The following is a 72,089-nucleotide window of genomic DNA, read 5'->3' as shown; positions in this document are numbered from 1 at the left end:
AAGGCCTTCAGTATAAGACAGAGGCCTGGAGCAGCTTGGTCACATCCTGCAGGGATCACATATAATGAGGAACAATGTCATCCGATAGTTAGCTCAATATGACTGCAAAATTTGGCTGTAGGGTATTGGCATATTCCTAGGAAATTATATTTTTCAGTTAGAGAAGTGGAGATGCTCCAAAGATCTTAAAATCAAAGAGTTGTTATAGGATCCCATTAGAAAATTATTCAGATGTGCTGAATATCATGGTTTTGGTTTTATACAAGTTGAAGTTGAAATTTTGTCCATTAAAACAGAGACAAAGTTCAAGAAATTATTTTACAAATTCTTTTGACGTGAGGTTTTAGAAACTTCTTTTGAGTATGAGTAGCTGCATACCACCTGCATACTGGATAGTATTTGGTGTAAACATTTCAACTGGGAGGTCATTTACAAAAACAGAAAAATAGCTAGGGCCAAAGACAGAGCCTTGAGATAACCTCATGTTAATAGGGAATTAGAGACAGATTCTATAATTGAAGGTTAAGAAAATGTTTATCTGTTGATATGCTTCAAGTCAACAGTAAAACCAGTGCTACAAAGAACTGCACAATCCTGCAACTCTGAACACAAGAATTGTGAATCGCATAAAACTAGATGTGATTAAAGACATGATGACAATACATTTTGATATTTTGGTGATTACTGGACTAAAATGGACTGGAATGGATCAGTTTTATATCAGATTATCATCAGGTCTTCTGCTGTGAACAAGAATCTTGCTGAAAATGGAGAAGTCCTCACAGTCATCAAAAACTACCAAAATAAATGCTTGTTTATAACAATTAATGATTTTACTCAGACTCTGAGGCAGATTATTCAACATTACAATAATTCAGTGGACATAGCAAATATTAATGTTTAGCAGTTCTGTAATATGGCTTTAAACTCTAACATCACAGATGGTCAGTCCTGAAATCAGATTGGTTTAGCCCACAAGCTTGTCATTTCAAAGTAGAAAAGCCTGACAGCCAGGTAGATATGGCTTCAAGAAAATTCCAAATAAAAATAAATAATGGAGGAGAAAAAGGGAGGAGACCTGCTGAAGAACTGTGGATAGAAACTTAAGATATTGTCTCAAAGTTTGCAACAAAAAGTATTTCAAATAGAAATATGATTACGAAGGCAAATGGCTATCTGTAGAAGCTGTAAAGTGGCTGTGGAAGACAGCAAAAGGCAAATGAGATAGGGAAATGTGCCAAAAAATGAATTCAGTGCTCCAGAGAATAGCACAGAAAGACAGGCAGACATATATCAAGAAATGGAAAAAGATAACAAAATGGAAATACAAGAGTCCTCTTTAAGAACTTTGGCAATATCAGGCAAAATTGTCATGATAAATAAATGACAGGAGGGGCAATACAGAAAAGTAGATATTAAAAAAGGGTACTGAGAAAATATAGAATGATAGAATGAAGACATCACTGCTACATACGGTGGCATGTCCTCCTAATGGAGATAGTTATAGAGTAAAATGTGCCCTAAAAAGCCTTGTTAGTACCAAGTCTGAAGGAAGTCATGGGATACCATATTATTGTTGTTATTTAGTTTTTTGGAAAATTATGCCATTGCACATTTGTCAGAAAAGTTGAAGAACACAACAGTGACCACTGAAGTGGAAAGAGTTGTACAATATTACACTTTTCTGAAAGTCTACATTTTTTTTCGTTTTTATCAAAATTTATATGTTGGTGGGGCTTTTCTCCCCAGGTCCTTACTGTAAAGAGGTCTTGCATGACCCTGTCAGACCACCCTGGTAACCATCACTCCCAACCTCTTAGTATAAGAAATATGGACAAAGCTTAAAATTATGGGGGGGACAAAGGTCCAAAAATAGGGACATATTTTAAATATTGCTCTCATAAACTTAGAAAGTTACTAGAATGACAGGAGTTGTGTTAGTATGCATTTTCTGAAGGATATGAAGTCTGAAACTCAAATATCTGTCCTTATTTAATAACTTTAATCCTCAACAATTTTTTTTACAAAATCACAAATTTTATGAGGAATAGACCAAAAATGTGAGGCAAAAATCTGGTAATTCTGCAACAATCTGTACAGTTCAGAGGTATGCTGGTAATCAAACCCAAACAAACAAATAAAAACAAATAATCAGTGTCTTTACTTAAATGCTGCTCCTTAGTGCCTATGAATCTGTTCAAATATTGTTACTCCTCTTTTTCAGTTTGGTTTACTGCATAATTTGAACTGTTAGAGTATAAGCTAATACAAGATATTCCTACTCTTGTCACTTATTTTGGGGGGGTCTCCATTATTACTCCAACTTCATTCTCAATGGTGCACTTCTCTGAGACTTTTGTCACTAGTCTCAGTCACCCCCCCCCCTCTGACAAGTTGCTTAAAACTCTGCAACTCTTTCCCATGACAATCTACCTTTGCTAGCATACAACCACCTAGCATCCTTTCCAAATGTCACATCTCACCTTTACCACTATTCCTTAGCTTCACCCTTATTTACACAATAAAAAGACCCTAACTAAACTCTATTATTTCTTAATTAAACTGCTACAAGGAAATGACATTCAGCCAAATCCAGGCTTAATACTCAATGCAGCACATTCCCGGACTGTGACAAGCCAGCAATTTCCCAACCAATAGAATCCCCAGGGTAACACTAATAACCCTTACAGCAATCACAAAATTTGACCTCCTCAACATTAACTGTCCTTACCTCTAGGTGATCAGTTTTTTTTTGTTTTACTTTGTAAGGCTGCAGCAAATGGACTCAACCCACTCCGTTCATCCTCCCCTTGGCACCTGGCTTACTCCACTCCCCTACCCTACCCCCATTCCCACCCATCCCCACTTCCTCTAGATTTATACTTCCTGTAACTCCACCCTTTAAATTCCCCTGACCAGTACTCTTCCCTACACTCTCACTGTCCCCTCCCACTTCCCTGCCTCCACCCTCCAACTTATCTACTCCAGCCATCACCTACTCTGAATATTTTAATACTATCCCACATTTCCTCCTAAGCTAATAATGTTCCACTTATCTCACCTTCACTCAACCACAATCATCCTTTCTTCTTTGCTACTATTATTATCTATATCCACCTCCAGTCATTCTCGAATAAGTATTTCACCATCACATTCCACAACACTAACCACTCACTCACAAGCCAACATAAGTAGTTACTTCAACATCTCTCCATCCCTATTAGTAAGCAACACCCTATATGCTCAGCCAAACCACACCTCACCCCCACTACCACTAAACTGGAACTAAAACTACATTACCCACAATCACCACTACTAAAAAAACACTGGCTACATGCTCTACTTCATCTCCGCATAGTATTACCCCAATGTGGAGACATACACCCCAACCCTGGAACCAAAAATGTACCCAAAGCTCCATGCACCCATAAAGCCCATGATTTATGCTTTGTAACTGTCACTGCTCGAAGCCTTTGCAGCAAGATCACAGAATTCTAGTCCTGGCTGAGTCACCACTCTCCAGACATATTAGCAATAACTGAAACTTGGGTTAAAGCACATGTACTAGACACTGAAATCCTTCCACCAGGATACAATATTATTTGTAAAGATAGGACCCAGAAAAAAGGAGGTTGCTTAGCCCTGATATATAGAGACTCCTTAAGAATAAATGTACGTCAGAATCAAGTGGCCACCTTCGGTTGTCTAGAAATTTTAATAGCATCCCTCTATATAAACCCTAACAAACAACTCTGTATTGCCACCATTTACATTCCCCCGAGTCATAACATCCCTTATTTACAAGACTTCCTAGGATGGATTAACCATACAATCCCCCAAGAAACTATATCCTAGGAGACATAAACATCAACTGGCATAACCTAACCTCCAAAGCTCTAAACAATAGCATTAATCTCCACAGTTTCACTTAACTTATCACAGAGGCTACATGGGCACTAAACACCTGGGCCGAAGCTATATTAGACTGGAGTCTAGTATCCCACCCCCACTATTACACTAACACTGGCACCCTCCCTAACACCCCTAAGTTACCACTTACCTGCATACACCCACAAAACCCATTTCCACATCCCCAAACCTCACACATAAAAATCAATCAGGACCCTTGCCCACTTTAACCAAGGGACATTTATAACTTCCCTCCAAGCTCTCAACTAGTACCCATTAAAATCACTGTCTCTAGATGATGCTGTACATTATTTTAACAAAATCTTTCTGAACCCACTAAATAGCCTAGCACCTGTTCGTACTAAATGCTCAAACCAAACCATGCCGCCTGGTTGACAAAACATACCAAACAAACCCTCTTGTCCAGAGACAAAGCCTGTAAAATTTGGAAAAAAATGTAGGACTACAGAAAATGAACTAAACTATAAAAAAACTTAGAAATGCCCCCAAAAAACTCATAACCAATAAGACATCCTACTTCTCCTCCAAACCCTCCTCCAAAAATACCAACCCAAAAAACTTCTGGAAATCCATATCCTCCCTTCTGAATCCAGGTAACATTCAAAATCCATAAACCACTCCCAACACAAACCCTCTCCAGATAGCCCAGATGTTCAATAACCATTTGACTGCCACCATCCAGAAACTAATCAAGGATTCATCCTCTAATAAATATTCCATTTCTACCATTACCTGCATAGACCCCCTATTCCCCACTAAGCCTCTACTTAATCCACCCTTCTCACTCCATCCCATTCCTACACCCCTAGTTCAAAAATTTCTAAACAAACTAAAACCCTGCTCACTCTCTGCTGACAAATTACCACCAGAATACTTACAACTAGCAGACAAAGCTATAGCTTACCCAGTCAGCATTCTTATCAACCATTCTATCACAGAATCATATGTTCCTCTACTGTGGAAAAAATCCATTATTTCCCCACTTCACAAAGTAGGGAATGCCCATGATCTCTCTAATTACCGGCCCATCTCCATATTCTCCGCACTGCCAAAAATCCTAGAAAAAGGTATTCAAAAACAACTACTCAGTCATCTCATCAGTAATAGCCTCCTATCTCCAACTCAACATGGCTTCCGCCCAGGCCATAGTATAACCTCAGCTTTACTCTCTTTTACAGACATAGTGAATAAAGCCTTGATGCTGGCCTACCCACTTCTGTACTCCTGCTAGATATTTCAAAAGCATTTGAAACAGTGCCCTAAGCTTTTACAACACCTAGAACACTACTTTCAAGGTGTAACAACCTGGTTTTCCTCCTACCTAAACAATAGACAGCAATCAGTTAAATGGCAAAACCAGCAATCTGACTACCTATCAAACAACACAAGCATCCCACAAGGTTCCATTTTAGGACCACTAATTTTCAATATATTCATCAACAATCTAATTAAGCCTCCCATCAAAGCATACTAATTCAGTATGCAGATGATTCAACTATCAACTCATCCTCCAGAAATTTCTCTGACTGCCAGAAAATCACCCAAGATGCCTTCTCCTCTATAGAAACTCAGCTGAATGACTCTCAATTAATGCTCAACCCCCAAAAAATAAACTATTACTATTCTCATCAAAACTTCCAACTTCAGAATTCTCTCCCATAACAAAACTAAAATCAAGCAGGTACAATTTGCAAAACATCTACGAATTACTATCGACAATAAACTCTCCTTTGAATAACATATACTCAACATTGTAAATAAAAACACGTCAAACTGGGAAAACTATATAGACACAAACTCTACCATGATAAAAAAACTAGAATCAAATTAGCTAATACTTTGCTTATTCCATCCCTTATGTATGGGAGCCCCATTTTCCCCAACCTGCATACATCCCCCAATAACAAGCTGCCTACAGCAATGCTACTATAAGATAGCAAAATTTGCATCTGACTTGTCTAGCTGCTCTCACTACTGCAACGCTCTCACCAGTGCAACGCTCTCACCAGTGCAACGCTCTCTCAAACCTGTCCTGGCTAGAGCTTCACCAATATCTCCACCTTACTCAACTAACTATTGCCCGCAAATTAATGTTCCAGCCCAATACCTCCCCCACTCTCCAATCCATCTTACACACATATACCCCTACTCGATCCCTCCTCTCTTCTGAGAGAACCCTTCTAAGTGTAGCTTAACCCAACAAGAGAGCTGGACAATGCCTATATTCCTACAACATAGCCAACCTATGGAATACCCTCCCCTCTTCCATTACCCAACTGGGTCTTTTGACTTTTCCCGGTTAGGGGTCACCACAGCGCAACTCCGGTCCGCTAATGATTGGCAGTAGATTTTTACATGCCGAGTTGCCAGCCCTGATGCACAACCTTCAACGAAGGTACACCCATTCACGCATGTCTCCACACAGAAGACACTTTAGCTAAGAATCGAACAAGACAACGTCTTACTGTGAGGCGACAATGCTACCGCAGCACCACCATCGCAGTCCTCTTCCATTACCCAACTACATTCCCTGAATACCTCTAAAGCTGCACTAAAAACCTACTTTTCACAAAATCCAAGCTGTATGTGTACATTACACTCCAAGCCCCCATAATCTTATAATTTATTTTACCAGAAATCCTGCCTTAGCACTTCTGATTCCAATTTACTCCTTTGAATGGCAATACACTAATACTTGTCCTTTAATATGTGCCTATATTTACTATGATATAGTTTTCTTGTGGTATGGTGCATGTATAGTAATATGTAAAACATTTGTTTGCAATTAAGTTGTTTTCTGTGATATTTTGATTTATTGTAACTGTGAAGCCTGTCTCCCCAGATCTGTAATTTAAATGTATGATATTTTAACTTTTGTTGTTTTGTTTTTAACTGCAGAGCTTTTCTCTCTGGGCCGCCACTGAAAATGGGTTTTTGCCCAGTGGACTTTCCCAGTCAGCAAATGCTAATAAATAAATAAATAAATAAACAGCATAAACAAAAAGGTCAGCCCTTGAAATCTTGCTTGTTGATGTAAAACTGCACATTCTTGGCATAACAGAAACCTGTCTAAAAGACAGCCTTTCCCCTTTCCCATACTTTACGTTTAACTATACCTTACAGCTATACAATAGACAGGGTTCCAAGCAGGTTGGCAGGGTAGCAATACTTATTAGTAAAGATCTGCCACTTACCATAGAAATATGTAACCCTTGTATCAAATGCAGCAAACTAAAAGCATAACTGGATATCAATAAATCTTGCATTTGGTGGTCATACCAACTTGCATTTGTACAACGTACAAACCTCATCATCAGTAATTATATTACAGCAATTAGTACAGGACATATTTGTTAATGAGGTACCATGCAATAGAACTTATAGGCAGCTTTAATACTGCCTGTGCTGCTCCCAACTATCCCTTAATAAAATGTTTTTGTTCCATAGTTTGGAACAACTAGTCAAACTACCTACAAGACTCACCTAACTGACAGGCAATAACTCTAACTTTGACCTCATTATAAGTAACTTAAACATGAAATGCAAAGAAATCAATGCATTGTCTAATATACTAAACAATCACTCCCCAGTTCTTTCCACTTTGGTCATTTAAAGCAGTAAAGAAGCTGCCTTGTAGAATCTCTTGTTGGCCATTCTTAGAAACTAATCAGAAATTACTAAATCATGAATTGGTCCACTGTTTAAAGTGTGCACATGCAAACACAGCCATTGACCACTAACTGGAAACTTTGAGCCAAATTCAAAATCCATTTCTCACAATTGTGGAAAAGGTTAAGGGGGCATAAATGCCTTTGGCTTTCACAGCAGCTAAAACAATTGCATAAATTCAGTGATTCAGCCTAGAATGAGCTGAACAGTAACCCTCAAGCAAACAGCAACATGAAAGATTTAGCAATATCAAGAAGAGGGTCAGAATTGGTACCAATTCAGTCAAGGCATAATTTCTTCGAGTCAGACTGACCGTACTAGCCCCTAGACCAAAACACTACAGGAAAGAGGTAAGATCTTTAACAAGCAGCATTACTAACACCACATAATAAATAATCAACCAGTAGCACAACAAGAAGTCTTACATTTGATAAAGACTACAGAAACCTCCTAGACACTATTATGATCTAAACAAAGACCAGATCCATGTTCAAGCCCCCACCCCCCACCCCCAATTTGATAATCCAATACAAGACTCACAAATTCATTCCTCCCAACTATATACCTTAGCAGCTTGTAGACCAGGATTTTACTTTAGGCAACTCATTGTCAAAGAATCCGAAAGACACAGTAAAAAAAGCTTAACTTCCACTGAAATCCAAAAAAAGCCAATATAATGGAAAAAACACACAGCTTTATTCAAGCCTCAGAGTTAGAGCTTTCGTCTCACTGTCTTAATGTCAGAGACTTCTTCAGACTGAGGCATTAATAACAACAAGCATTTTTAAATACATACTTAAAATCACATGATAAAACACATGATCAAATACTTAATGTTTTAACCCTTTCTGTTTTAAAAACATAACAAAATCCTCCCTGTTGTTTAAACCAGGTAGAAAGAAAGCGTTCAATTTCAATTGCCAACAGTTTTTCAACCGCCCTAACTTTTCCTCAATATTAAACAAATTATGTACATTATTTAAGGCTTCCAACACTATAAATTTGAAGTCCACTTTACATCTTCCACTTTTGTAGTGCTTACTTAATGCATTTCTTTCATCAGCAGTTTGTATTGCGTATTTGTGTTTGTAAATCCTTATATTAAGTTCACGTGTTCTTCCTACATAGTATGATTTACATGAAACACAAAAAGCTAAATAAATCACATTCCTGGATTTGTAAGTGTACAGTCCTTTAATATTGATTGTATTGTTGCAGACCATTAATTCTTCAGATTCAGTATACAGATATTGACACATATTGCAGTTGTAGCATTTACCATTTCCCTTTAAGTGTACAGTCCTTTAATATTGATTGTATTGTTGCCGACCATTAATTCCTCAGATTCAGTATACAGATATTGACACGTATTGCAGTTGTAGCATTTACCATTCCCCTTTAAGTGTACAGTCCTTTAATATTGATTGTATTGTTGCCGACCATTAATTCTTCAGATTCAGTATACAGATATTGACACATATTGCAGTTGTAGCATTTACCATTCCCCTTTAAGTGTACAGTCCTTTAATATTGATTGTATTGTTGCCGACCATTAATTCCTCAGATTCAGTATACAGATATTGACACGTATTGCAGTTGTAGCATTTTCCATTCCCCTTTAAGTGTACAGTCCTTTAATATTGATTGTATTGTTGCCGACCATTAATTCCTCACATTCAGTATACAGATATTGACACGTATTGCAGTTGTAGCATTTACCATGGATTTGTAAGTGTACAGTCCTTTAATATTGATTGTATTGTTGCCGACCATTAATTCTTCAGATTCAGTATACAGATATTGACACATATTGCAGTTGTAGCATTTACCATTCCCCTTTAAGTGTACAGTCCTTTAATATTGATTGTATTGTTGCCGACCATTAATTCCTCAGATTCAGTATACAGATATTGACACATATTGCAGTTGTAGCATTTACCATTCCCCTTTAAGTGTACAGTCCTTTAATATTGATTGTATTGTTGCCGACCATTAATTCCTCAGATTCAGTATACAGATATTGACACGTATTGCAGTTGTAGCATTTTCCATTCCCCTTTAAGTGTACAGTCCTTTAATATTGATTGTATTGTTGCCGACCATTAATTCCTCACATTCAGTATACAGATATTGACACGTATTGCAGTTGTAGCATTTACCATGGATTTGTAAGTGTACAGTCCTTTAATATTGATTGTATTGTTGCCGACCATTAATTCTTCAGATTCAGTATACAGATATTGACACATATTGCAGTTGTAGCATTTACCATTCCCCTTTAAGTGTACAGTCCTTTAATATTGATTGTATTGTTGCCGACCATTAATTCCTCAGATTCAGTAAACAGATATTGACACGTATTGCAGTTGTAGCATTTACCATTCCCCTTTAAGTGTACAGTCCTTTAATATTGATTGTATTGTTGCCGACCATTAATTCCTCACATTCAGTATACAGATATTGACACGTATTACAGTTGTAGCATTTACCATTCCCCTTTAAGTGTACAGTCCTTTAATATTGATTGTATTGTTGCCGACCATTAATTCCTCACATTCAGTATACAGATATTGACACGTATTGCAGTTGTAGCATTTACCATGGATTTGTAAGTGTACAGTCCTTTAATATTGATTGTATTGTTGCCGACCATTAATTCCTCAGATTCAGTAAACAGATATTGACACGTATTGCAGTTGTAGCATTTTCCATTCCCCTTCTTTCGACCATTTTCCTGGGTTTGTTTAATTTTTTTTGAAAAAAGTTTTTATAACTTTTATCCCTCTTTTGTGTAAAAATGGTCTTGTTCCTATGGTTTTGACTATTTCTGGACAACCTCCAAAACCCCCCTATTTTTTGTGATACTATTTTTGATAGCAGAAGTGTCTAAACTGTTGGTGACAGGCATCACAGTTCTATTCCTGTCTATTCTGGTCTTTATTGACCTCACATCATTATTGGTAAGGTCGATTTCCCTTTGTTCAACTCTTTGCATCATAGATGACATAACCTTTAAACAGGGTAACTTCTTGTCACCATTTTCTTACAAAAATACTCAGCTTTTTCTAGAAAGATCTCATTATATGTTGTTAAATTAGTAATTCTGACCAATTGTTATTTTACAATATTAGTCTTGGTTCTTTTTGTGTGCATCCTACTGTGGTGCAAATAGTTGCTATTCTGTGCCTCCTTCTTATAAATTTTAGATACTAATTTATTTCTTTCTTTAAAGATTGTTACATCCAGGATATTAATTTGACTGATGCTAACTTGACTTGTAAATTTTAGATGAATACATACATTATTAATATATTCAATAAACTTCTCAAAACTGTTAATCAGACCTCTCCAAATTAAAAACATGTCATCAATAAAGCTAAACATTTTGACTATATTATTTTTTTATACACTTCTAATATGTTGGCTGATTCCCAAGCATACATAAAAATGGTTGCATAACTAGGGGCCATTGAGGCTCCCATAGCTACTCCACTAGTCTGACTATATAACTGATCATAAAAAGACAAGAAATTATAACTTAAGATAATGTCTAATATTTCCATCAGTAAACTTACTGTCATCATCATCTTCTTTCGGCAGTTCCCGTTAGGGGTCACCACAGCAGATCACCTGTTTCCATTTCTTCCTGTCCTCTGCATCTTGCTCTGTCACACCAACCACCTGCATGTCCTCTCTCACCACATTCATAAACCTTACCTTAGGCCTTCCTCTTTTCCTGTTACCTGATAGCTTCACCCTTAGCATCTTTTTCCCAATATACTCAGCATCCCTCCTCAGCACATGTCCAAACCAATGTAATCGTGCCTGTCTGGCTTTGTCTCCAAACCTTCCAACCTGGGCTGACCCTGTAATATACTTATTCCTAATCCTGTCCACCCTCGTCACACCCAGTGCAAATCTTAACATCTTTAATTCTGCCACATCCAGCTCAAACTCCTGCCTTTTTGTCAATGCCACTGACTCCAACCCATATAACATAGCTGGTCTCACTACCCTCTTGTAGACCTTCCCTTTCACTCTTACAGGTACTCGTCTGTCACGAATCACTCCTGACACTCTTCTTCACCCACTCCACCCCACCTGTACTCTCTTCTTCACCTCTCTTCCACACTCACCGTTACTCTGAACTATTGGCCACAAGTATTTAAACTCATCCACCTTCGCCACCTCTACTCCTTGCATCCTCACCATTCCTCTATCCTCCCTCTCATTCACACACATATATTCTGTCTTATTCCTGCTGACCTTCATTCCTCTTCTCTCTAGAGCATATCTCCATCTCTCCAGGGTCTCCTCCACCTGTTCCCTACTCTCACTACAGATCACAATGTCATCTACAAACATCATAGTCCATGGGGACTCCTGTCTGATCTTGTCTGTCAACCTGTCCATCATTACTGTATTGTCAGAAAAAAGCCTCAACCTTAATAAAGAATTGTTTAATGCAGGGAGAATTGATGAAAATCTAAGAAAGCATTTTGAAAATGGGAACCTAAAATCAGTCAGATCTTTGGAATGCCAAAGATCCACAAAGAACTAAATGACCCACTGTTAAGGCCTATAGTATCCAGAATAAACAGCAAAACAGAAAGTCTGTTTATTTTTGTAGATAAATATCTACAAAATGTAGTAACCAAGGCTAGCACCTATATTAAAGATACTTTCATTCATTTTTTAAGTAAGATAGACAATATTATTGTGACTGACAATGACTTATTAGAAAAGTTAGACATACAATCATTGTATACTATGATTCCCAATGAAGAAGTAATGGGTACTATCAGAATTGAATTATTAATGTTGAGGCTTTTTTCTGACAATACATTAAGTTTACTGATGGAGATATTAGATATTATCTTAAGTTATAATTTCTTGTCTTTTTATGATCAGTTATATTGTCAGACTAATGGAGTTGCTATGGGGGCATCAGTGGCCCCTAGTTATGCAAGCATTTGTATGCATGCTTGGGAATAAGCCAACATATTAGAAAGTGTATACAAAAATAATATAGTCAAAATGTTTAGATTTATTGATTACATGTTTTTAATTTGGAGAGATCGATTAACAGTTTTGAGAAGTTTATTGAATATATTAATAATGTATGTATTCATCTAAAATTTACAAGTCAAGTTAGCATCAGTGAAATTAATTTCTTGAATGTAACAATCTTTAAAGAAATAAATAAATTAGTATCTAAAATTTATAAGAAGGAGGCACAGAATAGCAACTATTTGCACCACAGTAGGATGCACCCAAAAAGAACCAAGACTAATATTGTAAAAGGACAATTGGTCAGAATTAGTAATTTAACAAAAGATAATGAGATCTTCCTAGAAAAAGCTGAGTATTTTTGTAAGAAAATGGTGACAAGAAGTTACCCTGTTTAAAGGTTATGTCATCTATGTCGCAAAGAGTTGAACAAAGGGAAATCGACCTTACCAATAATGATGTGAGGTCAATAAAGACCAGAATAGACAGGAATAGAACTGTGATGCCTGTCACCAACAGTTTAGACACTTCTGCTATCAAAAATAGTATCACAAAAATTAGGGGGGTTTTGGAGGTTGTCCAGAAATAGTCAAAACCATAGGAACAAGACCATTTTTACACAAAAGAGGGATAAAAGTTATAAAAACTTTTTTCAAAAAAATTAAACAAACCCAGGAAAATGGTCGAAAGAAGGGGAATGGAAAATGCTAGAACTGCAATACGTGTCAATATCTGTATACTGAATCTGAGGAATTAATGGTCGGCAACAATACAATCAATATTAAAGGACTGTACACTTAAAGGGGAATGGTAAATGCTACAACTGCAATACGTGTCAATATCTGTATACTGAATCTGAGGAATTAATGGTCGGCAACAATACAATCAATATTAAAGGACTGTACACTTAAAGGGAATGGTAAATGCTACAACTGCAATACATGTCAATATCTGTATACTGAATCTGAGGAATTAATGGTCGGCAACAATACAATCAATATTAAAGGACTGTACACTTAAAGGGGAATGGTAAATGCTACAACTGCAATACGTGTCAATATCTGTATACTGAATCTGAGGAATTAATGGTCGGCAACAATACAATCAATATTAAAGGACTGTACACTTACAAATCCATGGAAAATGCTACAACTGCAATACGTGTCAATATCTGTTTACTGAATCTGAGGAATTAATGGTCGGCAACAATACAATCAATATTAAAGGACTGTACACTTAAAGGGGAATGGAAAATGCTACAACTGCAATACGTGTCAATATCTGTTTACTGAATCTGAAGAATTAATGGTCGGCAACAATACAATCAATATTAAAGGACTGTACACTTACAAATCCATGGTAAATGCTACAACTGCAATACGTGTCAATATCTGTATACTGAATCTGAGGAATTAATGGTCGGCAACAATACAATCAATATTAAAGGACTGTACACTTACAAATCCATGGAAAATGCTACAACTGCAATACGTGTCAATATCTGTTTACTGAATCTGAGGAATTAATGGTCGGCAACAATACAATCAATATTAAAGGACTGTACACTTAAAGGGGAATGGTAAATGCTACAACTGTAATATGTGTCAATATCTGTATACTGAATCTGAGGAATTAATGGTCGGCAACAATACAATCAATATTAAAGGACTGTACACTTACAAATCCATGGTAAATGCTACAACTGCAATACGTGTCAATATCTGTATACTGAATCTGAGGAATTAATGGTCGGCAACAATACAATCAATATTAAAGGACTGTACACTTACAAATCCATGGTAAATGCTACAACTGCAATACGTGTCAATATCTGTATACTGAATCTGAAGAATTAATGGTCGGCAACAATACAATCAATATTAAAGGACTGTACACTTACAAATCCAGGAATGTGATTTATTTAGCTTTTTGTGTTTCATGTAAATCATACTATGTAGGAGAACTACACATGACCTTAATAGAAGGATTTATGAACAAATATGCAATGCAAACTGCTGATGAAAGAAATGCATTAAGTAAGCACTACAAAAGTGGAAGATGTAAAGTAGAGTTCAAATTTATAGTGTTGGAAGCCTTAAATAATGTACAGAATTTGTTTAATATTGAGGAAGAGTTAGGGTGGTAGGAATACTGTTGGCAAGTGAAACTGAACATTTGCTTTCTGCCTGGTTTAAACAACAGGGAGGATTTTGTTATTTTTTTAAAACGGAAAGGGTTAAAACATTAAGCATTTTATCATGTGGTTTTAAGTGTGTATTTAAAAATGCTTGTTGATATTAATGCCTCAATCTGAAGAAGTCTCTGACACTAAGACAGTGAGACGAAAGCGCTAACTCTGAGGCTTGAATAAAGCTGTGTGCTTTTTCCATTATATTGGCTTTTTTTGGATTTCATTGTCAAATAAGTCAAATATGCTATTCTCAACACAAATGAAAAGTCCAGTGGCAAGCTCTCAATTCGAAACCATACCTTCATGGAAATGTCAGCTTCCTTCATAATAGCACCTCTCATTCATACATTCAAACTCTCCTTAGCCACTTTTATGTTCTCCACAAATTTTAAGCCGTGGGAAATCATTTCCCTGTCCCAAAAAGCAAATCCTGAGGAATACAGTGATTATAGACCTATTGCAAATATGTGCCCTATAACAAAAATCTTTGAAAAACCTAAATTATCAACTTTGAGATCATATAAACAAATATGGACTTCTTTGTGATACCTAGCCTGGTTTCAGAAATTCTTTCAGTCCCATAACAGCATTATACACAGCCACTGATAGAATTCTCGTCAGTGATATGTCAAGAACATTAGAAACAGAACATCTCACCTGCTACTCTACAAACTTAGTATCCAGATTAGATGGTTAAATGTTGCTTCCAAAACAGAACATGCCAAGTCAGTTAGGACCCTTTTTTGACTGAGAAGAGTCATCCTTGGTCCACTGTTGTTTGCCCTTTTTATCGGTGATATATCTGCTGACCTACTCCCACTCACCTTGGTCCTTTATGCAGATGATCTTACTATCTGAATCATGTAAAAATACCTTGACCCTTCAACATAAATTACAATCTAGCTGGACAGATTTATGCCATTGGAGGAATAAAAATGTTCTTCTAATCAATCCTCTGATGTCTAACATCATGATATGTGGCACCCTGCAAAAATTCCCTAAATCTCCAAATCTAGTTAATACTAATACAGATGGCAACCCACTACCAGTAGTAACAGAAGAGCAGCACCTGAGGGATCTTTTTTGACCTGATTCTTTCATTGGCAAAGCATATTAACAATATTATTAAGAAAACATTCCAACAACTACAAATATGCTGTTGAATATTACACTTCCTCATCCCTACAGCTTGGTAATGCCTTAGCTGAAACATGTTTAGCACTAAAACTGAATATAGGCTTTCTCTTGTAAACTTAAATGCCACTATGAACACATGAAATATAAAGCACTATAAAGAAAATGTGCAGATTTGTGCTCCTTGCAAAACTCTAGCTCCATCATTATGAACTTGTGTGCAGTGGTGCAGTGGTAGCATTACCACCTCACAGCAAGAAGTTCTACAGTTTGATTCCCAGTGGAGGTGCCTTCTGTGCATAGTCTGAATCTCCTCCATGCATTCGTGTGTGTTTCCTCTGCGTGTTCCAGTTTCCTCCCACATTCAAAGACATGCATCTGAAGCATTTCCCTGGGCTTCCGCTGAAAATTGGCCTTTTCCAAGTCAGACTTTCCCAGTTAACAAATGTTAAATAAAATAAATAAATAAATAAATAAAAACTTCTTCAGTGGTGTAACTAGCTACCTATACATGACAAAGCCACATTTCTGCTTAGCTGTCAAATCTAGAAGCTGTTAAAATGGATTACTGCTCCCCTAGCCCCAAAGACAAAATTGCAAATGCCTAACTACACACTTAGGGATAGCCAAGAAGACAATATTACTTTCATCAGACTTCATTTTAAAACTTGCACAGTAGAAGGCACTATCTGTAGTTTAGGCCCAGTCTATTATTTTGAAACAAATGAAAAGAACAACTGCTAAGGGCGTCAACTGCTCCTGCTTCCATAACAACAACTAGTACTTCCAGCTCACACTGTAGTTACATTTTTCTTGTAAAGAAAGAGATCGCCAGTAAGTAAATTAATCCCCAGCTAACATAACCCCCACATAACCCTTAACAACTTCATTGCTAACATATCTAACATATAGATGGCCAAAGAACTCTGAGACTAAACTGGGTTGAGTTACATGGCTAGGTTCACCCTTGTGGTCATTAGCTTAGTATGAACATATGCAAAAGATATATCTTTAACAAATTATCACTGGTTGAATGCCTACATTACCTACTTATACTACAAATAGTACCACTTGCATTTGCAATTGTAAATAACATGCAGATGCACGTAGCCTATGTAAAATGTTATGTTTGTGTGTTGTACCATGATGCCTGGGTAATGTCTAAAAATAGGTCTGTCGACCAATCCACTTGGCCATCAAGCATGTGTACATATATAAATAAATAATTGCACAGGTGACACCTGCTTTTGTCCATCATTACTTAAATAATGGCTGTGCATATTGCACTGTATCGCAGTTTTCGTCCATCCAGTGCCGCAGTAAACCCATCTTCCTTTAGCCTAATATGTTCTCTGCCATAGCCATATCTGACGTGCTAATGAAACTTTCCCCATCCATTTACACACCACCCCATCTGTATATTTGGTGCAGACAATTTTAAAGCCTTAGCTATATTTGTCATGCTATAGAGATTTGCTGTTTCTCTGCATTATTTTATCTACTTCCCTTGTGTCTGCAGCATCCTATTTTGACTCTGCTAATACACCATTCAGTATTATGTTTAAACTGTTTTATTTCAAAACAGTCATTGCATGTTTCCAGGTGAAAGGATGTCAACCAAAGTGTCTTTTAAATATTTCATTTGTTATTCAGAGGCAGAGTTTTGTTTTGGTATTCAGACAAAAAAAAAATTATCAGTAAAGATTTATTCTTTTGTTTCTCTGTCTTCTCAAGTATATTCAGATAAATCATTTCTGAATATGTTTTGTCAGATAATGTACCTCTTTCAATGCATTTAGAAGATAATATATTCAGTTTTACTTTGCTGTGACAGTATATATACACAACAGTTTGTCACTCTGTGTCAAAATCACTTTGCATGTAGAAGAACGCAAGTACGCATAAGTGGGTCTTACTGAGTTTTTCAGCTTCTCAGTTAGAAATATTACTGTGTGCTACCTTAAAAAATATGCAACAGCAATAACCACAAACCTCACCAACCTGGTTACCTAAATCCTTACAGACAAAAAAAATATTTCAAGATTGCTGTCACAAACAACAAAGCTATTCAGCAGTACTGTCTATTAGCAGATGTATTCCCAGACCCTGGCTTACAATTATAACGGACAAGGTGAGACGAAGAGTTAAATAAAAATATATATTATTTGGGATTTCACCAGAATCAACCCCCCTTCTTTTTATTAACTATAAGCCAAACCCAAACTGTGGTCAGTACAAGTTAATGAAATGTGTCTACAGATTTGCCTTACAGAGAACCCAATGCAAATGCAAAACCAAACCTACACGGTAAACATATCAGTGATATGGGATCATACGGTAAACATATCAGTGATATGGGATCATACGGTAAACATATCAGTGATATGGGATCATATGGTAAACATATCAGTGATATGGGATCATACGGTAAACATATCAGTGATATGGGATCATACGGTAAACATATCAGTGATATGGGATCATATGATAAACATATCAGTGATATGGGATCATACGGTAAACATATCAGTGATATGGGATCATACGGTAAACATATCAGTGATATGGGATCATACGGTAAACATATCAGTGATATGGGATCATACGGTAAACATATCAGTGATATGGGATCATACGGTAAACATATCAGTGATATGGGATCATACGGTAAACATATCAGTGATATGGAATCATTATTTTGCACAATCGTGCACCAATGAAACATGCGATCAAATCCAATGTCAGTTGCACAAAGCCACGTAATCAGAAAACTGCCATCATACCTTTTCTTTTTGGATTTCCTAGTCCTAGAAAACTTTGTTTCTTTAGAAGCTGCCGCTGTGTTGCACTTAGATAATGGGGACGTGACACTCTTGCTGGTAAACAGCTGCATTCTGCACATTGTTTTGTAGTGGGGTTTCAATGGTTTTACATTTGAGATGTGCCCAATGTTATGACCTACCTCTCATTACATGTCATGTTGATGGATTGCATACAGTGATAATGGTAATATCTGTTGATTAGTCTGTACATATTAGACTTTTTATGGATGCTGTGGAATGCTGTAACAATGTTGCTAGTACATTCAACATTATCTCTAACTTTCATTTCAGATTTCTTGCCATTTACAAGTTAAAAACTACACTATAGTAGCATATGAAGTTACTCATAATTTATGCAGATTTATGATATTTTATGCCCAGGGTTGTGATAAAATATCCTGATTCAGAGTAGTTATCTGCGAAACATGTACTACTCCATAAAATGCATGACTGCATTTGTTGCATGACCTTGCTAGACTTATATTTGTAAAGTACTTCAGTCCTTGTTCTCTCTCTCAAAAGAGTGGACTGCCCTTTGCTAATGAGGGGAAAGCAGACATCCACATGGAGGAGTTTAGTTATCCGTTAGCCTTATTTGTGAATGAAGGGAGAGCAGATTGGGATATTGACCAGTGGAGGGGTGCGGCAATAGCAGACCCACAGGTGTGATAGTGGCATATGATGATGAAAGAAAAACCAAGTCAAAGGATGAAGTTTTCTCTTCATTTTTCCTGTACATCCAAATGGCCAAAGGCTTTGAATAGTGACCAAATGGTCAACTGCATAGATCCAAGTGACAAAGATAGCACCCTTCATGTGTTTGTTAGGGTCATCTTCTATGACAGACTGAAGAGATTTGCAGTCTAGGGGAACCTCAAAGTAGATCTGTTCCTGTTCTGGCTTGAGATGAGTCACTGAGATGGTTTAATCATTTGAAAATGATGTCCCGTAGGGGCCCTTTGGGAAGTACAGCAGACACTGTCCATTGTGCTTGCCTAGGTCAGAACAGGGAAATTATATTTAACAGCTTGTTTAGGAATATCTTAGAGGCCCACCTAACAAGCTCAGGGTACTGCCTGACAAAGGGAAGCATGTTCTGTCCTGCTCAATGAGTTGTCATTGCAACCCTCACCAGGGCAAGTAGTTCAGGCTATGGATGAATGAATGAATGAAGGAATGAATGAATGAATGAATGAATGAATGCACAAACTACATATCCTTGTTTTTCATTGCTTAGCAGTGCATTTGTCACTGATCAATTCTGAATTACAAATGCTAATTAGAGCAAATTTCTTTCTCATTTAAATGTTCTTGTAATGTTTCTGTCATCCCAATATCTTTTTCAGTACAATATCTCTTGTCAGTAAGCAGATGAACTGCAGGGGCTCCTAAAATTTTATTCAAATGGTATCTGATGCTAACAAGGTCATTTTGTAGTTTCCTAATGGAATTCTAATAGAATTGCCTGTAGTTCACAAAACATTGGTCACCATCTGTTGGAATAATTTGACTGTGATTTATAGTTGAGATTAAAAAAAAATCACCAAAACCATCTATTTTGCAAGGGCAAGCCCCACTGCAGCTGAGATGCACACACACACACACACACACACACACACACACACACACACACACACACACACACACACACACACACACACATACACATGTGCACATACCTTGCCAATTATATGTATATAAAATTTGGGGAAAAGAAAACTTCTCAAAACAGTACAATGTCAGTCTTCATTGCAGTAACTACAGAATCTAACATTAGTCATCAATACAGAATCAAACATTAGTCATCAATACCCGACATTTAGAACATTGATCACAAATGCAGTGTAAGTAAACATGGTGCCCTAATTTTGAGAAGAAGGAAAACATGAGTTTGTGTAGCTTTTGTTGTTAAAATCCATATGTGTGCTTCATTGTGTAGATTGAGCGAGCTTCTGCTTTGCTTTGTGCATTATTTGCAGGCTGCTGTTGATACTGTATCCTTTCCTTTGTTGCATGATTTATAGGCATGTTGCCTGTTGACAGTGTATCCTCCCGATCTTTTACCACGTCATTCAGTTTCTGAAACTATAGCATGCAGTACCCTTATCATAGCTCTTTTTCTTTAGTAATTCTAAGCAACTGAAAAAAATGAGAGAAAGACACGTGTCATAGCTAAGCATATGTAAATGTCAGTGGTGCAACACATTGCATACTCATATTTGATGAAGGAAGATCAGAAGGGCCTTGGTTCTATTCCTACACCAGGAGCTTCAATTCATTTTTCTTATAGTGAAACTGTAGTGCAGCAGAATGGGCACTCTGCTGAGGTGCTTTCATTTGTGTGAGACATTAAATGGAGGTCCCATCTGTGTCTCAGTTAGCGGCAGCACAGATTGATATAAAACATCCCACTGCATATATCAAATGAACATCAAGAAAACATTAAGTCTCCTAAAATCACATGAAAGAAAAAAAGCAGGATACATCATATAGATGAAATACAAAAAGTAGATATTACAAAACAAGCATATAGAATGATAAAAGCAATATATCCCTTGTACTGTGCATTAAAATAAATATTTATCTTCTTTGAAATTTCTGAAATATGTCCAAAAGTGTTGTATCAATGAATCCCACACCTTGTTTTTGACAGGTATCAAACATAAGTTATGAACTTCTTATCTTTTATCCTAACATGAGTGTGATGAACAATTTCATAAGAAAGTATGCCTGAATGATAAAGTATATATCTCTCTTCTATATAAATAATATTTGGATTTCCAAAAGAAGATATCCAGAATAAAAACATAAGAAATACAGTACTCATTTTTCAGAATTAGGACAATGTCATCTATATAACTGAGGATAAGATGATCAGACAATAAGACCATAAACCCAACACTAGTGGAAAGAAATTATTTCAGCATAAAAACCATGCTACTTATGACTAATAAGGAAAGATTCCAACTAATTGAAATCCTTGCTTGGACTTGTGCATAAGATGTTGGAGCTCTAACTGACCATTAATCCATTAATTAACAGTAATACAGACCACACCCATTGGGAAAAAGCCGGCAAATGAAAATCAAAACCGTATACAAAACACAAGAGCAATACTTAAGAATGAGAAACATAATCAAAGGCTTTCAACATACCAAAAAAACATTAAATAGATGTTGGTCAGCATGCAAAACATGAGAAATCGATTCTAACACAGCTAACAATGTTTATATAGATAGCTTCATAGATTAGTATCATGGTAATTGCCCTTCTGGACCATTTCAAGTCTAGCCAATTACCTCATGTGAGAATCAAAGCCTGCACTTTGTGTATGTAAGGTAAACACATTAACCACTATGCAACCTCCCTCTCTATAATAGTCATCTATCTGTCACCCTATATTCCCCATTTTTGCACACAGTGTTGGGGTGACATAACAAGAATGACTACCTCTTAGGGTCAGTGTTCACAACACCAGGTGTCTAGAGCTGCCTTGGTTGCTCTTCCATACCAAACAGACACACACACACACACACACACACACACACACACACACACACACACACACACACACACACACACACACACACACACACACAGACATGCACACATGCACACATGCACACACACACACACACACACACACACACACACACACACACACACACACACACACACACACACACACACATATAAATACACGTGTGCTCTAATACATATGGTCAAGTTAAAGTTTCCAGTCCACCTATTACATATTTTAAACCTAATATCAGAAGCCTCTGGTTCAGACAAATGGAACACATTATGTTTCACCCTTATTGACAATAGCTGGCATAACATCTCTACAACCACAATTACATAATGTCATTGGTCTCTAATTATTCAGTTAACATATGCCCCCTTCTTCTGAAGAAATCTTAAAACACTAAACAATGCGGGTCATTTATTCGGAACCATTAAGAAATGCTGTTTTTGATGATGAGACATGGAGTTATAAAAGGAAAGACGGTCCATGCTGTCATAGAAACCAGTAGCTAAAGTCAACAGAATAGCCAATTCAGCGAACACAAAATCTATATTAGCATCACTAGTAGCCACAGAGCCTAAGGACCAAATACCCAACACACAAAATCTGTATTAACATCACTAGTAGCCACAGACCTTAAGGACTGAATACCCAACACACAAAATCTGTATTAGCATCACTAGTAGTTACAGAGCTGAAGGACTGAATACCCAGCACATGAAATCTGTATTAGTATCACTAGTAGCCACAGAGTCAAAGGACCAAAAACCCAGCAGACAAAATCTGTATTACCATCACTAGTAGCCACAGAGCCTAAGGACCAAATAGCCAGCACATGAAATCTGTATTAGCATCACTAATAGCCACAGAGCCTAAAGACCAAATACCCAACACACAAAATCTGTATTAGCATCACTAGTAGCCACAGAGCCTAAAGACCAAATACCCAGCATATGAAATCTATATTAGCATCACTATTAGCCACAGACCCTAAGGACCGAATACCCAACAAATGAAATCTTTATTAGCATCACTAGTAGCCATAGAGCCTAAAGACCGAATACCCAACACACGAAATCTGTATTAGCATCACTAGTAGCCACAGAGCCTAAGGACCGGATACCCAACACATGAAATCTGTATTAGCATCACTAGTAGCCACAGAGCCTAAGGACCGAATACCCAACACACAGAATCTGTAGTAGCATCACTAGTAGCCACAGAGCCTAAGGATTGAATACCTAGCACACGAAATCTGTATTAGCCTCACTAGTAGCCACAGACTTAAGGACTGAATACCCAACACACGGAATCTGTAGTAGCATCACTAGTAGCCACAGAGCCTAAGGACTGAATACCCAACACACGGAATCTGTAGTAGCATCACTAGTAGCCACAGAGCCTAAGGACTGAATACCTAGCACATGAAATCTGTATTAGCCTCACTAGTAGCCACAGACCTTAAGGACTGAATACCCAACACACGGAATCTGTAGTAGCATCACTAGTAGCCACAGAGCCTAAGGACTGAATACCCAACACACGGAATCTGTAGTAGCATCACTAGTAGCCACAGAGCCTAAGGACTGAATACCCAACGCATGAAATCTGTATTAGCATCACTAGTAGCCACAAAGCCTAAGGACTGAATACCCAACAGGCAAAATCTGTATTAGAATGACTAGTAGCCACAGAGCCTAAGGACCGAATACCCATCAGACCCTGCAGCAGATGCCTATGCAGAATTCATATAATCTGTAAAAGAAGTGTATGACTGGGTGTTTACTGTGATTCCATTAACACCCAGTAAACTATATCAAAGTTATTCTTTATGCTTAAGAAAAATGGGACATATTCTCTTTCTTATCTTGTAAAGAAAAGGTCAATGCTTAAAAAATCCTGTAATGTTCTCCATGCTTTCTAAAAGCATTTTAGAGTCCATTTCTTATATTCTCACATAGTCTTCTTCCAAAGTTGAATGAGAATCCTGCAATAAAAAGGAATACTTCTGTTTGGAACCTTGTTAGTCATTTAAGTTCACCTGTGTTTATTTTTAAATACCATCCAGTAAAACCTCTAAGAAGAATAAAAGGACCTCACAGTAACATGAGAATCCCATAAAAGAGAACAACAGAGTTTGAAAATGTTATTCATCAGCAAAGTCCCATTTAAATGTTTCAGTCACTAGAATAGCTGAACAAAATAGGCATCTTATCCTAAAGACTAAAAATGTAACCCCCATAACTTGTAAATCTATGTTCTATAAGGAAGGAGAAACAAGCAAGTATCTAATAAGCAAATTATATCATAAGGAGGATAGTCATCAGACACCTTTCAGAAGGGATGCCAGCAACAGCCTGCTCACCAGTCCACAGGACATCAATTTCCAGCAGCTTTTGAATGAAGAAAACCCCACAGAAGCTGTACTTCCCCAGACACAGCCTACGATGAGAGAAGAAGTGTCCCCCCTAGAAGATGTTAGAACAGCACTAAGGAAAATGAAGACAAGGAGAACGAGCCCCAGGGAGCGGAGTGGCAGATAAGATGATGGTGTTGGGGCAGTTATGGAAGGAATGACTCCTGCGGATATTCATAGCAGTATAGAGAAAGTAGTGAGTGAGAAGCAGCAGCTGGAGATAAGGAAAGAGTCCCAATGGGCATTCCTAAACTAGGAAAAGGCCTATGACAAGATCCCAAGAATGCTGATTTGGGCAGTCCTGTGATGGTTGAAAGTCTCAGAGACATTGGTAGAGTTAATGCAGACGATGTACAGACCCAATGACATAAATCAAATAGTGTTCAGAGAAGATCCCAATTGGCATGGATGTGCATCAGGGTTCATCCCTGAACCCACTGCCGTGTCTACTGGTGATAGCCTATATTAGCAAAAACGTCAAAGGGGCAGATGATGTGTCATTACAGACAGGCTCTGAACAAGAACTTTAGTAAATGAATTGTGTACAAATAAGACAGGTGTAATGGCAGCAAATGGAAGATATAAGACGTTGAGAATTAAGATATAAGAGAAAATAGTGGGACAGGTTAACATCTTCAGTTATCTAGCAGAGCTGATTGAGGAGGAGGAAAGTCTGAATAAGGAGGTGAAAGCTAAAATCAGAGAGGCTACAGCCAGCTTGCACAGACGTTCAGGTGTACTATATGACAGACAAATGCTAAAGAAGCTGAAAAGTAAGCTGTACAAAACAGTGGTGCAACCAGTACTACCGTGTGGTTCAAAAACCTGGGCAGTGAAGGTATAGCAGTTGAGAAAAAATGGAGATGAAGTACCTGAGAGGTGGTAGGAAGTACACTGTGGGACAGATGAAGAAATGAGGACATAAGAGAAAACCAGTAGAGAAATTCAATGAGAACAGAATGCGGTGATCCAAGCACATGTGCGGAAAAGCAGGAGACAGTCCGGTGAAGATTTGGGACAGATACAAAGATGGCAAGAGGAAACAAGGTCATCCACCAGAGAGATGGATAGATTGTGTGAGTGAAGATCTGTGACAGTAAGGAATGAGTGCCAAAGAAAGCAGGAGTGTGACTGAATCGAGAGAGGTGGTGACACTTGATGTGACACCCTGACCTCATATAGAAAATGGGGAAAATGATTTGATAATGATGATTAGAAGGAAGACACTGGCACCATTCAAGACAGGCAAGCATCCTGTGAAGGTTCATCAAACTGTCAACATTAACAGGAAGACAGTGCTCTGCCTGGACTCTGCTTCCTCTAAAGTTTGGAGGCTTCTCCCCTTTTAAACTAGATGCTAAGCTTTTTCACATTTATTGGTCTAAATAACACAAGAATTTTTAGCAGTACATGTACAACATGCATATTCTCCACACTTTTTATCAGACTCCTTTAAAGGATTTCTTCATACCAAACTGAGGCTTTTGGATGCTGGTTTATGGAACCAGTGGGCTAATGAATTACACCAGATGAAATATCCATATAGGCAGGAGTTAGCCAAGCTGCCATTACAAAGAGCCCAGTTCCTGGAACAGTTAGTCCATTCTCCTACCATGAGTACAAACAGTCTTGACCTTGTACTTACAAACATAAGGGAACAAAGTTCCTCACCCAATGTATTGTCCTCACTCATCAGATCTGACCATAAGGCAATATTGCTTGAAATAAAAATTAAATCCAGGGGCCTAATGATACCAAAACCTTTAGAAACTATCCCAAGGCTAACTTTTCTCTACTAAGTGACAACTTGGCTTAATTCATCGGAAACTCCTACGATTTCTCTAACTTCCATCCAATAGCCATCCTACCCCCTTATCTAAAATACTAGAAAGGTGTATTCAATCTCAAGTTATGCAATTCCTAAACTCTAACAATCTCCTCTCTCCGACACAACATGGCTTCCGGCAATACCATAGCACAATTACCGCCCTACTCTCTTTTACAAATACAGTTAACCTTCATAGAAATAGCAACAACTTTGTATCAGCAATATTCTTAGACCTATCTAAGGCATTTGATATGCTGTCATACACCAAGCTACTGGAAATCATGACCTCCCTATCCTTTGCCCCTTCCACTATAGCATGGTTTAAAAGCTATTTGTCAGACATACAGCAATCTGTCCAGTGGTAAAACAAACTATCTCCACTACTTCCAGCCACTATAGGAGTCCCACAAGGTTCAATATTAGGCCCACTACTCTTCTCCATATTTACCAACAACCTTCATACCACCACCCAACATTATGCAGATGACTCAACCCTGATCTGCTCTGCACCATCACTCACTGCCCTACAAAGACTCACTCAGAAATCCTTTACCTCAGTGGAAAGTTGGATTACCAGATCCAGCTCATCCTCAATCCCAACAAGACCAAATTATTCATACTCACTCCCAACAGAACTAAACCCACCCATCAACCTTTCATAATCACATCCAAAAATGGTACTAACATCTCCCCCACCGACCTCAGACTCCTTGGTGTAGAAATTGACAATAAACTACTATTTGATGTCCATATATCACAAACAATCAAAAAGATCCACAAAAATGGGTACAATATACAGACATAGGAAATTCCTATCTGATCAGACACAAATTACACTAGCCCAAACACACCTACTATCCACTCTTATGTACGCTGCACCAATCCTTACCCACACAAGAAAAAAGGGCCTTGAACGACTTGAGTCATGCTACAATAAAACTGCCAGATTTGCTAGTAACTTCACCTTCAAAACCCATCATTGTCAAGCATTACGTGAGCTTAAATGGTTACAACTTCCTCAACTACTTAACTATCGCCAGTTAATACTTGCCTACAATATTGTGAATTATCCTAACAAAACCCCATCCCTAAAACAACTCCTAACCCAGTACGTGTCAACTCACCCCCTCCGCTCTTCTGAAAAATCTCTCCTCTATATCTCTGCAGACAGTAACTCTGCAGGTAAAGCTCTGTTCTCCCACAACATAGCCAGAAACTGGAACAGCCTTCCCCCTACTCTAACCTCTGCTCCATCAACTACTCTGTTTAAAAACTCTCTGAAAGCACACTTAGTAAATTCTTGTCTATGCCCATGCATCACATAAAACCCTTACCTCATAATACATCTAATCAACTAGCTACTCTCATAGAATTCTGTTGTTATGCTATAACTCAGGAATCCCTACTGGTAACTTCAAAATGTAATTTTTTATGTATGATTTAAGATTTGCTATTTCTGTTAAAAGTGTCTTATGGCTGTTATTTTTTTATATGTAACTTGCACGACATGTTTAACTATTATTGTTACTTCCACATAGCTTTTTTCCACGGGCCTCTGCTGTAAATAAACTTGTGTCCAGTTGGACTATCCCGGTAAACAAATATAAAATAAAATAAAATAGAATAAAATAAAATAAAAATTCCAAGTACCCCTAAACGGAGTAAATACCATAGCATATATTTATCTATTTATAAAATCCTGTACATCCATATTGATGACTGTATAGAACAAGCTGTGCCCACTCATATTAAGAATAAGACAAACTCAAAAGACAACCAACCTGGTAGAACCACAATATCAGTTGGTTATACAACAACAACAAAAACAACAACAACAAAAATAACAACAACAAAAGTCTTGGCCAAATGTAGGAGGAACAAAGTCTAACATACTAAAAGCCCCCTGACCAATGTAACAGGCAGCTAAGAGGGTTATTTAATACTTAAAAGGCTAAAGTTCAAGAAAAAATACCTTTCTCAGGCAAAGGATAACCACAAAGCTTTCTACAGCTATGTCTGCAACCTCAGAGGAAATACACAGCAACGCACAGAACTTATTGTAAATGGCATCGCCCACAAAATAGAAGCTGAAGTTATGGAATATTTGTGAAGTGAAGGATTCAGTGTAGAATGTCTAACACAGGTCATATCACAGCATGATGGAACAATGAGTCCCCAAAGTAAGGAGAAACAAGAGGAGCAGGAGACGTCTGAAGAAGAAATATGGACATGTGAAAGAAAAAGAGATTTAATATGGTGCAATATTTATGCAAAGGAGAAAGCAAGAGTAATCAATGCAAAAAGAGCAGCACTAAAGATATTCGAAGAGAAATACAAGCAAAGACATCCAGATATGAAACATTTTACAATACAAAAAACAAGAAAACAGAGGAGAAGTAGAAAAGAGGACTAGTAACAGAGAAGTTAAAGAAATAGAAACTGAGGTTATGGTTTAGCTGCAAAGTGAAGGATTTAGTGTAGAAGATTTAACTCAGATAACAACACAACAGGACAGAGCAATGGATATCTAAATCAAGGAGAAACCAGTGGTGCAGGAAGCATCTAATCAGCTGACATATGAAGATCCTTTGGAGACTCCAATAGGAAACCAGTACAAAGGTTCAGTTGGAGCTACACAGCAAGAGGAAAGAACAGGAAACTGTGGCAACTCTGATATAGTCAGTGCTGTGGAGTCATAGGCCAGTGAGTTCCCATATGAAAGAGCAATGGTGAAACAGGGTGAAACTGAACAGAGTGTGGCATAGGAAGAATTTCTAGAACTTTCTATAGAATTCCCACAAGAAATTGTGAACAAAGAATATGCCCTCAGTTTAGAAGAAAATGATCTAAGAGAAGAGTTACTTGATTTAATAGAGATGGATAGACATATTAAGATCAATGAAAGAAATAGACTGCAGAAGGTCAATAAAACCCAAAAAGTTAGAAGTTTGATAAAACAAATGAACACAGTAATTAGGACTGGCCATAGAGATTCATGTGATATAACAGAAGTAAACAGGATATATTACTGTGCAGCCAAATTAATAACTGATAAAGTTCTACCACAAGAACACAGGGCAGTGAGGGAAAGGAAGGGGAGAAATCAAATAACATCATGGAAGTATCGAACAGAGAAAACTATAAAGCAATTAAGACAACAAGTGTCACTGTTAGAAGAGTATAGAAGAGGGAGCAGATCAACAAAAATACTTAGAAAGATAGACATGATAAAAGCAATGTACAGTATTAGAACAGACCATGATTTATCATGCACTATCGCAAATAATAAACTAAAAATATCAGCACAGGCGGAAAAACTTACAAGATACACAGGAAAAAGGTAAGTGCAAATAAGACATGTACTGATGACCCAAAAATGTTTTATAGAGAACTGGGAAACAAAGTAAAAGGAACTGAAAGACCACCAAAAAAAAAAAAGAAATAGATACATTTTGGAGAAGTATTTGTAAAGATCCTGTAAAATATAACAAGGAAACTAAATGGATAGAAGAAGTAAAAGAAAGAATAAGAAGTTTAAATGTACAGGATATGAAATGGGATGAAGTAATGCTCAGATAAATTGAAACAAAGTTAAGAAAAGCCTCTAATTGGAAAATGCCAGGCCCAGATGCAGTACATAACTTCTGGCTAAAAGTATTAACATCTTTGCACAGAGATTTAGCCATGAGTAAGAACTATTTATGTGGGCACCCAAACAGACACCAGCCTGGCTAACAACAGAAAAAATGATACTCCTACTTCAGAGTAAACCTGTAAGCTACCCTAAAATTATAGACCAATAACTTGCCTTCTGATGACATATAAATTATATACTGGAATTGATGCTGACAGAGTCTGTCGTCATTTAAAAGAAAACTCAATTATGGCTGTAGAACAAAAGGGTAATAAAAGAAAGTCATATGAAACAAAAGATCATTTCTTGTTAAATAAAGTCCTAGTGGAGAACTGTAAAAAAAAGAGTAAATCTAAGCATGGCATGGAAGGTTCATAGTTTCATAGGTAGGTACTAGGCTATCTGCCCAAAGGCATTTATAAGCCTAGCCGGAATTGTGTTGGCTTTCGCCACCCCCTTAGATTAGTTCCCTATGCCTCTGTCCAGCAGAGCCATTGAAGTAATCCCCGGGGCAAACTTTCTATTTCCCATACACTCATCAAGGTTTCTCTTGAAGAGGGTTAGTGAGGAGCTCTGCCTAATTTAGACTGGAATCTTGTTCCAAAGCATGGGAAGTCTCTGGGACAGGAATCTATCCCTCCAGCATGTCCTATTTATTGTTGTGGTGAGGTTTAGATCCCTAGAGCATGTGGCTCAAGAGAATATGGTTTTCTTTAGGTGGAGCATGTCCATCAATTCTGGGTTGGACATGGCCTTGTATGTCAGGCATGGGTCACCTCAGAGTAGGCGGTATGCAACCGAGTACAGCTGGAGTTTCTTCAGTCGAGCTGCATAGGGCATCTGTTTGAGGCCAGTGATCCTCTTGGTGAGGTACTTCTGTGGTCTTTTCAGCTGTTGCAGGTGTCTTGTAAGGTACATCCCAAATGGGGCATTGTACTCTATGGTCGGTCTGCTGAGTGATGCGTAGAGGGGCACAATGACCTCTTTTGATCTGGAAGCAAACCCTTTTGTGATTATGTGGGCCACATAGAAGGATTTTCTAACCACTTTGGCAATGTGATTATCAAAGGAGAGATTACTATCTACTTGGGTCCCGAGATCCCTTATTACGTGTTCCGTATTTAGGGAGCTACCACCAATGTGGTAGTTTGTGGGTACTTTGTTTTTTCCAAAGGTGATGACTATGCACTTTTTGGCATTTAGCTTGAGGCAATGGTTTTGACACTAGGTATCTGTCTCAGTGAGACCCTTTTGGAGGATGTCTGTGTCAGCTGGAGAGTCAATTATAGCCCCTAGTTTGCAGTAATCTGTGAACTTGGTCAGCCATAGACCTCCAGTGCTTGCCTGTACCTCTGAGAAGTATATTCTGAACAGGAGTGGTCCTAGGACTGAGCCCTGGGGAATGCCACTTGTAACTGGTTTAGAGTCAGACCTAGCTCCCGCAACTCTTACCATGTGGGTTCTGTCCGTGAGCCAGTTCGCAACCCATTTCATGACATAGGGATTTATGTTCAGGCTGATAGGATAGACTACAAAAAAAGCATTTGACGATATCCCACATTTGTTGATAAAAGACTACTTAAAAACTGATCAACTACATCACAGTGACCATAAAACAGTGGCAAATCACTCTGCAATTAAGCCATGATGAAGGACAAATTATTATTCCAGGAATAAAAATCCAAAGAGGGATATTCCAGGGTGACTGTCTGTCACTGTTGCTCTTTTGCCTTGCCCTTAACCCATTAAGCTGTCTGTTTAAATGATTAGATCATGGTTATAATTTGACTCCCAGAAGGCAACAGTGTAAAGACTTCTCTTCTTCTCTTTGTCGATAATTTAAAACTGTAAAGCTCATCAGATGAGGAATTGAAAACACAACTGCAAGTTGTCAAAACTTTTTCAGATGATACAAGAATGTCATTTGGTCTTGATAAATGTGCAAAAGCAACCTTTAAAGCAGGAAAACTGCAGCACCAAGAAAACATCAGTTTGGGACAAGAACTTGAACAAGAGGGAGTGTATAAATATCTGGGAATTGATGAAGGATCAACAATAAAAATGCGAATAAAACTCAGTAAGGAATATTTTAAAAGACTTAAATTAATCCTGAAAATAGCATTTACATCTAGGAACAAAGTTCAAGCTATAAACCAGTTTGCTCTTCCTGTCCTAACTTACAGTTTTTGAGTGACTGACCCAAAAGGTGATGGATAGATTAGACTGAAAAACAAGAAAGATGCTTCATGCTAAATAATTTATAAAAATCAGTGCATACCAAGATTATATATTCACCGTTCTGAAAAAGGTATGGGCCTACTTGAAACTGATTACATGTATAGATCTGCAATTGTGGGACTGCATACATATCTGCTGACCTTACAAGACCCAAATGTTGTGAAAGTTTTGAAACATGAGGAGAATAAATCTAAGATTACTTCCCTTTTTAGTCCAGCAGAAGCATATCGGCATCAAGCTGGAATGGAAATCAAACCAGAATTAGATAAAAATCAGACAGCAACTGAATGTGCCAAAAAAAACAAAAGAAAGAATATAAGGTGAAGGATCATAATATAGTTGCAAGTATAGAAAAGTCCTGGAACAACCTCATGTTGATCAGGATCGAATGCAGGAATGGTTAACGATGTGAATTCAAACCAAAGGTTGAGAAGTTAATATTGGCGCCCCAAGATACGTGGGTTCACTAATAAATCTTGAATTACAGAATCTCGAGACTCTGAAGCCCAAAGACCAGAATCTCGAGATTCCGTAATATCGAAATAAAAAAAAACACATGTTTTAAAACATATGCAGGGGGCAAGCCCCCCTGCACTCCCCACACCCCCTGCAACTTAAATATACCAACTCTGAGATCACACCACGGTGGAGTGAACGACAAAATAGTGCCATGCACAGCGGAATGGAAATTTTGCTGTTCACTCCACTGTAGTGCAATCTCGGAGTTGGTATATTTAAGTGCAGGGGGGTGTGGGGGGTGCAGCATATATCTTCATATCTTCTGCATTTTTTTGTCTTTTTTTTTTAGTTTCGATATTACGGAATCTTGATATTCTGGTCTTCGGGCTTCAGATTCTCAGGATTCCATCATTCTAGATTTAGTAGTGAACCCGGGCTATGTACATGTTAGTTTACAAAGTTTATTGAACATGTGGGAGAAAGAGAAGAATGTAGGTTTTGTAAAACAGAATTGGAAACAGTTGCACACCTTGTTGCTAGTTGTGACACACTAATGGCAGGATTGTATACTGAAGGCACAATAATGTGGTAAGACTGTTGAACTGGGGATTGTGCAAATATTACAATACTGAAGTAGCTGAAAAACATTGGAAACATGAGCCACAAACCATCACAGAAAATGATGAAGTCTACATCACGTGGGATCGCCCATTACCAACAGTTCAAAAGATAGATGCAGGTAAACCAGATATAGTGGTCCATGGAAAGAAGGCAAAAGTAGCATTGATCATTGAAATTGCTACACCCAGTGACTGCAGTGTCTTGAGTACAGAGAGACAAAATGTCATAAAATATAAGGATTTGCAGGCCGAAATGAGAGCAATGTGTTGGAAAGATACAAAGGCAGCTCCAATAGTAGTAGGAGCAACATGTCTTATAAAAAAGAATCTGCAGTCGTATTTAAACATGTTACCGATGGGTTCACTTTATAATTTCAAAATACTGAAATACCGAATTTCAGTATTTCTAAATCATAAAGTCGAAAACTGAAAATCGCGAAACTGCCTAACACGAATTTGAATATATTGAATTTGCGGTTATGGCTTATGGTACGTGATGTGCATTGTTGGGAGTGTATCATATATGGATGTAGGTGCAATTGAAGGTGAGTGTTTTGTAAGGGTTATGTGTGGGAGTTTAAGAGTGTGTATGAATGTGTGGATGTACGTATATGTGTGATGTTTGTGTGCGTGCAAGGGACTGTGAAATGTGTGGGTGTGTGTTTCCTTTTTGTGCCTGTGCAATCTCAGACTTAGTATATATAAGTAGGGGGTGTGGTGGGTGCAGCCCCCCTGCTTTCATGTAGTGTAGGTTTGTTTGTTTATGTTTTTGTGTTTGTGTTTGTTTTGTTTGTTGTAGTGTGGGTTGGACGATGTATGTGTATGGTTTGTATGTGTTTGTGATTGTGTGCTTCACGATTGTGTGCTGTCAGGATTATGGGTGTTCGACTTTATGATTTCGAAATACTGAAATTCGGTATTTCAGTATTTCGAAATTATAAAGTGAATCCATTACCAATGCATTTAAATCCACTGCAGAAGGAGTCATTACTGGGCACATTGCGGGTGCTGCAAAGAGCACTTCTGACTGACATAAAAGATTGTAACAATACTAATTTCATGAACCTTAATCATACTTTGACTTAGGAATAAGGTCCATTTCCATCATGGTATTAGAAACCCAAAAGATTTGGAGACATTTTGCCAACCTTTTTGCTGACAAGTTTAGCTCAAACTTCTCCCCCAATCCTCTCAATAGTCCAAAAGAAATATTGCATACCACAATCCCCCCAATCATTATTAGGGAACAGGGCATCAATGCACTTTCCAAGGCCAAAAACACTGCATCGATGGGCCCCGATAACATCTTGGGATGCTTTCTAAATAGCATGAAACTTGACGTCTCTGATCCATTTACATCTGTTTTCATCTGGATCCTACAGTCAATTTTTGTGCCCAAGGAATGGAAGATGGCTGCAGTCATTCCCCTGCACAAAGGCAATCCAACCACAAGTCTGGGTAACTACAGGCCCATAAGTCTGACCAACATCATATGTAAGTCCATGGAAAGAATCATCATGGACATGATAAGCAAGGACACAGGTAACCTAGAAATACTGGAGCCATCGCAGTTCAGCTTTGTTAAAAGGAAATTCGTGCCTATTAAATCTGGTAGACATTTTTGGAAAGGTCACCAAAGCAATGGATGAGAGAAAGACTGTGCACACAGTTTACCTTTACCTGGCCAAGGATTTTCATACAATACCCCACTCAGGCATTATAGACAAGCTCACTAAATTAGGTATAACATTTTTATCACCCACTGGACAGCCAAAGGGCTCACTGCTAGGATCTAGGAGGTCAAAATAGGTGAAGTCACCTCTACCAGGGGCCAATCACTAGGGGAATGCCCCAGGGCTCTGTATTGGGCCTCTTCCTTTTTGGCAACTCTTTCTCTGAAGAGTAGGTAAATGTTGAAAGTTTATAACTGACTAAGTTTGCAGATGATATATCAAAATTAACTTTGCAGATCAAGCCTGATACTGAATGTACATATTTGTAAACTGTACTTTATTCTGTATGTATGAGCTTTTCTCCATGGGCCTCCACTGAAAATGGGCACACTTGGGCCCAGTGGACTTCCCCAGTAACCATAAATAAATAAATAAATAAATAAAATTTGAGAGTTATCATCAACCTTTCTGCAGACGCTAGCATTTTTCACGAAGGCCTATCTCTGACAAACAAATGGTGCAAAAGCAACTAAATGCTAAGAAATGGATAACTGTACTTTTTTGGAAGACAACCATCCCTGCTAATTACCAGGTTGATAAAAATATTTCTAAGAGTCAACCCATTGGTCAGGGATCTGGGTACCCACATAGACAGTAGCCTTACCTTTGACCACCAAGTTGTTACAGTGGTGAGGAAATCCTTTTATGTTGCACAACTTATAAGTAAGGGCAAGGCATGTAGGACCAAAGAGGTCATTATCCCACTGTACTCTGCTCTTTTATAGAGTACAATCCCCCCCATCGGTATTTACCTGGCCAGATATAGGCAGCAACTAGAGCAACCTGAGTGGTTCCTTACAAAAAGAATAAAAAACCTGTCTCACCCTCTAGTCAGGCCCCTCTAGATTACTGAGGCGTCATCTATGCATGGTTTACAAAGCATTCCTGAACCCCACATTTATGAATCTCCTGCGTATTCAACAGTCACACAGTACCAGAAATACAAGTTATAGGGAACTGAACTTTGTCTGTGTCTTAAAAAGAACGTGCTGGAGAGACAGACACATCTCAGAGAAACAGACATGTGTCTCAGAGAGACAGGCGTGTGTCTCAGAGAGACAGACATGTCTCAAAGAGTCAACTCCCTCCTATGGAACAGGCTTCCCATTCATGTGAAGCTGAATTTATTTATTACCCAATTTAAGCACAACCTAGACCAATGGATAGGAAATTCACACTGGGCCTAGCACCCATGTCTGTTATGGATAGAGGCAGCTTATAAATGCCTGGACCTCAATGTCCTATTTGGATACAGGATGTCATTATTCTTTTGTGAAAACTTTGCTAGGCTTAAAAAGCCCCCCTCCCCCCAGGCCATTGGCCTAGTAACAATCTATGAATCTTCCCAAAACTTTGGGTCAGATTAAAGAGAAGAGAGCAGTTAACATATTTTTAGTAAGAAAACCAAGATGACATTGGATAGACTTCCCTTACAATACTATGAAGTGACCCCGCAGGTATATTTTATACCATCTAGGAAATGTAAAAAGAAATGACATTGGATAGACTTCCCTTACAATACTATGAAGTGACCCCGCAGGTATATTTTATACCATCTAGGAAATGTAAAAAAAATCTGCAAGACACTTTACTTTCCTGGCTTCCTGATCCAACATTGTCATTCTTCTTCAACAGATAATATTATTGATGAGTTTCATGATTACTATAAGATAGTTTACAGATATTCAGATAATCCCAATAACTTAGAGATGGAGCCCCAGGTTCATATGCTTCTTCCACAGCCTTAAACAGGAGCAAGTGAAGCACCTTGTTAGGCCCATCATTAAGCAACACAATTTCACAACCATCAAGGACCTGAAAACTAAAAGCATACCTGGCAGTCATGGGCTACCAGTGTAAGTCTATAAATTATCTGCATCCCCTGGTCTCAGCCTTCTGTGGAAACCTTGATCAGTGGCTGCCACTGGGTCACTCGTCCTACTGTCATGGAACCAATCTGTCTTCCTTACAGTTCTAAAACAGGAAAGGACCTTTCTTCATCGTCGAATTATATGCATATTTCTTTGCATAATGTGGACAGTAAAATCTATATGGACATATGAACAGTGCATATTTCACCATTAGTACCAGACCTAATACATTTCGATTGTTTAGGCTTTGACAAGCGCAGGCATTCTTGGCAGCATATATGAAGGGCAGCTTGATGGCTTGCGAAAGGTCACGTGTAGAAAATACCAAGACTTCTGCTGTCAGTTGATGCAGAAAATGTATTCGACAATGTCAGATAGCTTTACGTAGTTATGGTTTGCCTGCATATTTAACTTTCCTGGCTACTTTATAGATATAAAATTAATGCTATATCATGATTTAATAGCAGGTGCCCGCATAAGTCCTTTTCTATCAAAATGTCTGAAAATCACCTGCAGAGTTAGACAATGCTGTCCTTTAGCCCCCTTGTTGTTCATTTTAGCCATTGATCCCTTGGAGGAAATCCTCTGGGAGGAGCTGCACTCAATTGACAAGCAGTAGTGGGGACCATAGCGCTGTAGCCCTATTTGAAGATGATCTTTTAGTCTTTTTGGGTGACCCTAAAAACAGTATGCCTCTCTGCTGGGGTATTCTCTCTAGGTCGCACCTATCTTTAGGCTATAAAATTAAATTCTACCAACTCTGTTTTGGTCAAATATAATATGTGTCTGCCATTGCAAGATACAGATATATATATAAATTTATTCACAATCCTCCTCCTTTTAAATATCTCTGTACTACTTTAGCTTCCAACTGCAGAGAAGTAAAGGGATGGAAAATCCAGCCAGCTCAAGAAATACCTGAACAAACGCCTACAGGAAGTGAAGACATGGAGCATTTCATCTGAAATTAAATTACTTTTAATTAAGGTGACCTTATATCCTAAGCTCCTTTATTTATGCAAGGAAAGGGCTCCCTATATGGATACCTATAAGGCAATGAGGAAATGTATTGGGATGATACTTAGGTTTTTCTGGTCCTCCTACTCTGCGAGGGGGTCACTGGGAGTTCATTATGCTCTGAGATCAGATAGAGACATATGATTACTTATTCCATTAACCTCTTATTAGGTGACCATCCTTAGAATCCTTGACTAACTTTATAAGAAGGAAGGGGGTGACACCATAGGTCACTCCCATGCTAACTGTTATTCCCTCCCATGCCTTGTTCCATAAAGTATAAGACATGAAATACACCAAGTACTTGTTGTTAGGAGGTATTGAGATATGACAGCAAGCTACCTTACCCATGATTGGAGCATTGCAATATCATAATGCATTCTACAGAGTTTTCATCTTAAGACTTAGAAACCTTGATTGTACAGATACTCCGGGATCTATGCTGTTTCACCTAGGAGCTCACCCCATGCTTTAGTTTGGCTAGGAAGTTATTCCCATGGCAGGCTTGGTGGGAGAAATTACTGTGTTTTACCTTTCGGTAATGCACAGGCTCCACCTTAAATGCATTTATTGAGCTTGAAACTGAATACTGTATTGCCAGGACTCATGATGTTTACTGTTGTCAGCTCCTTTCTATGTTAAATGCTATTTTTGATCCCCAACAAATGAAATAATCTGCAAATTCAGTTTTCATATATTCCTCAGAAAACAAGTTTCAGCAGTCGGATTATAAGGTAATGAGTATATCTATCTTTACTGGTATTTTGAATTCTCTCTCCCATAATGTATTACAGGAATTCCAGCAGATTTATGAGAGTGAAACAGATCGGAGAATCCCATGTGCTCCGGCACCCCAAATCCTAAAGTTGCATGTTAAAAAATCTCCAAATCCTAAATGGCAGACATTCACCCAGAAGTATTCTCACAAATTTATTTTTTTAACCCAGATCTTCTCTCTACTTGAACATCTGGATATATACCCAAGTACTGGCACTGTCAAATGACCCGTATTATAATTAATTCAGAACATTTCATCTGGGAATGTCCACTTTTAATGCAGTTCTAGGCCACTTTCTGGGGTGCAGCAGTAGCAGCTACATATACAGTTATGTTAGAGGAAAGATGGGATTTGGAAAGTCAGTGCGTTCCTCATATCTACATCTTGCAAAGGCAATCAACACCATACCAAGCTCATATTTTGTTGAGAGACTCTCCCAGCGAAATATTAATCCCAGTGAAACTAGTGAAACTCACTGGATAGGAACTTGCCTCACAAAAGAAAACCCAGGAAATTAGGGTAGGTGGCTCTATTTCCTCCAAAAGACCTGCCACCACTGGTTTATCCCACAGTTCAGTCCTCAGGCCACTCCTCTTTGGCATTTACTTCTCAGAGGTCAAAACTAATGTTAAGGGTTTATGGCTGACCATGCTTTTACATAATTCTAAACTTGGTGCCATCATAAACTCTCCAAAGGACAGCAAGGTCATCAAAAAGTTTTTTTTCTCCCAAATATATATCTGGTGTTATAACAATGGACAAACTAAATGTCAGAAAATTTATAATAATCTCCTTTGGTAAGTATGACATGCCCTGTAAATGTCACATTGATAACATGCCCTCTGATAATCGATCCAGTAATTAGTGACCTTGGTACCTCTGTGGACAACAAAACTGTCCTTTGATCACCCTGTATCCAATATTGTAAGAAATCCCTTTTCCATTGCACAGCTTATTGGAAACAGTGTGGTGTCCAGGTCAGGGGTATGGTCATTACATTCTATTCAGCACTTACTAGGCTGCCTTCAGTATGTACCTGTCAAAACACTTAACACAACCTGAATGACCACAGTGCTTTCTCACCAAGAAAATCAAAGGCCTAAATCATAAAAACTACACTGTCCATTTCTTCTTGCTATCAAACAGGTTAGAGAGTGGCAGTGTCTTCCTTGTGTACTGAGCCTTAACATACCCTATCCACTCAGAGTTACTCCTTATCTGCAAGTCCAATGGTGGCATAAACCCTTGCTCGATAGATCTTAATAATCCTCATCCTGACCATCATCATCATCATCATGAACCCACTTTTCTCTCATCTTCTGTGTGGAGTTGGGGTGTACCAGCTGTCATCATCTCTCTCTCGATTCCATGCCACTTTCCTTCCTTTTTTGACAGTCATGCCTGACTGTCACAAGTCTTCTCTCAGACAATCCAACCATCTCTTTGCCTGTTTCTTCTTGCCTCTTTCTGTCTGTCCAAAATCTTCTTCACCAGATTGTTTTCTGCTTTCCTGCACATGGGCTTGAACCACTGTAATCTATTCTCCTTGACTTTCTCTGCAACTGGAGCTACTTGAGCGTCTGCTGTGATGCCCTCATTTCTTTGTCTGTCCCACTGTAGATCCCACCACCCATTTCAGATGGTTTACTATCAGAAATCCAACTATGCCTATGTCGAACTTGCAAGATCTTGAGAGAGAAACATTGAAATCTACAGCGCCAATCAGGTACAGCCCTGAAATTGTACCAAATTGTGACACCCTACTTGTGCAAACACATGAACAAGTGCTAACATGGGTCCTGCAAGGGGGGGAGGGGGCAAGTACAGACTTCAATATTGTTGGCTTCAGCATGGGCAGATTTCAATGTTTCCACCTTGAGATTCTACAAGTTGGACATAGGCATACTCACATTTAAGATAGTAAACCTTTCAGGCACTTCATCTCCATCACCTGTGCCTTTCTCAACTGCTCTACCGTTATTACCCAGGTTTCTGTACCGTTATTACCCAGGATTCTGTACCGTTATTACCCAGGTTTCTGTACCGTTATTACCCAGGTTTCTGTACCATTATTACCCAGGTTTCTGTACCGTTATTATCCAGGTTTCTGTACCGTTATTACCCAGGTTTCTGTACCGTTATTACCCAGGTTTCTGTACCGTTATTACCCAGGTTTCTGTACCGTTATTACCCAGGTTTCTGTACCGTACAGCAGTGCTGGTCGCAACACTATTTTGTATGCTGTACTTTTCAGCTTCTTTGACATTCTTCTGTGATACACTATTCCTGAAACTCTGTGGTAACTGGCAGCACCCCGTCTGATTCAAGCTTTAATGTCCTCATTCAAACATCCCTTCTCCTCAACCTCCCCTCCCAAATATTTAAAGCTGCTTATCTGTTCCACTATTTTGCTATGTCTCTCAATTGCCTTCTGATATCACTCATTTGTTGCCATAACTGTCTTATCTGTACTCAGTTTCATCCCATGTGCCTTCAGTTTTGCATTCTATTTCCCTAGCATTTGTTGAAGTTCTTGCTCAGAGTCTGCCTGTAATGCCACATCATCTGCGAACAGCAGCTTTGTTGATCTGTCCCCTACGACCTCTTTACAAATGTAGCCCATCACCAGTATGTACAGCAGTGGCCTCAGAGTTGAACCCTGATGCACACCCACTCCCACTGGGAACAACTCTGTAATCCTGAATACTGATTGTACTTGTGTTATTGCGTCCTCGTACGTAGCCTGTATTAATTCTACCAATACTTCTGGGACTTTGAATCATCACAGGACTGCCCAAATCAGCTTTCTTAGGACCTTGTCATATGCTTTATCCAAGTTTAGGGTGTACGATTGGACTCTTTCCTTATCTCTAGCTTCTTCTCAACTGTTTGTCTTATTGCAAGCATCATGTCAGTTGTGCTGCATTTTGACCCAAATTCAAACTATCTATCTCCCATTTTACTTTTTATTAGTCTGCATATTCATTTATCAATCATCCTCTTCAGAACTTTCATGCAGTGTGACAGGAGTTTGCTATCTCTATACTTCCCATAGTTGCTAATGTCCACTTCGTTCTCGTACATCGGCACTCGTATACTTATTGCTTATTTTCTAGTCATTTGGAATAAACCTTTCTCTTTGTACTGCTATGCATACCCTCTGGAGACATTTCTAACATAATTCACACAACATCTTGCTCATTTCTGCTGTGACCTCATCTGAGCCTGCGGCTTTCCCTGACAATTTTCTTTAGTGCTGCTCTTACTTATTCTAGGGTGGGTTCCTCTTCTCTCACTGTAGGCTGTGTTTGGGGCAGTAGAGCTTCAGAAGGAGTTCCTTCATTCAGAAGCTGCTGGAAGTGCTCCAGCCATCTGCTTTTGATGTCATGTGGACTGGTAAGCAGATTGCTGCTGGCGTCCCTTATGAAGGGTGTCATGACTATCTTCTTTATCTTTCTGTATTTGTGTTACAATCTGACAGAGTTTCTTTGTGGCATCTACTAAGTCACTTTACAGGAGTTGGTAGAGTGCCTCTGATGCCGTCTTCTTTGCTATTGCAACTGTTTTCTTAGCCCGTTTGTTAGTCAGGCAGTAATCCTTCTTAGCCTGGTCTGGTTTTTCTGTCACCAGCATTTTCTAGCACTCTTCCTCTCTTTTTGGTGACTTTTTGGACTTCTTCATTTTACACTCTGCTTTCCTTATGTACTTTATTTCCTTTCCTGGCTCATCTGCATATTTTTCCATATTCTTCACACTTGCTGTTTTGAGGTGCTGCCATTCTTCTTCAACTCCACAAATTTCCATTTCCTCTTCTTCCTCAGGTGCTAGATCCATGTGTATTTCATTGAACTCTTCTGCTTTCTTGCCAGTCATCTTGCAGGTTCTCAGTACAGTCTTTGTTGACCTTAGACCTGGATCTAACCACAGCAGCTGCTTGTGGCCACCGGTAGTTTATGCCGTGGGCAAACTATTTTACTGGAGTTGGATAGAGAAGTTTACTGTTCCGCATGATAAGTCTATTTTCCAGGGGTGGCTTGTGATACTGTCTGTTAGGCTGCAGCCCCCCAGTTGAAAAGGAGAAAGACAAAAAAAAAAAAAAAAGAAATGTGCTAACTCAGAGTTCTGAGGAGATCCAAAACAACAACTAAAAAGCTATTCTGCTCCCTAGAACTACCGGCCTGTTTTGAAAACAGAGTGGGGTATTAGGCTTCAGGATAATCGATTGGGTTTGATCGACAGCATTCAGCAGTGACACAAGTGTCATTCAATGAGCAACTGACAGGACTGCTGCAAGATGACATTCCTATTGGCTCAGGTGCTTTAGGTAACTGAGGCAGCCTTAGCCAAGTAGAACAAAGTAGTTAATGTGGGAAGAAACAGAAGTGCCAGAAACGTTTTTTGTTGTTGTTGTTTTAAACTTTTTTCTCAGGTGCTATGTGTGCTATTGCCAGGGTGTTGGAAGAAGATAAGTACTTAAAGTGTGTACGTGAGTCTATATATGTGTAAGTGTGCATACATGGGAAACTACTGTACTTAAAGTGTGTACGTGAGTCTATATATGTGTAAGTGTGCATACGTGGGAAACTACTGTACTTAAAGTGTGTACGTGAGTCTATATATGTGTAAGTGTGCATACCTGGGAAACTACTGTACTTAAAGTGTGTAATATGAGTCTATATATGTGTAAGTGTGCATACCTGGGAAACTACTGTACTTAAAGTGTGTACGTGAGTCTATATATGTGTAAGTGTGCATACCTGAGAAACTACTGCACTTAAAGTGTGTACGTGAGTCTATATATGTGTAAGTGTGCATACCTGGGTAACTACTGTACTTAAAGTGTGTACGTGAGTCTATTTATGTGTAAGTGTGTATACCTGGGAAACTACTGTACTTAAAGTGTGTACGTGAGTCTATTTATGCATAAGTGTGCATACCTTGGAAACTACTGTACTTAAAGTGTGTATGTGAGTCTATATATGTGTAAGTGTGCATACCTGGGTAACTACTGTACTTAAAGTGTGTACGTGAGTATATATATATGTAAGTGTGCATACCTGGGAAACTACTGTACTTAAAGTGTGTACGTGAGTCTATATATGTGTAAGTGTGCATACATGGGAAACTACTGTACTTAAAGTGTGTACGTGAGTCTATATATGTGTAAGTGTGCATACCTGGGAAACTACTGTACTTAAAGTGTGTACGTGAGTCTATATATGTGTAAGTGTGCATACACGGGAAACTACTGTCCTTAAAGTGTGTACGTGAGTCTATATATGTGTAAGTGTGCATATACGGGAAACTACTGTACTTAAAGTGTGTACGTGAGTCTATATATGTGTAAGTGTGCATACCTGGGAAACTACTGTACTTAAAGTGTGTAAGTGAGTCTACATATGTGTAAGTGTGCATACCTGGGAAACTACTGTACTTAAAGTGTGTACGTGAGTCTATATATGTGTAAGTGTGCATACACAGGAAACTACTGTACTTAAAGTGTGTACGTGAGTCTATATATGTGTAAGTGTGCATACGTGGGAAACTACTGTACTTAAAGTGTGTACTTGAGTCTATATATGTGTAAGTGTGCATACCTTGGAAACTACTGTACTTAAAGTGTGTACGTGAGTCTATATATGTGTAAGTGTGCATACATGGGAAACTACTGTACTTAAAGTGTGTACGCGAGTCTATATATATGTAAGTGTGCATACCTGGGAAACTACTGTACTTAAAGTGTGTACGTGAGTCTATATATGTGTAAGTGTGCATACCTGGGAAACTACTGTACTTAAAGTGTGTACGTGAGTCTATATATGTGTAAGTGTACATACCTGGGAAACTACTGTACTTAAAGTGTGTACGTGAGTCTATATGTGTAAGTGTGCATACACGGGAAACTACTGTCCTTAAAGTGTGTACATGAGTCTATATATGTGTAAGTGTGCATACACGGGAAACTACTGTACTTAAAGTGTGTACGTGAGTCTATATATGTGTAAGTGTGCATACCTGGGAAACTACTGTACTTAAAGTGTGTACGTGAGTCTACATATGTGTAAGTGTGCATACCTGGGAAACTACTGTACTTAAAGTGTGTACGTGAGTCTATATATGTGTAAGTGTGCATACCTGGGAAACTACTGTACTTAAAGTGTGTACGTGAGTCTATATATGTGTAAGTGTGCATACACGGGAAACTACTGTACTTAAAGTGTGCGAGTCTATATATGTGTAAGTGTGCATACGTGGGAAACTACTGTACTTAAAGTGTGTACGTGAGTCTATATATGTGTAAGTGTGCGTGCATGGGAAACTACTGTACTTAAAGTGTGTACGTGAGTCTATATATGTGTAAGTGTGCGTGCATGGGAAACTACTGTACTTAAAGTGTGTACATGAGTCTATATATGTGTAGGTGTGCGTACATGGGAAACTACTGTACTTAAAGTGTGTACGTGAGTCTATATATGTGTAAGAGTGCATACACGGGAAACTACTGCACTTAAAGTGTGTACGTGAGTCTATATATGTGTAAGTGTGCGTACACGGGAAACTACTGTACTTAAAGTCTGTACGTGAGTCTATATATGTGTAAGTGTGCGTACACGGGAAACTACTGTACTTAAAGTGTGTACGTGAGTCTATATATGTGTAAGTGTGCGTGTACGGGAAACTACTGTACTTAAAGTGTGTACGTGAGTCTATATATGTGTAAGTGTGTGTACATGGGAAACTACTGTACTTAAAGTGTGTACGTGAGTCTATATATGTGTAAGTGTGCATACACAGGAAACTACTATATATGTGTAAGTGAGCATACCTGGGAAACTACTGTACTTAAAGTGTGTACATGAGTCTATATATGTGTAAGTGTGTGTACACAGGAAACTACTGTACTTAAAGTGTGTACGTGAGTCTAAATATGTGTAAGTGTGCATACCGGGAAACTACTGTACTTAAAGTGTGTACGTGAGTCTATATATGTGTAAGTGTGCATACCTGGGAAACTACTGTACTTAAAGTGTGTACGTGAGTCTATATATGTGTAAGTGTGCATACGTGGGAAACTACTGTACTTAAAGTGTGTACGTGAGTCTATATATGTGTAAGTGTGCATACGTGGGAAACTACTGTACTTAAAGTGTGTACGTGAGTCTATATATGTGTAAGTGTGCATACGTGGGAAACTACTGTACTTAAAGTGTGTACATGAGTCTATATATGTGCAAGTGTGCATACCTTGGAAACTACTGTACTTAAAGTGTGTACGTGAGTCTATATATGTGTAAGTGTGCATTCCTGGGAAACTACTGTACTTAAAGTGTGTACGTGAGTCTATATATGTGTAAGTGTGCATACCTGGAAAATTACTGTACTTAAAGTGTGTACGTGAGTCTATATATGTGTAAGTGTGCATACCTGGAAAATTACTGTACTTAAAGTGTGTACGTGAGTCTATATATGTGTAAGTGTGCATACCTGGGAAACTACTGTACTTAAAGTGTGTACGTGAGTCTATATATGTGTAAGTGTGCATACACAGGAAACTACTGTATTTAAAGTGTGTACGTGAGTCTATATATGTGTAAGTGTGCGTACACGGGAAACTACTGTACTTAAAGTGTGTACGTGAGTCTATATATGTGTGTCGGGAAACTACTGTACTTAAAGTGTATGCGTGAGTCTATATATGTGTAAGGTAGAAACTACTGTACTTAAAGTGTGTGCGTGAGTCTATATATGTGTAAGTGTGGAAACTACTGTACTTAAAGTGTGTGCGTGAGTCTATATATGTGTAAGTGTGCGTGCACGGGAAACTACTGTACTTAACGTGTGTACGTGAGTCTATATATGTGTAAGTGTGCGTACACGGGAAACTACTGTACTTAAAGTGTCTACGTGAGTCTATATATGTGTAAGTGTGCATACACGAGAAACTACTGTACTTAAAGTGTCTACGTGAGTCTATATATGTGTAAGTGTGCATACACGGGAAACTACTGTACTTAAAGTGTGTACGTGAGTCTATATATGTGTAAGTGTGCATACCTGGGAAACTACTGTACTTAAAGTGTGTACGTGAGTCTATATATGTGTAAGTGTGTCTACATGGGAAACTACTGTACTTAAAGTGTGTATGTGAGTCTATATATGTGTAAGTGTGCATACCTGGGAAACTACTGTACTTAAAGTGTGTACGTGAGTCTATATATGTGTAAGTGTGCATACACGGGAAACTACTGTACTTAAAGTGTGTACGTGAGTCTATATATGTGTAAGTGTGCATACGTGGGAAACTACTGAAGGGGTCTTTGGGGAAAATGTTTCATTTTTGTGCCAGTGAAGTGTTTGTACATACATGTAAAAACTACTAGATGGTATGGGCCCAGGATTACAGATTAAGGCACTGGGGGAGTACAGGGAAGTCTAATGGGTAACAGCGTTCCCATTGAGTGTTGATTACAGCTAGGCTTCTAAGGTGTATATGTTAGTAAAGTGGCTATAATGAGTCGGTTTGGACTGAAGCAGTCTGTGGATGAAAGTGAATGATCATATTTGTTTGATCACAGGTGATGGTTATTGACCTGCTGTAATGCAGTCATGCTCCACTGTATTTGGCTCCACCCATTCATTGTCTTCTTGCAGCCCCTCCCCCTTACTTTGAAGTCACCAGCTGCTACTGCTGCTTTCAGTGGGAGAGTGTTTTGTTTAGAAAATGTCAGTGTTTTTTCTATAAATTATAAGAAAAGTTTTAAATGAAATACATATTTCTGTAATAATTACAAATGTAAGAAACAAAATAATGTCAGTGGTGCAAGAGATAGCACACTTGCCTTTGATTTGGATGGCTGTGGGTTCAGCTCCCCAAACAATGTAGATAGATTGCAGTGCAGCATAAGGGGGGTGCTGCACTCCTGAGGGTGCCATTTTTTTCGAATGAGACGTTAAAATGAGGCCTCATTGCTTGAGTTGGTGGTAAGTCAGAATGATGTAATAGATCATGCAGCAAATATTGAAAAGGGGAGGGGAAGTTCTCCAATGCCCTGGCCAGATTTCCCGTAGTAATATAAATACCACCTTGGGTCTCTCCTGAAAAGAGGCTACTATCCTAGAGGGACTAATCTGGTGAACAAATGACTAATAAATAAAAAAAAAATAATAAGTAGTATGCACACAGATGGGTTTTTGAACAGTATTTTGGAGTATTGAGAGAGACACATCCAAGTAATGGGGTATTGATATAGCTGGGGGAGTAGTTCATTATCCTGCCTAGGGTGCCATTTTAACTACAATCCATCTCTGTTGAGTCTGGAGGTATATGCTGCAACTATATGGGCACTATAAGCCATTTAGGTAGGTCAGACCAGTACTGAGTAATGCCAATTGTGTTAACTATTTGTGATGACAAGGAAGGCATAGAAAGTTTAAAAAAGAAATGCAAGTATTTAACCCCCCCCCCCCACAAAAACAGTATGTTGTATGCAGTAATATTTCAGATTTTTTTATGACCTCTGGTCTGTTGAATAAAATCTGCTGCAGCATCTATATTGTCTTTAATTGTTTTATTTTTATTTAAATAAAGAATACATTAATTCATTAACAGGCCTGGTTTGTGTAACATAGTCTAATATATTTTGGATTTTAGTAATGAATGTGGTTAGTACCTTCTTTCCAGTCTCCGTCAGCTGTGAAGGGGTTGCCATTTGTCAAGTCATGTAGCCTACACTAATTGGCGTGATGATCAGACCTGTTTGATCTTCGACATCCATTATGTAGTCATTGTTGCATATTACTGTGATGCAGTCTTCTATGTAAGATTGGATTGTAAGGAATTTCTGCATTTTGTTAAACGCTGCTCCAATGTCTGACAGTTAATGCAGAAGACTAAAGTCTTTCCTTGAAAATGAGCCACTTCCTCTGACACAGGTGCAGGGTTTGAATCTTTTCACCTTCATTTACTTACTGTGTGACCTTAAGTAAGAAACTTAAGATAGTGCTTTGGGGCAACTGGAAATGTAGGCTAGGCTCCATAATTGTCTCTTAGAATGTGTGCCTATTAACTAGCTATAGCCATGCGGTTATTTTTTTTTTTGCCAACCATTGCCTTTTGCATAATTTATCCAATTTAAGAATTTTATGTTAATATAATCAGCAGAGTATTTTTTTAATGTAACATTGGCCATTTATTCTTCAAGTGCAGCAGGCACTGCATTTATAGGTGAAGCTTGAAATGCAAAGCTGTTTGCCAACAACAACATTTCCATTAGTAATAGTTCTCTTTAATGTGGAATTATTCAGATTTGTTTACTTCTGCAGAAACTGTACATATTGACTTATCCTATGTTATTATGTGGTTAATATTTCTTATGTTCCTATCTTAAATAATCTTCTATTTAAACTGTACTACACATGGCTGAATCTTATGGTGTGATGTTAGTGATCTTTATTTCAGTTTCATTTAGCCTATCCCAAGTGACTAGTAAAGTACTTGTAAGTTATTTCTTCATGACAAAAAGGTGTGTCCACAGTCAACAAAGTGGCTATAACCACTGGTGGGAGTTGGCAGGGGGGTATCTGTGGATGAAAGTACTCTATATTCTTTTTGCTTTTCAACAGTCTTTAATCTAGCTTTACAAGGCTAGTGTGCATGTGTGCAAGAATAAAGATGAAATACTTTAGTATGACTACTGCGTGTTTGTGTGAAATAAGTTTAGTCATTATTAATGTTGTTAATTTTTTTGACACAAACATCTAAGAAAGATGCGGTCAAATATTTAACTGCAATTACTGAGTTTAGGAGATGGATGTAGATTACAAAACTTAATATGCTGACTTGATAAAGTTAAACAGTCATTAGTCTGTCTTTGCAGGACTAATGTGTGTTTTTGTAAAGCAAACTGAAATACTTTATTGTGTCCATTGTTATCAGAATCATATATATATAATGCATACACTGTCAATACAATGGTCATACTTGATGAGTAAGTATATTGCCTGATTACACAGACAGCACTTCAAGTGGCCTTTTATGGCTGAAATGTTCTGAGATGAGTATTTGTGTCATTATTGGTTAACAGATTTTGTTTTACTGGAAAAATGTTCAAAACTACAAATTTAAATCACACTCCAACAAATGTTTATGTCTTAAACAGGGAATATAATTTAAAATAATCAGGAAGGAGAATCTGAAAGAACACATGCATATATGCATGATCCTAAAAATGCGTGCAATGGCCCATTATTTGACAACTGTTTGGGACCCAAGGTAAGCTCAATCCACCACTAATGTGAAAGTATATACAGTCACAGTAGCTTTCATTTCAAAAGAGTGTCACAAATATACATGTGGGAATTGTTCTAGTGTTATGCATATAGTCATTCTTGTATTTCTTAACAAAAGTAATCTGGAAAACAGAATGCATTTGTTGATTAACACCAATGAACAGTAAACAATAACATGTATGGGAACTATTTTGGGAGACATAGAATTAAGTACATTTACATATTTCAGCATGATTTCCATTTTAATATTAATTTTTTTGTTAAAAATAGATATGAACTTTCCATTAAAATGTACATCTTTGAAGTCTTTGAAACACATTGCTGTTCAGCATAAAACACACAGACCAACATAATAGATTTTCTGTTCCTGTGTTCCTATAAATGAAAGCCGCTGTTTTATCTAACCTTAAAAATGTTGCAGAAATATTATCAAAAGGAGTTAAAGCATCTTGTCATTAAAGGTGCAAAGGCTGTCATTGCTGCATAACAATACATCTTTTGTAGAGGGAGCTGTAAAAGGATGCAAGATATAAGAAACTGCTCAAACAAGAAATAAGTCAGATGTGGCAGGTCTGATTATTTTATCACTATAGAATGAATTCAATGTGCTCCAAAATGATGTTCCATTTGATAGACAGCAAATGGCAGCATGCAACAGTTTCTGAATATTTTATGTTTATCTATGGAGTATTGCATTATTTAAAAATGCAACATGGTAAATCATGCATATGGTCTAAAATAAAGATTTATTTACATTTTATAACAGGTAAACGTATTAAATATTAATAGTGCACAACCATGTTATCATTGAAATGAAGCACACATTTCATTGTGACAGTTATACTGATTTTCCTTTATGTTTGTATATAAAACTGTATATAGTAAAACATATATGGCATTGAAAATAATGAGTTGTTCATCTGCTGGTTCAGCTTTACAATGAAAATTATACTTTTTGTTATGGAACTTTTTTGGAGTAGTAGATTTTTGAAAGCAGAAAGTGAGAAATTTCTGTTCAACCCACTGCCAGAAAGGTGATACCTTTTAAAAATATGAATTTTACAGTATAATATATAATTTGATAAAAGCCATGCAGGTGGAATGAAAGGTTAGCCTTGACGTTTATGCCATATTTAAACCGACACATTGTCTTGTAAATTACATATGTAATTGGAACTCTATAACTAAACCATAGTGATGAAAAAAGCTGATGTCATGCTGCAGGGCATAATGTTGATAAATGTTTTACTATGCAGATTTAAACATGGCACAAAGATGACAAATATTTAACACATGTACAGATTTTGGTACAAAGGGATAATGCTATGACTGCTATTGTGGTGTCCCAGGTTTGGTTAGTAGGTCCTACTGCACTAAAATCTAATCAGGAGGCTGGGGATGAGAAGATAAGGGATGTTTACTATCCTACAGGAAAGAGAGCAGTAAAGCCCTCTGCGTGACTGCTACCTGATGAAGCCCACAAGGTTTAACAGAGGCCGATTAAACAAGATGACTGGTGAAGGACTTTTCTGATAGAACTTTACTAATATTATTTACAATAAAGGTGTGACCGTGTTCATTGATCTGTTGGAGTAAGGTATGAGTGTTATGTGTGTTTCTCTGACAAGAAAGGGCAGCAGTTATAATTCAGTAGTTTGAACATTAAAGACTTTAAGTTTTGGAATCCTCTGGCAATTAACAGAAACCAGATTATGTTTTTTGTAGTAGTGAGCAATGATGTTCCTTTGTATCAGCTAAGGAAATCAAATGACAAATTTTATTCTTGGTAGTTTGCAGATGTTTTATATTATGGGTAGAATTGTTCAGGTTTATAATGGGAAGGCAGTCTTCCAGTTTGGGAATTAATATATTTATTCTTATACTTATAGAGGTTATAAATGTAATTTAATTGCAGCAATTGTATTTGAATTTGTATTTTAATTCTCACAGAGTTTTGTCTAATATGTGGTCTGTATTTGCTGATTGAAAATTGTTGCTTGGTATTTTTCCTGCAGAGCTAAAATAATGTCTTTTAGTTGAAAGCTCTGATTATAAGGGAGTCTTATATGTACAGAAAATCACATAAGGTGACTAAAAAGAAGTAAATCTGATTACAAGTTTTTTTGTCTGTTAGCATCTTGCATAGAAGTGAAAGTTATCCTGCAGTGTAAGTTGGAACCTAAAAAGGATGTAGGCTAGCCACAATAAAGAAGATTATATCATATCTCTGTATCCTGTAGTTCATAGTGAGGCTCTTCTCCGTATTATACCAGTTTGTGAGAAACTATTTCTTTAGAAATCTATAAAAGTCTGCATCATGTCAAATGTTACAGAGAAGGGGATTATGACTGGCCATTACAAAGACCCATTTCAGATCAATTTTAATCAAGTACTACCCAGATGGTATTTGTCAATGGCTTCCCAGATGTATATTGCTTCTATATAATGCTATATCCCAGTATGAAGCAATGCAGGTTTTATCCACTAGTTTGTATTTGTTCATATGTTGTATCATCTGTTTCCTTGGGTAACTTTTCAAGTGTCTTGATGAGTGGGCATAACGTAGAAATGTGCTTGAAGTTTAAGGGATTTTATGGATAGTTACCTTATGAAAGAGTACTATGAATGCATGTTAGGGTTTCTGTATTTCTTGCTAAATTATACTTGAATGCAAAAGCCTTCACTATGCCTAGTGTGGCTTTCTTTAGAAACTCTGAATGTAGAATATGAGGTCATTGTTTTTTAGGACATTCAAACTTTTTAAGGAATTCATTACTTTTGATAATATGATGCTTATTAACTTAAATAATGGCATCACTGGGTCTCTGCTTACACAATTACATGAAAATGCCATAAAACAACTCTTCAACAAACAATAAGTAGCAAACATCCATTTTATTGGTCATCATAAGGAAATTCCTTGAACTGTAATAGTTGGCCAACTGTGTAATAAAAACTAAACAAAGTAATTTATAAATCTGGTCTTTTCTACACTGTAGTGCGATTTATATATATATATATATATATATATATATATATATATATATATATATATATATATATATGTGTGTGTGTGTGTGTGTGCGTGCATGTGTGTGTGTGTGTGTGTGTGTGTGTGTGTGTGTGTGTGTGTGTGTGTGTGTGTGTGTGCGTATGCATGGGAGTGTGGGTAGCACAGCCCTCCACGTTGGTGTAACCCACTCAAGTGGGGGGCTGAAACCAACATGCCCATGCCCCCTTAACTATGAATACCAACTTCAAGAATGCACTACAATGGGGGAAAAAGCAAATTTATAAACAGTTTTGTTTAGTTTTCATTACACAGTGCAGTATTTCTTTGTTGTTGGACAGCTATTACACTTTGAGGAATTTCCTTACGATGATGTTACTGTTTGATAAAATGGATATTCGGTGCTTAGTGTTCATTGAAGATGCGTTCAATGATCATTGCGTGCAATGGGTAAACATAGACCTGGAGTTAGTGGGGTGGCACTTTGACTCATGGAGAATGTTGCATGTCCGCTATGCTGAAAACCTGTCTGGAGAAAAACTGAGGTTTGCATGACAATATCTCAAGTGCTATCATATAATTGTTTAGTGTGAAAGGTGAAGTTGTGTTATTGACAAACTTATTTGTAACAGCAGTTAGGGAATTTCAAAATTCTTTTTTGTTCACTGAAGAAGACTCTTTGGTTGAATTAAATGTAGGTGGATTTTGCAGAACTTGTTAAAGTCCTTGATTGTTCCTTTTAGATCTTTGGATTGCCCTGTTTTATGCAGATTTAGGGGGTATACTTTCTAGAGGTATCAAATGCATTGTCTTTGTTTGAATACATTCATATTTTTTGAGTAATCCATGGGCAGTTACTTCATTCGACGCTGTTAGTTTTACTTGGAGCACCACTGGTAGGTCATAATCAATAGTTAGCACTGATATTCCCTTGTTGTATGTGTGCATTTGTGACCAGTCGATTTATTTTCATTTCCATAGGAGGATATTTTCTGCACTTTCTGAGATAGATCTAGTTGGTTTGAGAATGGGAGATACTGTAGTTTATAAGGTTTATTTAACATCTTCTTTGAGAGTTTGAATTAAATCAAATAAACAAGCAAGTGGTATTTCAGTGTACTAAAATAACTGAGTGACGCATGAACTTAAACAGCAGTCAGAATTATAGTGTTCACTGAATTATAGTAAGAAACATTTAAAATACGCAAATATTAATTAAATCTATACAGCACTCTCTGCAGTATATACAAGCTGCATAAAATTCATTATATAGAATATTATAATACTTATATGCTCTAGCATTGTAGTACATTTTTGGCCTGTCATCTATATAGAACTATGTAACTTATCCTGCCAGTGTCCCTAATGTCCAGAGTGAGATGTCTGCACCATTCATTCTCCAGGAAGAGTCAGGTGGACCAGTATTTGAAGCGATCTTCCACATGGCAAGGGAACAGATTTTTGTGTATGCCATACTATCCTCATGTATGCCCTTAAACATCTTATGGAATTATCCAGAAGGCTAATTGTGTATTGCCCATGCCCCATGTCAGGTACAGCCAACCCCCCCACCCCCTTACAGACAATACCTGCACATGACCTTTGTCCAAATTAGTAGTTTCCTACAGGGAGTATACTGATACACATAGACATCCATCTTAAAAAAAAAAGAGAAAATCACACACTACTTCTTTGTCCATCTTAAATTATTCTTACAAGACAACTTATATTACAATAGATATTCATTCGATAATAAGGACAGCTGATGGCAAAATCTGTGAGTAATAGATGTCTGTTGAGATCTCAGGTTAATAGTATTAATTTATTTTCATATATAATAGTGCTTATACTTAGAAATTTGGAAAGAAGGAGGCAGAGTACATTTTTTCTAGTTTTTAGTTATTTGTATTTATTTTATTTTACATTTGTTAACCGGGAAAGTCTGACTGGATACAGGTCCATTTTCAGTGGAGGCCTGGGGAGAAAAGCTCCAAATGTACATAACAAGTGTAAATTCAGCGAAATTATTACAGTGAATTATCACAACATAGAAATTTGTTTAATGATATATGCACACAGGTACATGATTTTCTGAAGTACAGACAGGGAATGGTTGGAAGTTAATAGCTGAGAAGGAAATAGTTAGAGATTATATCTGAAAAGGGGAACACATACAATTAAAGTGGTTAACATACATGGTATCATCTTTACTTTAAATCTTTCCAGTAGGTGAGACACAAACAAGATTCTGAACAGCTAGAGGATCAGAGTTTTATTCTTGTAGTAGGGTTCTCATTTATAGTTTATGTTTCAGTAGGGTTAGTCAGGGTTTGTACAGGGACAAAGCCAATGCCTTTTTAGGTATTTCTTTAGGGATATTTTGAATTGGGATAAGAAGGGCACAGTAGTAAGTTCAGCAGGAAGTAAGTTCCAATTTTTACCTGCAGAACTGGAGAATAGTGATTCACCAGCCGAATTGTTGGCTTTAACAGTTTGTACTAGCATTCTGTTGGAAGAGCAGTGGGCCTTTAGGTTACTGTAGGGAGTGATAATATTTTTAAGTATGAGTGTACTGTCTGGTTGGTAGATAAATTTGTTAACAAATATAAGTTGGTTATATTGAAGTTGATAGGGTAGTTCTAGCCAGTATAACGATTGAAGGTTTAGACAGTAATTGGTTCTATAAGCTGACCCTGTAGCAAATCTGGCAATATTATTGTAGCAGCTAGTAAATTTATTGAGGTTTGATTTGCTTAGGTTTAGGAAGATGGGTGAGGCATAAAGAAGGGTTGATAGCAGATGTGCACGGGCAATAACAGTTCTAGCAGATGGGGTTAGGAATTGTTTAATCCTGTATAAAGAGCCTAGTTTCTTATTAACTGTTTCAATAGCTTTGTCTGTGTGAGCCTCACACTTGAGGTTGTTGTTCCTAGTTTCTTATTAACTGTTTCAATAGCTTTTTCTGCGTGAGCCTCAAACGTGAGGTTGTTGTTGATGCTTATCCCAGTAGTTTGGTAGAAGGTTCTGGAAATGATGGTGCCATTGTTAGATGTTATGGTGAGAGGTGGTGAGGGGACCTTGCGAGTGGGGGGAAGAGTACTAGTTTGGTTTTATTTGGGTTTAATAGTAGACGGTGACCGGTGAGCCAGTTCTCTACTTTGTTGAAAGTGATTTGTAATAAAGATTTTAAATCTGTGGGGGTGGTAGTAGAGCAGATTAGGGTTGAGTCATCTGCATACTGAATACATGTTGCATCTGGGATGACTTTGTGCAGGTCATTAATGAATATGGAAAATAGGAGGGGACCTAATATAGATCCCTGGGGGACTCCAAGGGTGACTGGTAAAAGGGAAGATAGGTTATCTTTCCATAGTACAGCTTGTTGTCTGCTACTTAGGTAAGAATAAAACCAGCTAATTGCTAGGTTATCTATGGAGAGTGATTTTAGTGTGTCTAGGAGTAGTTGGTGATTTACCATGTCAAATGCCTTGGATAGGTCTAGAAACAGGGCTGACGAGAGCTTGTTGTCATTACGGTTTTGATTTATTGTGTGAGAGAAGGAGAGAAGGGCTGAGGTTGTACTATGGGAAGGTCTAAATCCATGCTGGGAGGGGGCTAGGAGAGTATTCTGATTCAGGTAGGCTAGAAATTGCTTATAGATGTATTTTTCCATTATTTTAGCCAAGGGAGACAGGATGGCTATAGGTCTATAATTTGAGAGTTCAGTTGAAGTTCCTCCTTTTTGAAGAGTAATAATGTGGGAGATTTTCCAGATGGAGGGGATATAAGCTTCAAGAATAGTTTGATTGATTAAAATTGAAATTGAGTATGCTATTTCATTAGCAGCTTTTTGGAGATACTCTGCAGGTAGTAGGTCTGCTGAAAGGGTGGTTGGTTTCAGTTTCTTAAGCAGGGACTTAATAAAAGATGTTGGTACTGGATCAAACTTGAAGGGGATTTTATTATCGGGTGTGGGATTGCTAGTACTTGAGGTATTGGGAGATAGTATGTTGGCTAGGGATTGCACAGTTTCTGTAAAGAAAGTGTTAAAGGTGTTAGCAACAATTTTAGGAGCTTGTTGTAGGGTAGCTAACGGGGTAGGGGTAGATGATTGACCTGGGTGGAGAAGTTTATTTAAGCCTGACCAGAATTTTTGTGGTTGATATTGGTGCTTTTGTTGCAGATTACAGTAGTAACTTTTTTGTCTAGTATAATGGACTTCTTTGTGTCATTCCTCAATTGTTTATATATGAGGTGATCTTTTGGGGATTTAGTGGTTCTCCAGGAGGTCCACACTTTATTTCTGCTAATATTGTTTTGTCTTGTGTCATTGGTCAACCATGGTGCTACTTTGTTATTGGTTCTGATAGTACATTTGGGAGCATGGTTATAGTATCATACACAGCAGTTGAGAGACACTTTAGAAAGGAGAATTTATTGTTGCTAATGCACAAATAAGGGGAGAATTAAATTAGTCAATTAAGAGTTATCTCACCTTAACACTTGATCAAATTATTGAAATTTTGCCCAGTATTCATTTAACACATTGCAGTCTCAAAACATGTCTTTCTAATCAACTCAGACTGTTATATTACATCAACATTACTTAATATCCTTACTGTATGTTTTCTGTTATCTGTAGGGAGTAAGAAACAATATAGGTACAACATTCAATGTGAGATTTTTCAAAATAAAGATGACTTTTTTAAATGAACCCAATGTTAAGGGCTCCCTATTCAAATGTCAACACTCAAAATGCTTTTCTCCTTGCAACTTCTTTTTTGCAAGATGAGCAATCCCCCCATCCAACACTCAACCCACAGACTTGTATGGACCAACCCTGAGATTGCCATACCTCAGAGAAAAGGGAATATTCTGAGAAATGGCATCACAGACTTAGTTTACATGATTCCAGTCTTTCTGCCATTCAGTTTCGATGTTTCTCTACTCACTCTAGCTGGTCACAACATTTCAAACGGTTACCAGTATTAAGCGCTTTTCAGTAATTGGTTTAATTTAACTAATTCCACTAAGAATTTGATGTATATGATCTCTGTGGCAATAGAATTTTACACAATCAAGAAACAGAATACAGAGACTAGAAGCACAGTGGCATGTTCACCTGACGGAGCAATCAGTTTTAAGAATATGCCTCTGCAACACAATAGTGGTGTTGACAGAAATGAAATAATGAAAAAGGGTCTATATTAGTTTGCTGAAATGTTATTCCAGTGGAAACCTATTCATCGACCCTAAATCAGCAAAAATCACATCAGTGATTCACTGAATTTACTAAGGGCAAGGAAATACTTGCCTGAAACACAATGCAATGACTAAAACCCACCCAAGTGGGGACTTTACTCCCCACACCCCAACTATATATACCAACTCCGAGATCGCACTACAGTGGAGAACATGGCAATGTTCTGTAGTTGTCATTGTGCTTCGGGCAACTATTTCATTGCCCTTAGTACATTCAGTGAATTGTTGAAGTAATTTTCACTGATTATGGGTCAATGAATAGGTGTTCACCAGATGAACATTTCCGCGAGCTAATATAGACCAGAGAAAAAACATGTATGCATGCTTTTCAAATGAAGGCACAAGAAGTCTTACACAATGTGAAGAGAGGTGAGTGACACCAGCAGAAGGGTTCTTACACAATGTGAGGAGAGGTGTGTGACACCAGCAGAAGGGGGTCTTACGCAATGTGAGGAGAGGTGTGTGACACCGGCAGAAGGGGTCTTACACAATGTGAGGAGAGGTGTGTGACACCGGCAGAAGGGGTCTTACACAATGTGAAGAGAGGTGTGTGACACCAGCAGAAGGGGTCTTACACAATGTGAAGAGGGGTGTGTGACACTGTGACACCAGCAGAAGGGGTCTTGCACAATGTGAGGAGAGGTGTGTGACACCAACAGAAGGGGTCTTACACAATGTGAAGAGAGGTGTGTGACACCAGCAGAAGGGGTCTTACACAATGTGAGGAGAGGTGTGTGACACCAGCAGAAGGGGTCTTACACAATGTGAGGAGAGGTGTGTGACACCAGCAGAAGGGGTCTTACACAATGTGAGGAGAGGTGTGTGACACCAGCAGAAGGGGTCTTACACAATGTGAAGAGAGGTGTGTGACACCAGCAGAAGGGGTCTTACACAATGTGAGGAGAGGTGTGTGACACCAGCAGAAGGGGTCTTACACAATGTGAGGAGAGGTGTGTGATACCAGCAGAAGGGGTCTTACACAATGTGAGGAGAGGTGTGTGACATCAGCAGAAGGGGTCTTACACAATGTGAGGAGAGGTGTGTGACACCAGCAGAAGGGGTCTTACACAATGTGAAGAGAGGTGTGTGACACCAGCAGAAGGGGTCTTACACAATGTGAGGAGAGGTGTGTGACACCAGCAGAAGGGGTCTTACACAATGTGAAGAGAGGTGTGTGACACCAGCAGAAGGGTCTTACACAATGTGAAGAGAGGTGTGTGACACCAGCAGAAGGGGTCTTACACAATGTGAAGAGAGGTGTGTGACACCAGCAGAAGGGGTCTTACACAATGTGAAGAGAGGTGTGTGACACCAGCAGAAGGGGTCTTACACAATGTGAGGAGAGGTGTGTGACACCAGCAGAAGGGGTCTTACACAATGTGAGGAGAGGTGTGTGACACCAGCAGAAGGAGTCTTACACAATGTGAGGAGAGGTGTGTGACACCAGCAGAAGGGGTCTTACACAATGTGAGGAGAGGTGTGTGACACCAGCAGAAGGGGTCTTACACAATGTGAGGAGAGGTGTGTGACACCAGCAGAAGGGGTCTTACACAATGTGAGGAGAGGTGTGTGACACCAGCAGAAGGGGTCTTACACAATGTGAGGAGAGGTGTGTGACACCAGCAGAAGGGGTCTTACACAATGTGAGGAGAGGTGTGTGACACCAGCAGAAGGGGTCTTACACAATGTGAGGAGAGGTGTGTGACACCAGCAGAAGGGGTCTTACACAATGTGAGGAGAGGTGTGTGACGCCAGCAGAAGGGGTCTTACACAATGTGAAGAGAGGTGTGTGGACACCAGCAGAAGGTGTCTTACACAATGTGAGGAGAGGTGTGTGACACCAGCAGAAGGGGTCTTACACAATGTGAGGAGAGGTGTGTGACACCAGCAGAAGGGGTCTTACACAATGTGAAGAGAGGTGTGTGACACCAGCAGAAGGGGTCTTACACAATGTGAAGAGAGATGTGTGACACCAGCAGAAGGGGTCTTACACAATGTGAGGAGAGGTGTGTGACACCAGCAGAAGGGGTTTTACACAATGTGAAGAGAGGTGTGTGACACCAGCAGAAGGGGTCTTACACAATTTGAGGAGAGGTGTGTGACACCAGCAGAAGGGGTCTTACACAATGTGAGGAGAGGTGTGTGACACCAGCAGAAGGGGTCTTACACAATGTGAGGAGAGGTGTGTGACGCCAGCAGAAGGGGTCTTACACAATGTGAAGAGAGGTGTGTGGACACCAGCAGAAGGGGTCTTACACAATGTGAGGAGAGGTGTGTGACACCAGCAGAAGGGGTCTTACACAATGTGAGGAGAGGTGTGTGACACCAGCAGAAGGGGTCTTACACAATGTGAAGAGAGGTGTGTGACACCAGCAGAAGGGGTCTTACACAATGTGAAGAGAGGTGTGTGACACCAGCAGAAGGGGTCTTACACAATGTGAAGAGAGGTGTGTGACACCAGCAGAAGGGCAGCAGCTTCAGAAAAAATGACTGATGGTAAGTATAAGGAGCAAACTAGTGCTACTATTGACAGGTATGAAATTATGGGCAACATTATGCTGCCATTGGGATTTATCTTAAGAAACATATGAGCTTTCATCCACTTGATGTCAGAAGACTTGTGTGAAGTACATTTTGAGTCTTTTTCAGGTACAGAAAGGTGTATGGGTGAAATAGAAAAATGAACTAACATATCATCTTGGAAAGACTTTATTTTTCTGAATTTTGGTTTGCTGTTAAAAGAAAATGTACTGTGCAATTCAGATGTTCAGAAATGGAGGAATTTGAACTTACAACTTTTTACATCACAATATACATTAAAGCAGATGTCATAAAATGTATGATAATATAAATGTATGAAGAGTGGCATGGAAGTGTGGGTTACACTAAATATGCATGATTGAAAATGACAGAATATTTTAAATAATATAATAGTGATCAGGAAAAGAGCAACCACTAGGTATTGGAGACAACTGAAGGCTTGCGTCTGTTGTGGAGATGAAAAACATTTAGTTAGGGAATGCACATAAAGAAAATGTAGGCCATGTTGGCAGCCAGGCTATTCTATTACAGAACTGTATACAATACTGAAGGAAATGTGATGAGAGGACATTTTTGATTTAAATGTCCAGTGTTAGAAAAAGAAAGGTTACATGAAAAATAAACTGAGAGGGAAGAAAGACAATATATAAAAACAATATTCAGGAATAACGTGAACTAGTTGATCTAAATGAGGAAGAAGTGTAAAATAAATGTGATCCAATGTGAAGAAAAATAGCAAGAAGTAATTGTAGAGGAGGCTCGTATTCAAGCAGAAAAATGAACAATGGAAAGATGAGCAAAGACGTATAACATGGTGATGAAGAGCAGATAGACGTTACATCTATCTGAAGGAAGATGAGAAGGAAACAAAAATAAGAGAAAAATGTGAAAATGGAAATGTGTGAGCTAGGTATTTTGAGACTAAATATGAACAGTATAAGAAATTGAGTGATGGGTTTAATAATTGTTGAGTGGTATAAGAAGAAGAAAGGGATGCATTATGTTTGCTAGATACAAGACATGTTCAATAAGAAAAATTAGAACAATCGGAAGTTCTATGAGGAAAAATATTATATGATCAGTAGGATATGAAGCTTGTTCTCAGAGGTATAAATAAGAGAAGATGAAATAAAAATATTGGATGTAGAAACTGTAATGTCAGTAAGGGTAATAAGATGTGATGTGAGAAAAATGGAAATTGTGTGAAGGTACTAGTAATGTATGTGTATAGGAACATGTCAGAAAAATGCCTGAACTATTAAAAAAAATATGAGATCGTAAACTTGTAGATAGAAATGACTGGTGCTCAATTTGTAAGGTAATAAAAAAAAAAGGAAAATGTTATAAGATCTAAGTTTCCAAACCCCTGAACATTTACCTTACAAAACTTATAACTGCAAAAGAAAAAAAAATGTACCTCTGATTGTCTACTGTAAGAACCAAACCCGTGTACATTTACCTTACAAAACTTATAACTGCAAAAGAAAAAAATGTACCTCTGATTGTCTACTGTAAGAACCAAACCCGTGTACATTTACCTTACAAAACTTATAAATGCAAAAGAAAAAAATGTACCTCTGATTGTCTAATGTAAGAAATGTTAATCACTAGCATGATGTCCTGTTGTGTGTATATATGCTATATGTATGTTTGTTAATCACTAGCATGATGTCCTGTTGTGTGTATATATGCTACATGTATGTTTGTTAATCACTAGCATGATGTCTGTTGTGTGTATATATATGCTATATGTATGTTTGTTAATCACTAGCATGTTGTCCTGATGGCATGTTGTCCTGATGTGTATATATGCTATATGTATGTTTGTTAATCACTAGCATGTTGTCCTGACATGTATACATGCCATATGTATGTATGTTCTACTTCTTTTTACTCTCATGTAATGTATTGTAATGTGGAGCTTTTCTCCCTGGGCCTCTGCTGAAAATGGACCTGTGTCCAGTCGGACTTTCCCGGTAAACAAATGTAAAATAAAATAAAATAAAATAAAATATAAAGGTGATAAAAAAGTAATGTGATGTGACAGTGGATGTACAAAAGGGGAATTTTAAAAACAGGCAGATTGTTTTATTGTATTCAAGTGATATGAAAGAAGTGGCTGGTGGAGTAGAAGTAGGCATTTCAGATTATAGGGCAATCTAGGCTGTGTCAGGTGACACTGAATAAATAATTAGAAGGAAAAGAAACAGAATAGTTAACTGGGAATATAAGTTAAATAAGTTAAAAGAAAGATACAATGATGGGTGTTTTATTAGAACCCTCCAGAGGGGAGGATTGCAGGATGATATTTTGGGTCAATTGTTGTTGCATAGCAAGCCAGACAGTGAAAAAGATGTTTCATAGGGTGAAATTATGGACACAATTCACTTGGAGGAATCAGAAGCTATTTTGAAAGAAGACTGTCAGACATAGAAATCATATGTCAAGACTGTTAAAGAAACCACATGAAAAGAGATGAGAGATAAACAGAGGAAAAAATGTCAACAATCAGAGGAAATTTATGGTGGAAATTCAGGGATAAGAAGAAAAAGAAATGGACAGGTAAGAAATTTGGGATAATGTAATTGTCCCATTGGAACTGAAGCCTCAGGAGGTAAAAGCTTTTATTCTTATTCACAAAGACATTTTGTGACACTACTTTTGAGACTGGTTCTGTTCTGGAAAGTTTTTGGGAAGAATATGAGAAGACAAAAGAACTGTAATCTATGGAATTCTTATGTGGTTAAAACATTTCACAGAGAAACAGAAAAGAAAATACATGTTCAATTTTGAACTGAAGTTAAAAAAGAGACTTTAAAGAGATATTTAGGCAAACGTTACAAAGACATTATGGACATCAGCAAAGTCTATGATAACAGAGGATTATGGAATGGGGGGTGGGGCTGTCATATTGTACTGGAAACAGAGAGAACTTGTTCATATCCCTAGTATGATAAATGTCGAGGGTAACAGAGGTGTTGTAAAATATTGAGGACAACCAGAATTATGTTTTTTTTTTCCCTGCGGAAAAGATGATCATTTGATAAGTAAATGTGATGAGAGGAAATGTTATGTTTGTGGAGAAACAGGTCATGATGTAAATAGTGTGAATTGAAATATTATGAATATATCAAAATGGGGTATTTATGGTTGATTGCAATCTAGGGATTCAGGATAGGTTCATAGGTTCATAGGTAGGTAATAGGCTATTGGCCCTAGTGCCTATATAAGCCCTGGCTTTCGCCACCCAAGAAAATTATTTTCTTGTGCCCCTGTCAAGCAGAACCACAGAAGTGATCCCTGGGGTGAATTTCTTATTTCCTATCCAATCATCAAGATTTTTCTTGAAGAGTGCTAATGAGGAGCTCTGTTTGACATAGATAGGTAGTCTGTTCCAGAGTATGGGAAGTCTCTGGGACAGGAATCTATCCCTCCAGTATTTTCTGTTTATTGTGGTGACAAGGTTTAGGTTCCTAGAGCGTGTAGCTCAGAGGGATTGGGATTTCTTTAAGTGGAGCATGTCCAACAGCTCTAGGTTTGACATAGCTTTGTATGTTAGGCAGAGATTGCCTCTGAGTAGGTGATATGCAACGGAGTAAAGCTGGTGTTTTTTGAGATGATCTGTGTAGGGCATCTGTTTGAGGCCAGTAATCCTCTTTGTGAGGTATTTCTGTGGCCTTTCCAGTTGTTGTAGATGTCTTGTGAGGTACATACCAAAAGAGGCATTGTACTCTATAATGGGTTTAATGAGTGATGAGTAGAGGGGAACAATGACCTCTTTTTTTCTGGATGAGAAACCTTTTGCGATGAGGTGAGCTACGTAGAAGGATTTCCTGACCACTGTGGTGATGTGATTATCAAAGGAGAGACTACTGTCCACCTGTGTCCCAAGGTCTCATCACATTTTTGGCATTAAGTAGACTACCAGCTATGTGGTAGTTCATGGATACAGAGTTTTCACCAAAGGGGATGACAATACACTTTTTGGCATTGAGCTTTAGGCCATGGCTTTGACACCAGGCATCTGTCTCAGTGAGGCCCTTTTGTAGTATGTCCACATCATTAGGAGTTTCAATTATGGCTCCTAGTTTGCAGTCATCTGCAAACTTTGTTAGCCAAAGACCTTGTGTGTTAGCCTTCAGAGAAGTAGATAAACAGGAGAGGACCCAGGACTGAACCCTGTGGTACTCCTCTTGTCACTGGTCTGAAGTCGAATTTGGAGTCTGCTACTTTCACAGTGTGGGTTCTGTCTGTGAGCCATTTGGCAACCCATCTTGCGACATAGGGCTTTATACCTAGTTTAGTGAGCTTATCTATAATTTCAGAGTGGGGGGTAGTGTTGAAAGCCTTGGCGAGATCTAGATAAGCTGTGTAAACCACCTTACCCTCATCTATGGCTTTGGTGACTGCTTCAAAGAAGTCAATCAGATTTAGGAGACATGATCTGCCTTTTACAAATCTGAACTGGGTATGGTCCAGACTTTGAAGATTACCAATGTTTTTGTTTATGAGTTCCATGATGATACTTTCCATGGCCTTGCAGATCAGGCTCGTCAGGCTAATGGGGCGGTAGTTCCCCGGGGTCCATCGTGGCTCCCCCTTTTTGGAGTGGGATAACCATCACGGTGTGCCATTCAGTGGGCACAAAGCCTGAGGTGAGGCTTTGTTTGAACATGGTACTTAGATAAGGTGCCAGTTCATTCTGTAGTTTGTGTAGAACGCAGCCTGGGATATTGTCAGGTCCCATGGATGCTGTGTTCTTGGCTTTGGAGAGTGTGCTTTTTACCTATGCAGCCATGATTACAGGAACTTTGCATTCTTCCGGTATAGAGATGGGCCCTCTAGGGGCTGAGAGGAGGGTAAAGTTAGCACTGAACCTATCTGCCAGGATGTTGGCAATATCAGTTGGTTCTGTATATTTAGTGCCATTGTGCTGTAACTCAGAGCAGATCAGAGTGTTGACATTGAGATTCTTGACACAGCTATAGAATGCTTTGTTGTTGTCTTTAGAGTCAGTGGCAATTTTGCTTTCGTAACTAGCTTTGGAGGATTTTATGAGTGATCTCAGCTTCAGAGGACCACCAGATTGGCTTCCTTTTTTTGGAGGATAGCATCTTGGTTCTATTAGGGATAGCATGATCCATGCACTCGTGTAAGTGCTTATAAAGTGCATTTGTGTAGGATTCAGCAGTTGTACCTCTATTGTCCACCTGCATGGGTGTCATGAAGTTTGCCACTTCTGTCTTAAGAAGTGTGAAGCTGGCTTTGGAGAAGTTTTTTACTGTGGTTTCCCTAATTGGGGGTGGGGGCGGGATGTGGATGTCTAGGGTGATTAGCTTGTGGTCGGATCTGACCAACGAGAAATTGACCTCTGGTGTGGAACACCGGTTGCCCATGTTGGTAATGACCAGGTCTAGGATATTGCTACCCCTGGTGGGGGTGTGAATAAGTTGATCCAAGGCACTGGAATTTATGAATTGCAGAAAACGTTGAGCAAAAGAGTTGGTACATGAGTAGTTTTCCCAGCTAATGGTGGGGTAGTTGAAATCTCTCATTATTAGGGTGTTGGGTTGTACCCTAATACTTTCCAGTGTATCAAGAAATGAGGAGTGGGAATCCTGGGGCATGGTGGGGGGTCTGTAGCAAGCTACAATTTGGATTGCGGTCTTGCCCAGAGTTAGTTGCACGTGGATAATCTCGGATGCATTATGCTGAGCAACTAGCCTGGAGATGTGGATATGGACACGCCTCCACCTTTAGTGCTTCATTCCAGGTTAGGTGGCCGAAAGGTGTGTTATGAATTATAGCCTAGGATGAAGAAGAAAGGAAAAGTGAGTACAATATATAAAGAGAAGAGAAGAAACAATAAAAAATAAAGAGGAAGTAGGGAAGCAAGGCCAGGGTAAAGATAAATATATGGATAAAGAGAAAAATGAAATGGAGGATAATATAAAGGAAGGTTCTGAAAGAAGTGATGAAGATATACAGTCAAAAATATTGAAAGGTAAAATAATTATACTGGTAAAAGTATAGCAGACAGAAAAAGAAAGTTTAAAGGTTTAAGTGTAAAAGAGAAAAGGAAAGGAAATGGATAAAGCAAACGAGATAAATACTTTGGATTTACAGAACTTCTGGTAACTACAACACAGACACAATGACAACTTCAAAGTGCTTTCAATAAATGTCAATAGATTAAAATATAAACAGAAGAATAGGCATCCTAGAATGGTGAAAGTGTGATGTGGATGTAATAATATTGGAAGATGTCAGATTTTTGACACAAGAGAGAGATTACCATCAAAGAAACTTTAGTGAGGAGATACAATATGGAACATAGGAAAGGAACGGGTCTATATTAGATAATCAAACATTTGAAAGTTCGATTGTCAAATGGTCGACAGCATATGATCGAACTTACAAAAGTTCGAATATCTAATAAAAAAAATAAAATGCACAAAACACCTACCTGAATGCTCTAAGCTATAGGGCAAGCCCCCCTGCACCCTTGCAGGGTGCACTCCACACACAAACCCACTCCTTAAATATACCAAATTTGAGATCACAATACAGTTCAGAAAAGGGAAATCTTTCCTTTCCATGCTCTATGGAGATCTACGTTACAACATTTGAGATGTTTGGGCTGTTTACTGGGTATGTTTCTAGGGGTAGTTGCTACTGTGTGTGAGTGCAAATGTATTGTTGGTAGGTAGTAATTTGTAATGGGAGGGGTTAGTTATAATTACTTAAGCAGATTTGGTGGTTTGAACTCTGGTGGGTGTGGCTTGGTCAAATGCTTTATTTTCTTTAACATGGGGTTTAAGATTGAATCCACTGAAGAGAGGAGTCTTATACATGGACAAAAATGATGGAAGTTCAGAATTAATAAACCTAATTGTTTATGCTGCTGGTGGTGTGAATTTCTATACAATTTTGCTTTGGATAAATGACAAAAATTAAAAGTTAGTAGTACATTTATTAAAGTGCAAGTATAATCAGCACTGGGATATGGTAAGAAAATCCAAAAGAGGAAAAGTATGTTTTCAAGAAAAAAAATATTTTATGGAAAATAAAACTTGATGAAATAGAAGATGAAAGGAAAGTGTGGTATAAAAATATCATGATACAGTATTATTATGACAATCCTTGGGCTGAGCTAGTGAATAAAAATTGAAAGCTATAAAAGAACAAAACCCATGGTGTAATAAGCAAGTAGAATGTCAAGATTCGTTATTGAGATTACTGATTAATAAATAGCCACTATTGAGAAATATGCCATATGAAAATCAGTGAAAGCATGTGTATATATTAAGGTAAGGAAGAAACTATAGAGCATGTTTGCTTACAATACATAAGAGTGGCAAAATTGGGGGAAAAATCATGTAAAGCAAATTTCATTGAAAATATAAAGGATGTAATTTAAATAAATATGGATGTGGTTAGGTATGGATATTATAGCCATAAAATAAGGAATATTTTAGTAAAATAGATAAAAGACTATTTTTGTTGTGTGGACCATTTAGAATGAAAGGCTAAATAAAATCACATTTAATGGTAAATGGAGACTAGCAGTAATTTTAAGAAAAATTAGATGATGGTTGCATAAAAAGGAGGAAGGTGTTGAATATGATAACGTAGATAGAAGTCGAACATAATAATGAAAAGTAAGGCATCCATGATTGTATGACAATAACAGAAAGGAATGAACATTTGTACACTGTATACATTTGTAAATATGTACATTTGTAAATAGTATCGTAATAATTTTTTATAAATAAAGAACTGCTACTCTTTTTGATAGGTGATGTGGTATTTTTATATCCACCTTAGCCACTGCCAACTCAAGCAAAGAGGGCCTCAATTTAATATCTGGTACAAAGGATGGCACACTCAGGAGTGCAGCATAGTGTACTGCAGCATCAGCAATCGATCTACCTGGAGTAGGAATAGAACTCAAGACCTTCTGCTCCAAAGGTGAGTGTGGTACCCGTTGCACCACTGACACAAAAGATTAAAATAGTTTTAGAGGGGAAAAAAATGAAGAAGTTTAACCATTTTTAGGAAATGAGGTAAAAAGAAGGAAAGGCAAGATGGATGGACTGGTAGATGAGGACTGGTTAGTAGAATGTAAAGAAGAAAGACATATTGATATAGTAGTAAAAATTTTAGAAATAATGTATATGAAGGAAGACATTGAAAATAAAAGAAAAAAGTATAAATATATCAAACAAAACAAAGTGCAAATTTGAAGAAAAAATTGAATTAAAGAATTTGATGAAGTCAAAAAAAAAGAGAAAAAAATCTGCACTAGGCTTGGATGGAATAAATGATTGATATAATAAAGGGATGAGTGTAAGGGGGGAGTATTTGTGGGAGTAATTAAGGAATGGTTAGAAGAAGGGATATATGATAAATTGAAATGTTCTGCAGTGATTACGTTTATATGGAAGGAAGATGGCAAAAACGTTAAGAACTGCAGGGCAAGAACACTGGAGAATAATGTCTATAAAGCCTTTATGAAGATAATGCAAAATGGTGATTGATTTGGAAGAAATGGTAAGAAACGGGTATATGGAGTAAAGGAAAATGAAGGAGATGTTAATAACTATAAAATAAGTAATACATGTTATTTTAAGAAAGAATAAAGATACAAGGTTGGTTTCATGTGTCATAGCAAATTTGATTCCATTAGTCATGAGGCAATATGAGATATTTTAGGGGATTAGAGGTTTGGGAAGAATTGTAAAAGTATTAAACAAATGTTCATAGGTTCATAGGTAGATACTAGGCTATCTGCCCTAGGGCATTTATAAGCCTAGCCAGAGTGTATTTGGCTTCTGCCTCCCTATTAGATTAGCCTACTGTGCCTCTGTAAAGTAGGTCACAGAAGGTACCCTTTTAAGATTAGTTTACTGTGCCTCGGTCTAGCAGGGACACAGAAGAGATCCCAGGGGTGAATTTGCTATTTCCCATCCACGCTTCCAGATTTCGCTTGAAGAGGGTCATCGAGGGGCTATGTCTAACATGAATTGGGATTCTATTCCAGAGTGAGAGGAGCCTCTGGGAAATGAATCTGTCCATCCAGCATGTCCTATTTATTTTTGTGCTGAGGTTTAGGTCCCTGGAGCATGTAGCTCTAAGGGACTTGGATTTTTTGAGGTGGAGCATATCCATTAATTCTGGGTTTGACATGGCTTTTTACATCAGGCATAGATCGCCTCTGAGTAGGTGGTAAGCAACTGAGTAGAGCTGGAGTTTCTTTAGTCGAGCTGCATAGGACATCTGTTTGTAGCCCATGATCCTCTTGGTGAGGTACTTTTGGGGTCTCTCCAGTTGCTGCAGGTGTCGGATAAGGTACATCCCAAAAGGGGCATTGTATTCAATTATGGGCCTGATGAGTGACGAGTAGAGGGGCACAATGACCTCTCTTGATCTAGATACAAATCCTTTAATGATAAGGTGGGCTATATAGAAGGTCTTTCTAACCACTTTGGCAACATGATTATCAAAGGAGAGATTACTATCTACGTTGGTCCCCAAATCTCTAATTACTTCTTCCATACTTAAATGATTACCACCTATGTGGTAATTTGTGGGCACCTTGTTTTTACCAAAAGGGATGCCTATGCACTTTTTAGCATTTAGCTTGAGGCCATGGCCCTGGCACCAAGCATCTGTCTCTGTGAGACCCTTTGGGAGGATGCTTGTGTCAGCTGGAGATTCGATTATGGCCCCCAGTTTGCAGTCATCTGCAAACTTTGTCAGCCATAATCCCCCCTTGTTAGCCTAAACCTCAGAGAAGTATATACCGAACAAGAGAGGTCCCAGAACTGAGCCCTGTGGGATGACACTTGTAACTGGTTTGGATTTGGACATGGCACCTGCGATTCTGACCATGTGGGTTCTATCTCTGAGCCAGTTTGCAACCCATCTTGTGATATAGGGGTTGATATTTAAGCTGGTAAGCTTATTTATGATGCCCGAGTGGGGTACTGTGTCGAAGGCTTTTGGGAGGTCCAGGTAGGCTGTGAGGACTACCTTGCCCTCATCTATGGCTTTGGTAACTGTTTCAAAGAAATCAACTAGGTTTAAGAGGCAAGATCTGCCCTTAACAAAGCCGAATTGGGTAGGGTCCAGTGTCTGGAGGCTCCCAATGTATTTGTTTATGAGTTCCATGATAATACGCTCCATAGCTTTACAGACCAGACTAGTCAGGCTTATGGGATGATAGTTTCTGGGGCCCGTTGTGGCACCACCTTTGTGGAGTTGGACCACTGTAGCTGTATGCCATTCTTTGGGTACATATCCTGTAGTAAGGCTAAGTCTGAACAGTGACTTAATGTGAGGGTTCAGTTCTTCTTGGAGCTCATGTAAGACACAGCCTGGGACACTGTCCGGTCCCATAGATGCTGTGTTTTTTGCTTTGGAGAGGGCAGCTTTCACCTGTGCATCTGTGATGTCAGGGAGGTAACATTCAGTTGGGATAGACATTTGCTCCTTTGGGGGGGAAGGGGGGTAGAAGCTTGCGCTAAATCTGTCTGCCAGGATGTTGGCTATGTCTGTAGGTTTGGTATATTTTGTACCGTTGTGCAACAATTCAGAGCATATCTGGGAGTTTCCGCCCATGTTCCTGACATAACTAAAGAAGGCCTTGTGATTATCTTTAGTGTCTAGGGCAATTTTTTCTTTCGAAGCTGGCCTTTGATGATTTTATGAGGGATCGAAGTTTCTTGCTAATATGGATCAGAGATGCCTTCCCTTTTTGGGATTTTGCTCTGTCATGTAGTAGCTTCCTCCTTCTGTTGTGTAGTTTATTTATGGCTGGGGTCCACCAGACCGATCTCCTGTTTTTGGAGGAGTGAGTCTTGGTTTTATTTGGGATAGCATGATCCATGCATTCCTGCAGGTGCTCATAGAATGCATTTGTAAAGGATTCTGCGGATTGGACTGTATTATCCTCTGGCCCAGGGGCTTTGAAGGATTCCACCTCAGTCTTGAGAAGTGCAAAGTTGGCTTTTGAGAAATTCTTTACAGTGATTTCCTTGGCTGGGGGTGGAAACGGGATATGGATGTCCAGGGAAATTTGTTTATGGTCTGATCTTACCAATGAGAGG

This window comes from Protopterus annectens, chromosome 6.part0, assembly GCF_019279795.1.
Source record: "Protopterus annectens isolate FY-2018-M chromosome 6.part0, PAN1.0, whole genome shotgun sequence".
Classification (NCBI taxonomy): Eukaryota; Metazoa; Chordata; order Ceratodontiformes; family Protopteridae; genus Protopterus; species Protopterus annectens.
The sequence above is the reverse complement of the archived record's forward strand: the minus strand, read 5'-3'. Positions refer to the sequence as shown.